At 48.1% G+C, this 69,705-nt stretch overlaps 4 protein-coding genes across 9 annotated transcripts; 2 read left to right on the top strand and 2 right to left on the bottom strand.

The window, feature by feature from the left end:
- Positions 1-19,553: 19,553 nt before the first annotated feature.
- SDR39U1 (short chain dehydrogenase/reductase family 39U member 1) lies at positions 19,554-22,856 on the top strand. 4 transcript variants are annotated; one of them, XM_058429512.1, is made up of 7 exons: positions 19,554-19,611; positions 19,897-20,003; positions 20,079-20,161; positions 20,546-20,570; positions 21,276-21,403; positions 21,486-21,631; positions 21,925-22,759. In XM_058429512.1, the coding sequence occupies exons 1-7, from the start codon at positions 19,596-19,598 to the stop codon at positions 22,332-22,334; spliced, it is 915 nt and encodes a 304-aa protein (XP_058285495.1). In that variant the 5' UTR covers positions 19,554-19,595; the 3' UTR covers positions 22,335-22,759. The 4 variants fall into 4 exon arrangements, with proteins under 4 accessions (XP_058285495.1, XP_032035199.1, XP_032035198.1 ...); XM_032179308.2 differs by lacking the exon at positions 21,276-21,403 and having other exon boundaries at positions 20,546-20,667; positions 21,488-21,631; positions 21,925-22,856; XM_032179307.2 differs by lacking the exon at positions 21,276-21,403 and having other exon boundaries at positions 19,897-20,161; positions 20,546-20,667; positions 21,488-21,631; positions 21,925-22,856.
- A 419-nt stretch (positions 22,857-23,275) lies between these two features.
- Positions 23,276-33,084, bottom strand: KHNYN (KH and NYN domain containing). The gene is given in 9 exon segments (XM_032179306.2): positions 23,276-25,368; positions 25,917-26,018; positions 26,227-26,334; positions 29,378-29,474; positions 29,558-29,688; positions 29,800-30,944; positions 31,472-31,689; positions 32,978-32,996; positions 32,998-33,084. Coding segments are annotated over 9 exon segments (2,157 nt in total). The 3' UTR covers positions 23,276-25,118.
- CBLN3 (cerebellin 3 precursor) lies at positions 32,650-39,590 on the top strand. The gene is made up of 3 exons (XM_058429514.1): positions 32,650-33,631; positions 33,970-34,089; positions 34,389-39,590. The coding sequence occupies exons 1-3, from the start codon at positions 33,200-33,202 to the stop codon at positions 34,584-34,586; spliced, it is 750 nt and encodes a 249-aa protein (XP_058285497.1). The 5' UTR covers positions 32,650-33,199; the 3' UTR covers positions 34,587-39,590.
- Positions 39,591-43,396: 3,806 nt separating this feature from the next.
- NYNRIN (NYN domain and retroviral integrase containing) lies at positions 43,397-63,745 on the bottom strand. Of its 3 annotated transcripts, none has more exons than XM_032179486.2 (9): positions 63,523-63,745; positions 63,165-63,379; positions 54,189-54,847; positions 52,508-54,064; positions 51,501-51,631; positions 51,257-51,353; positions 49,623-49,724; positions 49,303-49,404; positions 43,397-48,121 (listed from the first exon to the last, which is right to left on the bottom strand). In XM_032179486.2, the coding sequence occupies exons 2-9, from the start codon at positions 63,360-63,362 to the stop codon at positions 45,271-45,273; spliced, it is 5,697 nt and encodes a 1,898-aa protein (XP_032035377.1). In that variant the 5' UTR covers positions 63,363-63,379; positions 63,523-63,745; the 3' UTR covers positions 43,397-45,270. The 3 variants fall into 3 exon arrangements, with proteins under 3 accessions (XP_032035377.1, XP_032035380.1, XP_058285716.1); XM_032179489.2 differs by having other exon boundaries at positions 44,501-48,121; positions 54,189-54,367; XM_058429733.1 differs by lacking the exons at positions 63,165-63,379; positions 63,523-63,745 and adding an exon at positions 62,628-62,665 and having other exon boundaries at positions 44,501-48,121.
- Positions 63,746-69,705: the final 5,960 nt, after the last annotated feature.

Below are 69,705 nucleotides of genomic sequence, written 5' to 3'. Positions count from 1 at the left end.
CAACTGATTCCCCACCACCACTCCCCAGTTATGACAACAAAGTTTCTCCAATATATTCTCTAATGTCCCCTGGGGGTATGGTTACCAGATTTAGGAGGAAAAAAACAAGATGCCAAATTCAATTAGAATCTCAGATAAAAAAACAAGGAAAAAACCATATAGATAGATAGATATCTTAGATAGATTAGATAGATAGGAAGATATCATAGATAGATGACAGATACTCAGTATGTCTCAAATATTGCCTGAAAAATACTCACCTTACCATTGAGGATTATTGCCTTAAAGGAAAAACGATTTTAAAAATGAGACTACAAGAAGGACTTTTGCTCATGAAAAGACACCTTTAAGTGAGCGAAAAAGGCAAACCGTAAAACAGGAGAAGATCCTTGCATCACATATATCAACAAAGGGCTCACATGCAGAACTTACAAGTTGTGCCTATCAATCAATAAGAAAAAACATCAGACAACTCAATGAAACACAGATAAGAGACTTGAATAGAAAGTTAACAAAAGTAGGATAACCAACTGACCTATAAATATATGAAAGGTACTAACCTCATTAGTAGAAAAATAGAAATTAAAACCATGAGCAATAGCAGCATGCACTCATTAGAATAGCTAAAATTAGAAAGATTGATAATATCATATATTGACAAGGAGAGCAACTGGAACTCTCCTATACTATTAGAGGAAGTGCCAGTTAACAGCTCCATCACTTTTCACTTTCTCAGTATCAGCTGAGAAACTGAAAATGTAATACTCTATGACATCAATTCAATGCCTAAGAACACACCCAAAAGAAATCTCTGCATCCTAAAGCATGAACAAGAATGTTCATTACAGCATAATATGTGAAACAGCTCAAAATTCCTTCAACAGTAGAATGAATAAATACAATTATGGTACAGTGATACAATGGGATACTCCCCAGCAAGAGAAATTAACTGCTATTACAATGACATTGATGAATCTCACAAGCATAATGTTAAGGGGAGCAAAAGTCAAACTTAAAAGGAGACCTATTGTGTCAGCACACTTATATAAAGAACAGAAACAAACAAAACTAATCTTTGGTGTTAAAAGTCAAGATGGCAGTCACATTTGGTGAGGGTGGAGATGGTAAGAATTAGGATGAGTCACATGGTTGTCGGGGGGCCTCTGATGTGGTGATGTCCTATTTCCTGACTAGGGTGGTGGTAACAGGGATGTGTTCACTTTGCGATTGCTCACTGAGTTACATTAGCAGAGCACCATGCTGCAATTAAAAGTTTGGTTTGAGCTGGGCATGGTAGCTCATGCCTGTAGTTCCAGCAACTTGCCAGGCCAAAGAGGATAGATCGCTTGAGGCCAGGTATTTGAGACCAGCCTGAGCAACATGGCAAAACCCTATCTCTACAAAAAAAAAAAAATACAAAAATTAGCCGGCCATGCTGGCGTGCACCTGTATTCCCAGGCACTCAGAAAGCTGAGGTGGGAGGGTCGATTGAGCCCAGGAGGTCAAGGTCGCAACGAGCTGTGATCTTGTCACCGCACTCCAGCCTAGGCAACAGAGACCCTGTCTCAAAAAAAAAAAGTTTGGTATGTTGTTTTTTTTTTTTAAGTTGGTTTTCAGTCTTTGTGAGAATTTTTGGTTTCCTAATTTATAATTAACACTTTTCAGTGACCTCATTTTTTTCCTCACCTTGTTAATTTTACCATATTTTAAGAGGCATATTTTTACCCATAACAGCCTCTTTGATTATGCTATTAATCACCAAGGAAAAAATATTAAGTACATGAAAATATTGATCCAGAAATTGTTATTTCTTGAACTTCCACTGTGTCTGTAATTTACCTGGCTCTTATGGGTTATTACCTTTTCATATTCTATCTTTCAATTTTTCATTAACTAATTTGCCTATTTTATCTCAGTTATCTCCCTTCTCCCATGAGGATATTGAATTTAATTGGGCATAAACACTATTGCTAAAAGAATTATAGCTAACACCTGGCCTGGTTTATATGCCAGTCTATTTTTATATCCCCAAATCTTAAAAACATCACCTTTAATTTCCATCATAATAAGGCATTTTTCACCATTTGTTTCATCGAGTAATACTGTTTGTATTCAATTAACAGCTTCTATCATCTCATTTTTTACTCAGTCTTTTGGACAAGTCAGGTGATCTACAATAAAGAGCACCACTACTTCCTGTTCACCAAGTGTGAAAAAGAAAAAGAAAAAAAAGATACATATATATTAAGAGAAAAAAGAAAAAAAAGAGTGCCTCCACTTTTTTACACTCATGTTTCACTGTTTTATCCATTCAACCTTGAAAAATAAAAGTATACTTTACCACCTCATTCACTCACTCAGTGGTTCCCAAAAAAGCACACTAAATATGTTCTAGTAAGCCAGTAAATACATAAGTTTAATTCATCTGACAATCTGCCTTCTCAAGCAACCTCCAAGAGTATATTGCATCACAAAATCACAAATGTTTTATTATATGTGAGTGTGATTTTCAGATTCACATGAAAATGTAATTTCCTCCCATAGATATTTTATAAATTTTTGTTTTAAAATTACTTATGCCTTCCTCACATATATGACCACTTTACCCTCATCTGCTTGTTCATATATCTTTCTTTTACTCTGGAATTATGTTCCAATCATCTTCTTCCCATTGAACCCCTGCTGATCAGATATGCCATTAAGGGTTTCAAATCTCCTGTTTAGTAATCTGTGACCAAGCAATGAAATAGGACCACTTCTCACACCTGATTTTGTGTGGCTTTTCTTGCCTGTTATCTATTTGCTACACTGTTGACTGGTCTCTTGACAGTTGAACCTGAGTACCCTATTGCTGTTGCTGCACTGCAAACTGCTCCATAATTTAGTGCCATAAAACAACCATAGGATTATTCTCATGGGTTACCTGGTCCAGGAATTTCAGAGCACAGCAGAGACACCTGGTCTATGCTCCATGAAGCCTGGTGCTTCATGTGGGAATACTTGAAGGCTGGGGGTGACTCAACAGGGACTGGAGTCATCTAGAGGCATCTTCATTCACACTGGCAGTTGATGCTGGCTGTTGGCAAGGACCTCAACTGGGCTGTCGGCAGGAACACCCATATGGCCTCTCTATGTAGTCTGTCTACATGGGCTAGTTTGGACTTTCTCATAGCATGATGGGTGGTTCTAAAAGTGAATATTTCAAGAAAATAAGTTCAAAGTGTGTGGCATTTTTATAACCTAGTCTTGGAAGTTACATCACTTGAGGCAGTCATAAATGCCCATCTGGACTCAAAGGGAAAGTACATACACTCTATCTTTTGATGGGGAGTGAAAAGTTTCCAGAATAGCATGTGAAACTGAGATATTGTTGCAGCCGTCTTTGAAAAATACAATCTGCCACATAAAGCTTCCACCAATCCCATCCATATGTTCTGCATCCTCTCACTTCTCCCAGATTTCCAAAATTCTGTCTCTTCTTATATTTCTAACACCCCAGCTAATAATTTCATACGATGATGATGATGTTGATGATGATCGACATCTATCAAATCTATGTGCTGTGGACTGATCTGAGATTTAAATGTATTAACTTAGTCTTCATAGCAATTCTGTGAGGCAGGTACTTGTTATCCTCAATTACTGTAAGGAAACTAAGGTACAGAGAGTTTAAGAAACTTGCCCAAAGTCACACAGTTGTTAAAGAGAAGATCTGGAATTTGAACTCAGGGAATCTTTTTCCAGGACCTGCACTCTCAACCACCATTCTTTCATTTACTCGATAAATACTAATTGAGCATCTACAAAATGAAGGTACTTTCCAAAATTCAGGGGTGAGGAGTGAACAAAGCAGATAAAATCTCTGCTCTTGTGGATTTTGCATTCTAGTGAGAAGAGACAGGTGACAAACAAACAAGTAAATACACAATACACCAGATGATAATAAGTGGTATGAAACATAAGACAGGATGAAGGAAAAACAAAGTTCCAAAGGTGAGGAGGAAAACCAATTTTAAATATGTTGGTCAAATAATGTCTAATAAGACATTTGATTAGAGACCTGAAGGAAGTGAGGTCTGGGAGAGCCATGTGGCTATGTGGAGGCATGGCATTTCAAGCAGAGGAATAGCAAAAAGGCCCTGGGCAGAAGCAAGTTTGTCATGCTATACTGAGAAGCCAGTGTGACTTGGGCAGGACAGACAGGAGGTGAGGTCATATAGACAAGTGAGGACCAAATCACTGGGGGTCTCAAGGGTCCCCTGAGATCTTATAAGATCTTTGGCTTTTATTCTGAAATCAGAATCCATTGGAAGACTTTGAGCAGAGGAGTGGAATGATTGATTTAAGTTTTTATAGGGATCACTCTGTCTACCAAGTGAACAATAAATTGTAAGGGAACAAGAGTTAGAGCAGAAAAACCAGTAAGGAGGCCCTTATGATGATCCAGACAAAGATGCCATTAACTCGAACAAGATGGTAGCTGTGGTGGACACAGTGAGATACCTAATTATGGGTTTATTGCATGTATGGATTTCTTTAAGAGATAAATCCAACCTTTCCTGCTCATGGATCAGGGGGAGTTAATGATGACTCCAAGTTTTTTATTTTGACTTGAGCAAATGGGAAAACTGCAGTGCCATTTGCTGAGACTGGGAGAACCAGCAAAGGAACAAATTTGGGGCCATGGAAATCAAGAGAATGGTATGGGGTGTGTTAAGTTTAGATGGCTATTAGTCATCCACCTACAAACATTGAGTAGGTCGTTTGATATTTAAGCCTAGAATTCAGGAAAAATGTTCAGGCTGGAGTCAGAAACTTGGGATTCATTAGATACTATTCAAAAACCTGAGATTCATACTAAGGAGTGAGCCTACATGGAGAAGAGGCCCAAAGACAAAGATTGCAGTATGCCAATGTTTAGAGATCAGGTGACAGTCAAAGCCTGCCAAGGGGACTGAGCTGTGGCTAATGAGGTAAGAGGAGGACAAATCATGTCCTGGAAACCAGTGAAGAAAGTGTTTCCACTGAAACAAATGTCACAGAGAGGCAAAGTATGTGGTGATCTGACATCAATGAATTTAGCAACATAGAGGTCACTGACAAGAGCTGTTTCAACAGAATAGATGAGAGGCACTAAGCCATGCTACCTCTGAGATGGAACCTAGCTTCTCTTCAGAGATTTTATTTCCCCTCAAAGTTCCTCAGTCTCATAAAAGTGAAGTCCACATGCTGTGTAACAGCGTTTCATCTAAGAATCAATACTCTGGCCTTTGCCTGGATGTGGAGTCCTGTGAACAGTCCATAAAAGGTCCTGGTTGTAACCTTCTTCCCCACAATCCACACCAGGCACCCTGAACCTCTCAACTCCACCTTCAAGCCACTAGTTACATCCTCAACTTCAGTGCCCCAGGGATCCTACACAGATCTAACCTGGATACTGAGCCCAGGGCTGACTCTTAATTATTTAGAGTCTAAGCCTTGGGGACACCCTCTGAGTCCTCTCTCTTCCTCTGTTGTCATAGCCACCCCCTTATCCTCTCCTGTCATCTTTCTTTCTTCTCCATCATCTCCTTCTCTATCTAATCAAGTATTCAATGAGATACCTCAGGGACATAGTGACCTTCTCTCTAAACTCAGCAAAAATTCCATGTTGGTTGTGGTCCAGCCTCCTGTAGCTGGGTCTGGCCTATGTTGATCCATGGAGGAGAAGATGGGCTAGCCTACATCTCCCTCCCTAGGAACCCCTCAGGTTGCCAACTGCTGAATGGTATAATGAAACGTGAGCTGAGTGGGCAGAAGATAAATGAGCGCAAAGATAAAGCCAGCTCTGGTGATCACTGCCTCAACCCCCCAGGGCCACAGACAACAGACTTTATCCTGTGTCCTCATGACACACACACGCATCCACATGTGCATGTGCCTGAGGATTTCCAAGCTGCCTAATCTCCACATTTACTACCATGAGTGTCTTATTTAATAGGTCCTAGTGACAACAACTTTATTATATCAGAGTGCAGGGAGAAAATCAGGCCCAGCCCTCATGATCTCTGCTGTGCAGAGGGGTGTGAGAAGTAGCATTCTGCCAGCACAGAGCTATCCAGCACCTGCGAGGCCCTCTAATTGAGTGTCTGCCATGAGAAAGGAGCTGGAGAAAGCTGACCTTCCCTGCAAGCACCTGGTCATGTCTCCCTGGGTCCCTTCCCCAGGGCCCAGCCTCCCACTACCCCCAACTCATGTGGGGCTGAGTAGACTGTAGGGAAAGGGCCACAGCCACACTGGAGATGGGGAAATACATTCTCCATAGATTAATTTCAGAAGGGCCTGTGCTGGGGCCAGGGGAAAACAGACCCAGGAGAAGCCTCCCAATGGCCATTTTACAGCACAGAGCCAGAGTGGCAAGAGCCTGCAGCCAGTAGCCCTTCCTCTGAGTGAGTAGGAAATGGAATTTCTGGGCTGGTGAAGCCTCTGGTGGTGCAAGAAGAGTATCTATCTATCTATCTATCTATCTATCTATCTATCTATCTATCTCTCCCCAGCACTGTCAGAGTATGTAAGATGGCATTTCTCATTCACTGCCCTGGAAACTAAGAGCAGAGAGATCTCAAGGGCATTTGTTCTCCACAGCAGGTCCTGGCCAACAATGGAAGTTATGGAGCTGATGCTGGAGGCTGGCCAGGTCTCTCAGCTCCTACAAAAGGTCCCACTGGGAACAGATGTCTGGTTAGGGGTCAGATTAGGGATGAGGGCATCTAAAAGTCTTAGTGGAAGGGAAAAAGGGGAAATCAAGGTGCAGCCCCTGGAGAAGACCTGGCATCTCCACAGATGTCGAGGCTCAGGAATGCTGTTCCTATGGCCCCAGACCCTGAGGTTAGAGCAGACTATCTTATAAAAAGGAAGGGAGATTTCTAGGATCCTTTATCTAATGTGTCTCCAGAATTAGGATTTTGGTTGGGTGGTTGGTTAATTGGTTAGTTGATTGGTTCTACCATACAGTAACAGAAATATGTAAAATGGTTATGTGAATAGCATTTGGCAAGTAACATCTCAGAGCCTGAGAGAAGTCACAAAAATCTATTCAAACAAAATGAAGCAGGGAACATTCACACAGGTGGCATTGGGAAGGGGCAGAGGCACTTGTCACCAGCAAATCCCCCATCCCACTCTGCCTCGGCCCAAGCTGAGGAAGCAGCCAGGATCCCTCTCTGACTTTTTATCCTGCCCCGTAGGGCTGGCCTGATGCCCCAGAGGTTGACTGAGCTCAGCTCCTTTTGTTGTTTCAGGAAGCAGCTGTGAGGAAAACAGTCCCATTTCAAAGTCCTTGTGATTGCTGCAGACCCAGGAGGAAGCCTTTTCTTCCCAAAGGGAAAGCCAGCTGCACTTGCCCCTAAGCCCAGATGTGCAGATGAAAATTTCTCATGTCTTGTTGTCTAAGGTTTGAATGTTTTAACCTCCAAAGTGTCAGATGGACTCTGAGAGCTGCAAAAAGTTTAACTAAAATAGTTCAGTTGCTAAAGGAGAGGTTGAGGAGGATGAGAGAAGTTGACCCACCCATCCCCAGAACCCAGAAGAACAACAGCTTTAAGGAGGTTGGATGGAAAGCCAAACACACTCAGACAGAGCCTGCTCTCCATCAGCCTCCCTGGAGATGAGGGGCTGGCTGCTGCAATCGGAGCTCTGTCCCTATGTACCTCCTCTTCGCAAGGGGTGTAAAGCTCTGCAGGAAGTTTCCGTCTCAACTGCTTGAGGTTACTGATGGACATCCACCCCTTAAATCTATACTCTAAAAGGCATCTACTTTAGTGGAACCCTCCCACTCACCTCTCACCTTCTACACTGCAACCCCCAGCTCACTGGAAGGAAAGACATAGCCAGGAGAGAAAGGAAGGAATGTCAACGTTGTTGAAGAGAGGAGGAGTTCCTTAACACCTCAGGGGCTCAGCTGGGTTTCCACAGTGGAGGACAGTGAGCGGGGCTACCCCACCCCTGGTCCAGCCCTAGACACACAACTCAGGCCTGGCCAGGCAGAACACTCCATACTTGGCCACAGTAGTTTGTTCAGAGATGGCACGAGACCCATAACAGTCCAAGAAGAGTCAGTTCTGACATTCTTTATGGAATTAAGAGAAATAGTTACTCTGCTGGAAATAGAAGCCAAGAATTCATTCTCACTCTAAAGGGAGAAAATCTTCCTAAGAATGAAGTCAACCAACAAAAAATAAGAGCTGAGAATTAAAAAGATGTGGATTCTTGATGACATTATGTAAGCACCTGGATCTAGCCATGTATGAAGCCAGTTTGCTTTGCAATATTACCCAATGTATTTTCCCTCTCAGTACTTCCTTTTCTCTCTGCAGTGTAAGGGAACAAATCTGACAAGCCTTAGTTTTGACTCTCAAAAGCAAGTCGTTTTATTCCATATCTAACTAATAGCCTGGAAAGGAGGAAATTCAAGAGCAAGGGTTTTGTTGAGAGAAGACCAAGCATGGAATTTGTTCTATAAATCAGAGGGTAGGAAAGAAACTGCCTATGATATCAGAGTAGTTGCCCATTACCTAGCTTTCCCTGGGCTTAGGGAAGGAGCTAAAAGATTCAGATAGAACATAACTAGATTATAAATGCTGCCTGAACTCTCTGAGAAGGAGCCTAGCTAGGGAGGTAAGGAGAGATGCTTGAAAACCTGGAAAGGTAAAAGAGGCATCCAAAAATAACAGGGATTGTACCACAATTCCCAGGCACAACTGAGAGAGTCTACAAGCATCTCAGAGAAGCCCTAAATGCAGCACAGAGCTTGTGTTGGTTTTAAAATGTGCCAACAAATTATTTGACTCTCTTCCCTTTAAAAGTTTTAGAGCCAAATTTCTCTCCCCTTGGACTCAGTGACTCACATCTAACAAATAGATTGTGACAAAAGTAACTGTATGTTACACTGAGATTAGATTAGTCATTAAAGGTATTGAAGCTTCCTCCTCATTCTCACTCTCTTGAATCACTCACTCCAGGGAAGCCAGCTGCCATGTCATAAGGATACTCAAGCAGCCATGTGGAGAGGTCCACATGGTGAGAAACAATCAGCAAGGAATGAAGCCTCCTGCAACAGCATGTGAGCGAGTCTTCTTGAAAGAGGATCCTCCAGACCCAATCAAGTATTCAGATGATTTCAGCTCTGGCTGATATCTTGAGTATAACCTCATGAGCGACCCTGAGCCACACCCCACAACCACGGAGCTAAACTGCTGCCATGTTCCTAACCCACAAGACTGTACAAGATAATAAATACTATTGTTGTTTCAAACTACTAAGTTTTGAGTTGGAGATCAGACTGACCCCTGAGTAGCCTAACTGGGAGACATCTCCCAGTAGGGCCCTAATGACACCTCATACAGCCAGATGCCCCTCTGAGACAAAGCTTCCAGAGAAAGGATCAGGCAGCAACATTTGCCGTTCTGGAACATTTGCTGTTCTGCAGCCTCCGCTGGTGATACCCAGGCAAACAGGGTCAGGAGTGGACCTCCAGCAAACTACAACAGACCTGCAGCTGAGGGTCCTGACTGTTAGAAGGGAAACTAACAAACAGAAAGGGATAGCACCAACACCAACAAAAAGGACATCCACACAAAACCCCATCTGTAGGTCACAATCACCAAAGATCAAAGGTAGATAAAACCACAAAGATGGGGAGAAACCAGAGCAGAAAAGCTGAAAATTCTAAAAATCAGAGTGCCTCTTCTCCTCCAAAGGAATGTAGCTCCTCGCCTGCAATGGAACAAAGCTGGACGGAGAATGACTTTGACGAGTTGACAAAAGTAGGCTTCAGAAGATTGGTAATAACAAACTTCTCTGAGCTAAAGGAGGATGTTTGAACCCATCACAAAGAAGCTAAAAACCTTGAAAAAAGATTAGACAAATGGCTAACTAGAATATACAGCATAGAGAAGACCTTAAATGACCTGATGGAGCTGAAAACCATGGCATGAGAACTACATGAGGCATGCACAAGCTTCAGTATCCTATTCGGTCAGGTGGAAGAAAGGGTATCAGTGATTGAAGAGCAAATGAATGAAATGAAGCAAGAAGAGAAGTTTAGAGGAAAAACAGTAAAAAGAAATGAACAAAGCCTCCAAGAAATATGGGACTATGTGAAAAGACCAAATCTACGTCTGACTGGTGTACCTGAAAGTGACGGGGAGAATGGAACCAAGTTGGAAAGCATCTTCAGGATACTATCCAGGAGAACTTCCCCAACATAGCAAGGCAGGCCAACATTCAAATTCAGGAAATACAGAGAATGCCACAAAGATACTCCTCGAGAAGAGCAATCCCAAGACACAAAATTATCAGGTTCACCAAGGTTGAAATGAAAAAAAGAATGTTAAGGGCAGCCAGAGAGAAAGTCTGGGTTACCCACAAAGGGAAGCCTATCATACTAACAGCAGATCTCTCAGCAGAAACTCCACAAGCCAGAAGAGAGTGGGGACCAATATTCAACATTCTTAAAGAAGAGAATTTTCAACCCAGAATTTCATATCCAGCCAAACTAAGTTTCATAAGCAAAGGAGAAATAAAATCCTTTACAGACAAGCAAATGCTGAGAGATTCTGTCACCACCAGACCTGCCTTAGAAGAGCTCCTGAAGGAAGCACTAAACATGGAAAGGAACAACCAGTACCAGCCACTGCAAAAACATGCCAAATTATAAAGACCATCGAGGCTAGGAAGAAACTGCATCAACTAACGAGCAAAATGACCAGCTAAGATCATAATGACAGGATCAAATTCACACATAACAATATTAACCTTAAATGTAAATGGGCTAAATATCCCAATTAAAAGACAGAGACTGGCAAATTGGATAAAGAATCAAGACCCATCTGTGTGCTGTATTCAGGAGACCCATCTCACATGCAGAGACACATATAGGCTCAAAATAAAGGCATGGAGGAAGATCTACCAAGCAAATGGAAAACAAAAAAAGCAGGGGTTGCAATCCTACTCTCTGATAAAACAGACTTTAAACCAACAAAGATCAAAAGAGACAAAGAAGGCCATTACATAATGGTAAAAGAATCAATTCAACAAGAAGAGCTAACTATCCTAAATATATATGCACCCAATACAGGAGAACCCAGATTCATAAAGCAAGTCCTTAGAGACCTATAAAGAGACTTAGACTCCCACACAAGAATAATGGGAGACTTTAACACCCCACTGTCAACATTAGACAGATGAACAAGACAGAAAGTTAACAAGGATATCCAGGACTTGAACTCAGCTCTGCACTAGGTGGACCTAACAGACATCTACAGAACTCTTCACCCCAAATCAACTCAATATACATTCTTCTCAGCACCACATCGCACTTATTCCAAAATTGACCACACAGTTGGAAGTAAAGCACTCCTCAGCAAATGTAAAAGAACAGAAATTATAACAAACTGTCTCTTAGACCACAGTGCAATCAAACTAGAACTCAGTATTAAGAAACTCACTCAAAACCGCACAACTACATGGAAACTGAACAACCTGCTCCTGAACGACTACTGGGTAAATAACAAAATGAAGGCAGAAATAAAGATGTTCTCTGAAACCAGTGAGAACAAAGACACAACATACCAGAATATCTGGGACACATTTAAAGCAGTGTGCAGAGGGAAATTTATAGCACTAAATGCCCACAAGAGAAAGCAGGAAAGACCTAAAATCGACACCCTAACCTCAAAATTAAAAGAACTAGAGAAGCAAGAGCAAACACATTCAAAAGCTAGCAGAAGGCAAGAAATAACTAAGATCAGAGCAGAACTGAAGGAGATAGAGACACAAAAAATCCTTCAAAAAATCAGTGAATCCAGGAGCTGGTTTTTTGAAAAAGATCAACAAAATAGGCCAACCGCTAGCAAGACTAATAAAGAAGAAAAGAGAGAAGAATCAAACAGATGCAATAAAAAATGATAAAGGGGATATCACCACTGATCCCACAGAAATACAAACTACCATCAGAGAATACTATAGACACCACTATGCAAATAAACTCGAAAATCTAGGCCGGGCGCGGTGGCTCACGCCTGTAATCCCAGCACTTTGGGAGGCTGAGGTGGGTGTATCACAAGGTCAGGAGATCAAGACCATCCTGGCTAACATGGTGAAACACAGTCTCTACTAAAAATACAAAAAAATTAGCCAGGCATGGTGGCGGGCACCTGTAGTCCCAGCTAATCAGGAGGCTGAGGCAGGAGAATGGCATGAACCTGGGAGGCAGAGCTTGCAGTGAGCTGAGATAGCACCACTGCACTCTAGCACTCTAGCCTGGGTGACAGAGTGAGACTCCATCTCAAAAAAAAAAAAAAAAAAAAAAATCTAAAAGAAATGGATAAATTCCTGGACACATACACCCTCCCAAGACTAAACCAAGAAGAAGTTGAATCCCTGAATAGACCAATAACAGGCTCTGAAATTGAGGCAATAATTAATAGCCTATGATCCAAAAAAAGTCGGGGACTAGACGGATTCAAAGCCGAATTCTACCAGAGGTACAAAGAGGAGCTGGTACCATTCCTTCTGAAAATATTCCAATCAATAGAAAAAGACACAATCCTCCCTAACTCATTTTATGAGGCCAGCATCATCCTGATACCAAAGCCTGGCAGAGACACAACAAAAAAAGAGAATTTTAGACCAATAACCCCGATGAACATCAGTGCAAAAATCCTCAACAAAATACTGGCAAACCACATCAAAAAGCTTATCCACCACGATCAGGTTGGCTTCATCCCTGGGATGCGAGGCTGGTTCAACATATGCAAATCAATAAATGTAATCCAGCATATAAACAGAACCAAAGACAAAAACCACATGATTAACTCAATAGATGCAGAAAAGGCCTTAGACAAAATTCAACAGCTCTACATGCTAAAAAACTTTCAATAAACTAGGTATTGATGGGACGTATCTCAAAATAATAAGAGCTATTTATGACAAACCCACAGCCAATATCATACTGAATGGGCAAAAACTGGAAGCATTCCCCTTGAAAACTGGCACAAGACAGGGATGCCCTCTCTCACCACTCCTATTCAACATAGTGTTGGAAATTCTGGCCAGGGTAATCAGGCAGGAGAAAGAAATAAAGAGATATTCAATTAGGAAAAGAGGAAGTCAAATTGTCCCTGTTTGCAAATGACATGACTGTATATTTAGAAAACCCCATCGTCTCAGCCCAAAATCTCCTTAAGCTGATAAGCAACTTCAACAGTCTCAGGATACAAAATCAATGTGCAAAAATCACAAGCATTCCTAAACACCAATAACAGACAAACACAGAGCCAAATCATGAGTGAACTCCCATTCACAATTGCTTCAACGAGAATAAAATACCCAGGAATACAACTTACAAGGGATGTGAAGGACCTCTTCAAGGAGAACTACAAACCACTGCTCAATGAAATCAAAGAGGACACAAACAAATGGAAGAACATTCCATGCTCATGGATAGGAAGAATGAATATCGTGGAAATGGCCATACTGCCCAAGGTAATTTATAGATTTAATGCCATCCCCATGAAGCTACCAATGACTTTCTTCACAGAATTGGGAAAAAAACTACTTTAAAGCTCATATGAAACCAAAAAAGAGCCCACATTGCCAAGACAATCCTAAGCCAAAAGAACAAAGCTGGAGGCATCATGCTACCTGACTTCAAACTATACTACAAGGCTACAGTAACCAAAACAGCATGGTACTGGTACCAAAACAGAGAGATAGACCAGTGGAACAGAACAGAGCCCTCAGAAATAATACCACACATCTACACCATCTGATCTTTGACAAATCTGACAAAAACAAGAAACAGGGAAAGGATTCCCTATTTCATAAATGGTGCTGGGAAAACTGGCTAGCCATATGCAGAAAGCTGAAACTGGATCCCTTCCTTACACCTTATACAAAAATTAATTCAAGATGGATTAAAGACTTAAATGTTAGACCTAAAACCATAAAAACTCTAGAAGAAAACCTAGGCAATACCATTCAGGACATAGGCATGGGCAAGGACTTCATGACTAAAACACCAAAAGCAATGGCAACAAAAGCCAAAATAGACAAATGAAGGCCAATTAAACTAAAGAGCTTCTAAACAGCAAAAGAAACTACTATGAGAGTGAACAGGCAACCTACAGAATGGGAGAAAATTTTTGCAATCCACCCATCTGACAAAGGGCTAATATCCAGAATCTACAATGAACTCAAACAAATTTACAAGAAAAAAATCAAACAACCCCATCAAAAAGTGGGTGAAGGATATGAACAGACACTTCTCAAAAGAAGACATTTATGTAGCCAACAGACATGTGAAAAAATGCTCATCATCACTGGCCGTCAGAGAAATGCAAATCAAAACCACAATGAGATACCATCTCACACCAGTTAGAATGGCCATCATTAAAAAGTCAGGAAACAACAGGTGCTGGAGAGGATGTGGAGAAATAGGAACACTTTTACACAGTTGGTGGGAGTGGAAACTAGTTCAACCATTGTGGAAGGGAGTGTGGTGATTCCTCAAGGATCTAGAACTAGAAATACCATTTGACCTAGCCATCCCATTACTAAGTATATACCCAAAGGATTATAAATCATGCTACTATAAAGACACATGCACACGTATGTTTATTGTGGCACTATTCACAATAGCAAAGACTTGGAACCAACCCAAATGTCCATCAATGATAGACTGGATTAAGAAAATGTGGCACATATACACCATGGAATACTATGCAACCATAAAAAAGGATGAGTCCATGTCCTTTGTAGGGACATGGATGAAGCTGGAAACCATCATTCTGAGCAAACTCTCGCAAGGACAGAAAACCAAACACCATATGTTCTCACTCATAGGTGGGAATTGAACAATAAGAACGCTTGGACACAGGGTGGGGAACATCACACACCAGGGCCTGTTGTGGGGTGGGTGTAGGGGAGGGATAGCATTAGGAGGAATACCTAATGTAAATGATGAGTTAATGGATGCAGCACACCAACATGGCACATGTATACATATGTAACAAACCTGCACATTGTGCACATGTACCCTAGAACTTAAAGTACAATAAAAAAATTTTTGAATTAAAAAATTTTAATTTTTCAAAGTTCAGGTTGGTTCTTTATCAATTCTGCTGGTATTTTTTTTATAGCATCTTGTCCCTTTCTCATGTTTTTAATTTCTTCTCTTTCTTAAACATTTTAAACTTTGGTAATTTTATATTCTATATCTCTAAATTCTAACACTTTAAATCTTTGATTGTCTAATTCTGCTGTTTGTTGTTTTGTTTTGGTTTGGTTTTATTTGACACCCTCAGAGTGCTTTGTTTCCTTGTGTGTTTTGTAATTTTGTATTGTATGTTCATGTTTGGCAAGACTTTACCTATTGAAATCCTGTGAAACCAAACCGAGGGAAGATTTATGTCTTCTATCTGGAACACTTAATTTAAATTCTTGGGTTAGAGCTTTCTAGGCCAAGTAGGTAACAATTAATTCAAACCACAAATATGCAGGCGGACAGGACAATAGATACAACTGCTCAGAGAACAGTAATTTTTTTGACAATCAATCCTAGACAAGAGCAAAGCCTAGAGAAACAAGTTTCCAAGCCATGTTCTTTGATACCAGGTGGGCTTTTAAAGTTTACTTTTTATCTGAGAACACAGCCCAAGGGCTTTATGCAGGGGTCTCAGTCCCAAATTTGCTTCTATCTCAGGCATGGTCTCCTGTCACCCAAGCCTCTGGGTTACTGAAACTAAAAGCCACAAAGTAAGTACCTGTTAAAGAAAATTATTCAGTGACACTTGATAGAGTAAGATAAGGAAGACTTTCCATCACAATAGGTACAAGTACCACTACAATGTGGTCTTGCAGTGGGAGAGATTGGGCTCAAGTCTGAAACAACATGGGCAAGTGGGAATTTATAGCCAAGGAATAGGGTGGGGGTCAGTGGATGAAAAATTAGTAAGAGAAAAACACCAAGGTTAAGAGGGATTCTGGCTAACCCAAATTAACCGGATTCATGTGAAGATAGGCCAAGGTGATCAGACATCACCTAGGGGATGAAGGATGAGGGGCCTGATCAGAGATTGAGAGTGATCAGATATCAAGGGTGAGGGGGTTCTTGCTAAACTGACTTAACAAGGCTCTTTGCGAAAACTGGATTTTACAAAGAGGTGTACAAATGAGGTTTATTAGAAGGTTCAGAAGCCTGACTAAAGTTTGGCCAAGCAAATAATCCTTGTCATAACCTCAGTCCCAAGACACATTTCATTTTTTGGCTTCTGGGATTTTTTTATTTTTCTAGATAACTTGGCAATACATTTAAATGAGGGTATGTTTAATTTTATCCAGCATATCCGGGAATTTTAAACTGGGAGTTTTTTAAACTATACGTGCCACTGTAATGTTCCCCTCATATGGTTTTCAAAGATCACTCAGCTTGCAATGTGTGAAATAGTTTGGAGAGGAGAAACATGCAAAAGCAGGAAGACCTACTAGGAGACTACTGCAGATATTTACACAAGACAGAATAACTCATAAGAGGATTGTGATGGCAGAGACAGGGGGAAATATGAGGAAATTTCAAAACGTTTGTGGAAAAAATGAATTAAAAGATTAAAAAATATAAAATATAAACTTTATTTCTCAACATAAGTTCCACCAAGTTCAAGACACTTTCGTAAGAAATGACACCAGCCACTTAGTACACCCTAAAGAACTGATGGTCCTGGAGACTTAACCCCGTCAATACAATCCTTTTTACATTATTAACTGAAGAAAACTGGGTGCTCTTGACAGAATTTTTTAAGATCAAGAAACAAAAAGAAGTCAGAAAGAGCCAAATCAGGCGGATGCCTAAAGATTTCCCATTGAAACACTAACAAAATTTTTCTTGTTTGATGAGAGACATGAGCAAAAGCATTGTCACGGTGGAGAACTGTCTGGTGAAGCTTTCTCAAGTGTTTTTCTGCTAAAGCTTTGGCTGACTTTCCCAAAACACTCTCAATAGGCAAATTAATGTTATCATTCTTTGGTCCTCCACAAAGTCAACAAGGAAAATACCTTGAGTATCCTAAAAAAAACTGTTGTCACTACGTTTGCTCTTGACTGGTCTGCTTTGCTTTGAGTTCCTTCTCTTGATAGCCATTGCTTTGATTGTGCTTTTTCTTCAGGATCATACTGGTGAAGCCATGTTTCATCTCCTGTTACAATACTTTGATGAAATGCTTCAGGATTGTATTAGTCTGTGTTCACACTTCTATAAAGAACTGCTGGGGACTGGGTAATTTATAAAGAAAACAGGTTTAATTGAGTCACAATTCCGCATTTCTCAGGAGGCCTCAGGAAACTTATAATCATGGTGGAAGGCAAAGGGGAAGCAAAGACCTTCTTCACATGGTGGCAGGAAAAAGAGTGAGTGAAAACCCACAGGAAACTGCTATTTATAAAACCATCAGATCTCATGGGAACACCCTCACTATCATGAGGACAGCATGGGGGAAACTGCCCCCATGATCCAATCACCTCTCACCAGGTCTTTCCCTCAATAGCTGGGGATTACAATTCAAGATGAGATTTGGGTGAGGTCACAAAGCCATATCAAGGATCTTGACCCCACTTGTTTGAACTTTCCACTGAAAGCTCTGCTCTTACCTGTAGCAGATCTGGGTACAACAGCTTTGTTACCTATCAAGTTGAAAGTTTGCTCCACTGTAACTTTTCAGTCAGAATTGTGTAAGCTGAACCGAGATGTCTATGGTGTTGGCTATTGTTTCTGCTGTTGTCAGTTCTCTTCAACTAGGGCACAAACAAGAAGAATTTTTTTCCTCACGAAGTGATGTGGATAGTCTGCCACTATCTATATCTTCAACATCATCTCCTCCCCTTTTTGTTGAGACAGGGTCTCACTCTGTTGCCCAGGCTGCAGCACGGTGGCGCAATCATAGCTCACTGCAACCTTGAACTGCTGGGCTCAAGCAATCCTCCTGCCTCAGCCTCCCAAGATGCTGGAACTACAGGTGTGCACCACCACGCCTGGCTAACTTCTAAATTTTTAGTGAGATGAGGTCTCGCTATGTTGCCCAGGCTGGTCTCAAACTCCTGGGCATGAGAGAGCCTCGTGCATAATCCTCCCAAAGTGCTGGGATTACAGGCATGAGCCACCATGCTTGTCCGTCTCCTCATTTCTTAAAATGAGTTATGCATTTGTAGACTGCTGATTTATTTGGGGCATTGTCCTCATAAACTTTTCATAAAGCATCAATTTCATCATTCTTCACCACAAATTCCATGTTTGTTCTTGCTTCAATTTTAGCAGAATTCAGGTTGCTTTGATAGGGGCTCTTTTCAAACTGTCTTAGCCTTCTTAGTGCCTCAGATCCTGTTCAGACATGTTATATAACAAGTTAGTACAAGTTTATTTTGGTGTAAAAAAAATTTGGAAACCTATGTATTTTTTAGCATAATACACATTTTCCATGAACTTTTCAAAGACCCCTCTTAGATAAATCTGAGAGAGATTCAGTATTTAAAATCAATAGGGTTTCAGACGTCCAAGAAGAGATGTGTAGTGAAAAGTTTGTATAGGGGTTAGGAACTCAGAGTAGAGATCCGTGTTGCATAGGAGATTTGGGATGTCTTCTGTTAAAGTCTGAATTCAAGGCATAGATGCCTAGGGTAAAGTGCAGAATGGGAAGAGAAGGTTCTAGGATCCAGCTCTGAGGAATACCAATATTTTAAGAACTTAGCAGAGGTGAAGCAAGCACCAGAGACTGAAAAAAGGTAGGAGAAAGCCAAGAAGAGAATGTCTTTCACTGAAGCCAAACATTTTCAAAGGGAGAAAGGAATCAGCAGGTGCCCAATGATACTGAGAGGTCAAGAAAACTAACTGAAAACTAGGGATTAGATTTGGTGTTACATGGGAAACTTACGTTCTTGGAGAGTGAGGAAATGAATGACAAAGGCACAAACCCTATAGGAGTGAAGTAAGAAGTAGAAAATGGAAACCACACTTTTGGGAAGTTTGGCTATGAAGGCAAAAAAAAAAAAAAGAATATTAGCTGGAGGAAAAACAGGTCTGGAGAAGGCTTATTTTAGTATGAGGGGATCTTTGGAATATTTAAATGCTGATAGAAAGGAGCCAGCGGGAAGAAAGAAAAGAAAAAACTGGCCGAGTGGAAAGAAATCCAGATTACCGGTGGAAGGGTTCTCTTCCATTACTGACCCGCCTACTTAATAGACATCCAGAATTCTGAGGTTTGGGTAGCTTCGGGTTTTAGGTGAAGGGTTTTGTTGGTTTGGGTTTGGCTTGGTTGGTTTTCTACACTAAAGCCTTCCCTCCTCCGCCCTTTCCGGGTCCATCGGTCTAATCCCTCCCACCTCGCTTGCTAGAGAAACACACAGCCTATATTTACAAGTCTTTCCGGGTCGCCGAGAAGGGTCACGCACAGGATTGCGACCTCGATTGGAACGCGCTTCCCGAAAGGGGCATGCGCAGAGAGGTCGTAGTCGCGTCTGAAGTGACGTAAACTCTAAACCTTACGCAGGCGCGTTAGGTCCTAGTCGCTATGCGTGTGCTTGTGGGTGAGGGAGGGCAGAAAGGGAGAGTGCTGGGCGGGCTTAGTCGGAGATTGAGGACTGGGAATCCGCTTCCGGGAGGGCACTGTCTAGTGCACAGGCAACCTGGCCTTGGCCTCCTAGCCCGAGAATCTCCCTAATCCCTGTGACCTGTGTCACCTCTGCATCGCGAGGAGGGGGAGAAGTCTGGTGTCAGATGGGGTGGCGCCGGAAGAAGGGGCCACAGCGGGGACGGAAGGCGCCCCCACCCCGACTCCACGGGAATATAAACAATTTGTATTTTCCGATCAGGTGGCGGGACAGGCTTCATTGGGACAGCCTTAACCCAGCTGCTGAATGCCAGAGGCCACGAAGTGACGCTGGTCTCCCGACAGCCCGGGCCCGGCCGGATCACGTGGGTACGTCCATCCTCTGGAAGCGGGTGGGAGGGCGGAGTTGGGCGGGGCAGGGGCACTGTGTGCTTTCTCCGACAGGATGAGCTCGCTGCATCGGGGCTGCCCAGCTGCGATGCCGCCGTCAACCTGGCCGGAGAGAACATCCTCAACCCTCTCCGAAGGTCAGCCCGGGCCCTAAAGCTGATACCCACTAGAGAGCACAGGGAGGAGAGTGCCCCACTGATGAGAACCTGTGAGCTATGGGTAATGGAGCTCCCAGATTCCGAACTAAACCGATACCCCAGAATACTCATTCTGCTCCACTCCTCCACCCCCACCTGCTCCTCCACCGAGTCAGCCAATTGGCTTAAGTCCTCAGGTATAACTCAGGATGCCCAGGAAATGTATGCCCTTTCCCTCTACAGGAGACGTTGACTGTTTCTCTTAAGCCAAAATTCAGGGCTTTACTAGAAATGGGTATGAAATAGCTCCCAGGAAAAGACAGAGAGAGGGGTATGTGCACTTATGTATTTAGTGGCTTTTTATTTCCCATGTTTCTCCTGCAGATGGAATGAAACCTTCCAAAAAGAGGTTCTCGGCAGCCGCCTAGAGACCACTCAGTTGCTGGCTAAAGCCATCACAAAAGCCCTACAACCCCCCAAGGCCTGGGTCTTAGTCACAGGTGTAGGTATGCCCCCCAAATCACCAGCCCCTTATATTCGCCAGGGGAACGGGGTAACTCAGACCTCTGTAGCTATGCACACACCATTTTGCATAGCTGTCCACACCATTTTGCATAGCACTCATCTTTTCCAGGCAATGGAACACACCATTTTGCATAGCACTGGTCTTTTCCAGGCAAAATGACGTCCTAGGCCCTTGATCCATGCATGTTTCTCCTAACCTTTGTGTACTTTCACTAAGAAATTGAGACCATGAAAAAGAGTGGGGAGTGGCATCACTCTTAGTGCCAGGGAAAATTCCACCTATCCCAAAGTCCCTTACTTCTCACACCATAGTTCTTTAGGAACAGAGTTCCTGGTCACCTTTGGGACTAAGTAATTGCAAACAATTATACACACCAGCCACTATTTGAAGTGTTTTATGCTTATTATCATTTATTCCTTACAACAACCCTATGAGGTAGGTACTATTATTCCCATTTTAAAGATGTGAAAATTCTATACAGAGAGGTTAAGTAACTTGCATCAAGTCAGAGAGTTAATAAATGAGGGAACTGATTAAAACTCAGGCAGCCTGGTACCCAAGTTCCTGTTCTTAACCACTACACTCTAGCAGCCTCTAAGTTTAGCCCTGCAACCAGAGTTCCTCCAGGAAAGGAACGCTTCAGGTCATGGAGAAGTTCAAGGGGAAAATATCCAAATGGCTCTGTCTCCAAATGGGGAGATCCTAAGGGCCAAAGAAGCTGAGGCCAAGGGGAGCCTCCACTACAGAGAGCCAGGCAGGACCAAGGACACCCAGGGCAAATGACTGTGTTCCACCGGCAGCTTACTACCAGCCCAGTCTGACTGCAGAGTATGATGAAGACAGCCCAGGAGGGGACTTTGACTTTTTCTCCAACCTCGTAACCAAATGGGAAGCTGCAGCCAGGCTTCCTGGAGATTCTACACGCCAGGTGGTGGTGCGCTCGGGTGAGAAACAGGGGCCTGGGTATCAGACAGGGTTGGAATGTCTTCTCTGGGCTGGGGAAGTGATGGGATTAGGAGAGCTGAGATTACAATTACAGAGTGAGAGGATGACACCACTTATAGCCAACCTGCAGATGAGAAGGTGTGAAGTCTTAAAGAGAGCCATACTGCTCACTTCTGTTACAGAGCCAAGTCAGCATGGGGAGAGTGAGGACGGGGAAACAGAAACCAGGAGGAGCAGTGGGGCTCCTTCAAGGCTGAGAGAACCCTTGTACCTTCCCTCTTGCCTGCTCTAGGGGTTGTGCTGGGCCGTGGGGGTGGTGCCATCGGCCACATGCTGCTGCCCTTTCGCCTGGGCCTGGGGGGCCCCATCGGCTCAGGCTACCAATTCTTCCCCTGGATACACATCGGGGACCTGGCAGGAATCCTGACCCATGCCCTTGAAGCAAACCACGTGCACGGGGTCCTGAATGGAGTGGCTCCATCCTCCGCCACTAATGCTGAGTTTGCCCAGACTTTGGGTGCTGCCCTGGGCCGCCGAGCCTTCATCCCTCTCCCCAGCACTGTGGTGCAAGCTGTCTTTGGGCGAGAGCGTGCCATCATGCTGCTGGAGGGCCAGAAGGTGATCCCACGGCGAACACTGGCCACTGGTTACCAGTATTCCTTCCCAGAGCTAGGGGCTGCCTTAAAGGAAATTGTAGCCTAAGTAGGTCATGGCAAGGGCCTGAGGCCTGTCCCTCACAGGCTTCCAGGTTAGGCACTGTGAATAGGCCCAGCTCCTCTAGAGAGCTGAAGCCATCTGGTTCTTAGATTCCTCCCCCAGTCCTCTTTCCCATTGTTCTGCTGCTCCACCTTATTGTCTCAAGGCCGTAATCTCATCAGATTGGGACATTAATCTTTTCAACTCCTTGTAAGATTTCTCAGTTTGGTTTCTCTACATGTCCTGCAGCTGCCCCACTTCTACGCTGTGTAGAGAATGCTCTGCAGTTTAGGCAATAAAAATAAATTGTCTCACTAACCTTGGCTCATCTCTTTGGCCTAGGTTCTCCTGGGATTTACTTCAAGGAATGTCACCCTAGATGATTCTTCCCCAAAGATGGGGTTTTGAAAGTTATAATGGGCAGTCTCTCTCATCACCCTCTCCCTTCTTGGTCCTTCAGTTGCCAAAAGAACTTGTCACAAGTTTGGGACATCAGGTTATGATGAAGGTAGACACTAAAAGAGAGAATGATGATCCATTTCCAGTGGGCCCTGTAGTCACCCTGGATGCTGTCAGAGTGCCATTAGGATGCCAGTAGAGGAAGAGGTAAGGCCCCGGTGTAGGATAGCCTTCAGTCTGTGTCACTAAATGGCAAGTGCATTACTAACCACACAGTGGTCCCAGTTTATCAGGCTGCAGCAGAACAAAGTCAACATCCCTGTCTATAAGAAGCTTAGGACTTGCCTCTCATCTGACTGGGGCCACTCAGTCAACCAGGGCCCTTAGAATAAAAGGGCAGAAGACACTTTTGGTCTACTGCACACCCACCATCACTGAAAGTGAAAAGGGCAAGAAACCAATCAAGAGCTATAAACAACCCTATCAGGAAAAAAAAAAACTCCCAGGTTTTCATCTAGGACCCTTTTTACCTACCTAAAGCTGTGACATCTGCCATAACTTGACCAGACACAGTTCCCCCAGCCACCAGTTCAGGCCATATTAACCAATCTCTTCTCAGGGACCTCTGGGTTTTCTCTTAATCGTTGTCACCTCTTTGACCAGCCTGTCTCCAACACACCTGCCCCCAGCCCGGGTCAGTATAGTACAGTGGTGTAAATCACCAAAAAGGAAGGAGTGAGGACACAAGGACCCTCCCCATCATCATTACACTCTCCATGCAGTATTCAACTCCCTGTGCCACTCAGAGGCTCTGAGGCAGAAGTCAGGGCCTGGAAAACATCTTGTCCAGATACTCGCCGCAGGCCCACACAGAACAGAACCCAGGGGCACCTGTCCTACTTCTTTATCTGGTCTTGGATTCCAGGAAGTTGACTGGCTCTGTATTGTTCCTGGGGGTATGACCAGCCTCAAAGGTAGATGTAACAGAAAAGCATACTTTAGGCTGCACTAAAGCGAGGAGTACTGATTAATACCATCTACACAGGTAATGTGCTACTCTGGAGATAGTAAATTCCCCGGCACAGGAGGACTTCAAGCAGATCCAGGGCAATGACCTCTAGGAATCAGGGTGGAGAGAGCATGTCAGTAACAGCAGAGTTGGTCTGGTGGCCAGTCAAGTGCCTTCCAACTCTGGTTCTTTCATTTTCCAGATAATTGGTTCATCTAGAACCAACTGGTTCAACTTCCGTTAAGTCCTCCCATCCCTACACACACATAAAGCAGAAGTGTGCCTTGCTTTATGCCACATATGTCTTCCATAGAGAAAATGTTAGGGTCGGATCACATTAATATTGTCATTGCAGAGCATGGCTTCATCGATTTGGTGAAAAATCGACGTGTTCATCTCAACACCAGCAAGTGCATCTAACCAGGGATTTGCCAACACATTTGTTAGTCTGTAAACACTTGAATACAACAGGAGAGCTGCCATTTATAGGAACCCTGAGAGTATTTTGATAATGCAGTCATCCCTAATTTACCTATTGTGTAAATGTGGATTTTGGAGGTTGCTCAAAAGGGATGCAGCCATTATAGGGCATGTTATAGTGAGAATGCAGTGTTAAAATCTAGGGTGTGGACCCTGGAGACAAAGGACCCACATCTCTCTGAAAGTGAGGTTTCGGTTAAAGAGCCTGTGCAGCCACAGGCAGACACACCTGAGACTTGGTCCAAGCACCTTTCCTCCAAGAAGCTTTCCTCTTATGTTCTCATTTCTCCTCCCAACAGGTATTTTTACCCCTGATTTGTAGGCGGAAGTAAAGCCCAAGCAACTCAATCGAGGCCACAAACAGGCATAGCTGAGACCAGAAGCCAAGTCTCCTGCCTTCTTCACTAGCTCATTCCACCCTATCGTGGCCCAGTCCACATAACGCTGTGCCAGGGCCTATCATCTCCTTCCATGCTCCCAGGAGCTCAGCAAGGGAGCATCTTGTTCTCTGGCCATCCAGAGCAGCAGCCAGGGAGAGGAACAGCTTAACTTCCTGTCACTTCCTGCCCACCCTGCCCTCCACCCTAGCTCAGCTTGGAGGTGGAGCCAACAGTCTCAGTCTCCAGAACTAATCCTCTCTAGCAGCCCCCACTCCCTACAGAAACCCTGTGCTAAGGCAAAGTTGAGAAGGCTGAGCAGAACCTCTTGAGAGCTGGCTGAGGTCCTGACTCGGTAAGATCAGGTCACTTTATGGACCTGTCCCAAAGTGGCTTCCCTGATCCAAAGCACCAGCTCAGGGTGCCTCTGGATCAGAGTGTGAGCAGCAGAGGGACTCTCACAGAAAGGGCTGAGCTGGAGGCAGCTGGAGCTGACAGGGCGGCAGCCACTCAGGCAGGTGAGGCTCAAAAGTTAAGACTGAGAAGGGCCTCAGACAGTTGGTTAATGTCCCGGCAGTATGGCTCCCGCTGCAGGATGAAGTCCACCTTGTGATCCTGACCCCAAAACACCTCCAGCAGCTGCCGCCGGAGCCGCTCTGTTTCCCGGGTCTTCCGAATGCCACCACTACCTTTTTCCTCTTCTCTCCCCTGCTGCTGTTTACCATGTTCTGCAAAGCCCCTGGAAGGATGCTGAGCCTTAGAAGACCCCTGTGTCCTGGGAAGAAACAGACCAAAAAGAGCTGATGAGCATCCTGGGGGGGAAATTAGATCTTAGTGGGCTACCCCTCTCTTAATTGTCCTGCCTATTTCCTGGCTTTGGGGGAGAAATCCTGAAGTTCCTGAAGCTGACCACTGAGTGGCAGTATCAACCCACTTCTGAAGGGAAGCTGGGCCGTTCTTTCAGAAACAGGGTGAACTCTGCCACTATTATGATCTAGTTCTAGTCCTAAATGAATCACTTATGTAATGGTCAGCAGAAGGCATGCTGAATACAACTAGCTCTCAGTATAAGCAACCATTTTCCAAATAACTCCATCAAACATGCTGATTAAGAGAAACAGGAAGCAGGTGTTTCCCTCCCAGCAAGGAGGTTCTATGTCAGGATCCCCTGGGAAGCTTATAAAGTCCAAGGCCAATGCAACTCAAACCACTGCAAAACTAAGCTAGCCCAAACTGAGGTCACACTTCCACCCAAGTCTCTGGGCCTGCTGAGAGAGGGCCAGAGGTGGGGGCTGCCTGCAAGGAGTCTAGGGGATTGATTACCTGGCTGGCTTCTTCAGAAATTCATCCAGGGTGGGGCCGTTTCGCCCCAGTGGGTCATCAGGTACCATGAAGAGGTTTCCCACAAAGGTAAAGGGCAGCAGGCTGGATGGCGAAAGATAATGTGTGGTCACAGAGGGGGCCCTTGCCCACCTCCCAGACAACTGAGACCAGTATCACCAGAAGCTGCTGGCTCCATCCTTCAAGAAAACTTCACCTCCTTCCCAGAGTTTTCACCCCATGGCCAGAGCAGAGCTGGCTTTAGAAAAACATCTGCATCTGTGCCCAATTCTCAGCGGGAGGGCTCCCTCACCGTTCTCTGATGATTGCCATCCACTTCTCAGACTCCTCCGCCAGGTCCCGGAACTGGTCATTGGAGACAATTATCCCATCTGTCTCTTCAGCCAGCTTCACCATAAACCTGTCTCCAAAACCACAGCAATCGAGAGAGGGTTGAAAAATTACCTACTGTGTACAATGTTCACTGTTTGGATCATGGTTACATTAAAAGCCTAGACTTCACCACTATGCAATATATCCATGTAGCAAAACTGTACTGGTATCCCCCAAATCTATAAAAATAAAAGTAAAAACCACAGCAACCATTTGGGACTCTCCAAGGCCCCAACCCCAGAAGTTTTACTGTCTCCCATGAGCCACTTCTGGTGATGGAGATGTGGCCCCCTACCTCACCTTGACCCAGCTGTAGGCAACTGACTAGATACAAGTGGCATGGGCTAGAGAGGAAACAAAGATGAATCAAGGTGGTCTCCCAGTAGCATCCTATCTGCCCACCATAGTCCTTCACCCAACACTTTGTGCCTCGTTAGTAAACAGTAAGATCTAGCTCTGTCTTCCACCCTGCCCAACCAATCCCTCGCAAATCCAACATGCCCTTCCCTTGAAAAGCCTTGCGCTCTGCTCCCTTCCTTCCCAGGCCCACCATTACCACCCCAGTAATTCAGATATTGCAACTGAGACCATGCATAACCTCCTAACAAGGGGGTCCCTGCCTCTGACCACTCACCCACCCTCCAGTCTCCCCTGCCCTGCCCCAAGAAAGCATACTTATCACCTACACAAAACTCTTCCACACTTGCCCTTTATTTACCAAATAAAGTCTACACACCCAGGCCTGGCAGCTAAGGCCTTCTACAGGCCAGCTCAAATCACTCTTAAAACCTTATCTCTCCCAGTATTCCCTAACCCACCCTCAACTCTAGCTAAAATCAATAATCAGATTACACTCTGCTCTCCACATATGTCTTATGCTGACTTCCATATTTCTCCAACTATTTCCTCTATCTGGAAGGCACTTCCCAAGACTTGCTGAGGAACAGAATCATCAAGGGAACTCTTTAAAAAAATGCCGGGGCTCCACTTCAGTAATTCTGATACCACAAGACAGGGTAGGACTCATGAGGTGATGGGTGGTGGTCTTTTTAACAGATTTAGAAATGAAGAGATCCAACCCATCCCAGTCTTCTCAACACAAAAACTCACAAATCTCTCCTTTCCCACAAAACCCCAGCCAGAAGGGGGCTCCCTTCCCTCTGAGTTCCTGTAGTGTTTGATTTATGGTTTCTTTCAGCTCTCTAGTCAAGAATCAGATCTTGTTCCCAGTGTTCCCACCTCCTCCTGCAAGCCATGCACCTAGTACTAAGTGAGCAGTCAGTATTTGAAAGATAGTGTGGTATAGGGGGAACTGGGAGTCAGGATTAGGTGTGACAGATATCCGGCTCTGAGCTTCTGTCTAGGAAACAAATTAAGGGAATGACATACAAATGTCTGTGGTACACTTGGCCGGGCTTGGTGGCTCACGCCTGTAATCCCAGCACTTTGGGAGGCCAAGGTGGGCGGATCATGAGGTCAGGAAATCAAGACCACCCTGGCCAACATGGTGAAACCCCATCTCTACTAAAATGCAAAAAATTAGCTGGGCGTGGTGGCATGCACCTGAAGTCCCAGCTACTCGGGAGGCTGAGGTAGGGGAATCTCTTGAACCTGGGAGGTGGAGGTTGCAGTGAGCTGAGATCGTGCCACTGCACTCCAGCGTGGCAACAGAGCAAGGCTCCATCTCAAAAACAAACAAACAAAAAAAGTATATGGTACACTTATGGTATGTAAATGGTATTTTCCAGTTAAGCATATTTTACTATGATCGCATTACACAGTATGTTGTTCAGCAACATTCATTCCGTATGCCTACGCTGTGCACCACTGTGCTTATTCACTGTTACTGGGCAAATTCCCAATTTATATTATGTTATCTGCCAACCAGGTCCCACACAACTGGGCAGACACATGCCTTTAACATTCATTAAAATGAACTCAATCTTCAGTTTCAATTCTGTTTCAATGCAGGTGTGGAAAGAAGGTTTTCCATATCTTGGGTAATCTGTGAAATCTAGATATAAATAGAATAACATTGGGAGAACGTAAACTGCTTTTTTTGTAGAATACCATTTACTTGTTAAGGAATAGAAGGTATTTGAAAGACAAAGTATATAATCACTATGGTTTGGAAACTAATTTTTAAAAACTGTATAATGTCCTAGAGAATAAAGAACTTATAAATTTTTTAACTTGGCTTTCTAAAATCTGCTCATTTCTCACACCACCTATGCAGACTATGGTAGAAGTGTGCCTTGTATTTTCATTCAAACCATCTAGCAGCTTTGAGGCCTAATTTCCCTTTGCTAAGACAGGTAACCACTCTGACCCTCTGTCTCCACGACTGTAGATTGGAGATATACCCACTGCCACACTTGAGTAGATCTGTGCAAAGTTAGGAGGGAACGTCACTGTACTCTTGCCTAGCACCTTGAGCAAGGCAAGCACATACCTTATCTTTTTCGTATATTCACCAGGAGGATAAATGAATGGAGGAGGACCCTGAGACAAAGAGGTTAATTCACTACGAAAAGTTCCACAGTCAAAGTCAATGAGTAGTGCTACTTGAGGCTCAAATTCAGATCTTCCAATTCTAAATCCAGTGATCTTTCTATTATACCATGTTTTGTACAGTCCTATTATTCGTGGGTTGTGTTTCTTCATTTTACTTGTTATTTTGACCTTTACTCTGGCTTTTCCAGAATGTTAGGGAAATTTCTCTGCATGTTTGGAAATTCAGGTTATAAGAAGACATCTGTCAGCTATTTATGTAACCAGATTTCCCACCTTTCCACTAAACCAGTATTTTCTAGACAGTAAGGCACTATATAAATACAAGGTATCATTTTGTTTGATGAATTATGAATAGGCAAACATGGTTGTCTACAGGTCGTCTCATCACAACTGCAGGGCAGGTTTACCTACCCAATCATAAGGCACCCAGAGGAATAACTGGCCCCTTACCCACCACCAAGGCTTGGAAACAGTGTAAACCACCAGGAGCTTTTCTCTCTCCCTCAATCTTCCACAGGGCTTGAATATCAAGCCTGGGCCAGGAGAGGAGCAAGTACCTGTCATCATAGGAGGAGATCCTCTTGCCATCCATGACTCGTGAGGGTGTGAGGGAGAGCAGGCTGAGGGAATACAGCTTTTGCAGGAAGTGACTCTCTATTAAAAAAGAACATAATAGGGTTCTCCTCAAGGTGGAAACACAGCCTATCCTGGGACACTGAAGACCAGGCCCAACTCACCTCTGACTTTGGCATCCTTACTGAAGCGCCACTGAGGCACAAAGACAGTTATGTCACGGTGGCCACGGTCCCAGAAGTACTGCACAGCAATGGCAATGCCCCGGCTGGAGAAGTAGTGCTGGAGGCCATGCCTGTAGTGGGAGGGGGTCGGCCAGAGGAGGGGCTTGGCACCCTGGCTACAATGCCAGCCCCTCAGGACATATCCTCCCTCTTCTAGGCCCTTAGCCCCACCAGGTACTCACACCATGGCCACGTTGCTGCCGTCAATGACAATATGGCGGAGGTCTGGCTGGCCAGGCACATTGGCAAGGCACAGGGTGAAAGGATCCTGCAGGGCCTCCTTGAAACGCTGTGTGCCAGTCACCAAGTTGCCCCCTCGGGCGCCTCGTTTCCATTGAGGCCCCCGACCCCGTGCCATGCCCTGCTGCTTGTCTCCCCTGTCCCCATCTCCCCGGTCTCCGCAGTCACCCCGGTCTCCACAGTGCCATGGGGGTTCCGGTGCAGGCGGAGGGCTGGGCACCCTCGGAGGAGAGGCATTCCCATTGTGGAGCCGCTGGAGGAGGGAGGCTCCTCGGGACTGAGCTGCCCTGTGACAGGAGCCATGGGCACCGGCAGGCTCACGGTGGACACAGAACCCTCCTCCTCCCTGAGCTATCTCCTCCTTCCCCACGGCCTTCCCTTTCAGGGGTGCTGACTCCCTTGCCCCTCCACCCACTGACTGTGGCCTGAGGGCCACTTCTCTCTCCCAGGCCTCTTCCCCAGGCAACTCCTTCCACCCCAAATCCATCTCCCTGGGACCACCCTGTTTCCCTCCCTCCTTCACCACAGCGTAACTGTCTCCCCTTGCTCCCCTGGAATCTCCGGGTCCCATAGATCCAGTGTCCAGGGACTCCCTGCCGTCACTAGGGGGAGCTCTCACTCCTTGGCACTGAGGACCCAGCAAGCCTGAGCTCCGCCTCTCCCAAGAAGCCAGTGCTCCTGGCCCCTGCCCACTGGACGCCTCCTGCACCAGACTCAGCAGCTCCTCCTGGACAGCCAGGGGCAACTGCAGCAGAGCCTCTCTATGGGCATCCGCCGGGGACTGCAGCAGGGCAGAGAAGTCTCTCAGCACTCCAGTACACTGAGAGGCTCCGGAAGATGGTCCTGGCGTGAAGTCCCAGCTCAGCCGCTCTGCCAGCTCTTCTACCCGGCTCTGAGCCATGACAAAGGCCTCAGTCAGGCCACTGATCATCAGTGAGCCGGGCGCCCTGGGCACCAGATGGGCTGACGTGCTCCAGGCCAGGCAGTCAAGGAAGAAGCCCTGGGCTCCCAGAAAGATGCAGTGCAGTTTGGGCGGGTAGTGGATTTCATCCTGCAGTTCTGGGCTGCAGAGGCCCTTCAGGTACTCCTGGTTGGGAGGAAGGGAAGGTCAGGAAAAGTAAACTGCTGGAATCCTAACTGGCCCAGGTCACCTCTCCTGGCTCCTTGCTCGCTCCTGAGCTCCAGGATGTCTGGAGTATCCACATGATGTTATTCCCATTTTAGAGATAAGGAAACTGAGACTCCCATCACAAAGCTGGTACATGATTGAGCCATCCTGGAACCCCAGCCTAATCCCAAAGGAAGCAATGTGGTCCAGCCTCCCACCCCACAGTGCATTCCTTGGTGGGGCCAACTTGTTCAGCCAGATATCTCTATTCTCCCAAAGAGCACAGAATGATTTTTGCGAGCCTGGGCCATCACAGAAGAAATTAAGCTGAAACTGAAAACAAATATAGAGTTGGAAAGTCCCTCAAAACTCAGGGGCACTGAGGTTGCCAGTGAGACAACCAAGAAGTCGAGATCCTCCCCAGGCCCCTCCTCTTCCCTGCTCTCCTCCGCCCTGGGGGAAAGTGTCCTTGGTGCCTGGAGGGATGGGGGAGAGAAGAAGTTCACCTTGGCTCTGCTGGCGTTTTCCTTGGGGCCCTCCAGCTGCAGCCAGATGTGGGGGTTGTCCGGACAGTCCTTCGGAAGGACGCTCACCCCCACGCTGAAGATGCGCGCCACATGGGGCTGCTGTTCCCGAACCTTGTTCTCAGCCTCCGCAGACACCGCAAAGCGGTCTGGGGACGCAGGGCGGGCCCCCCAGGTAGGCATGGCTGCTGCCCCCAGCCCTGGAAGGGGAGAAGGCAGCTCAGAGCCTCATTGTACCCTCCATCCAAATCCTGGTTCCTGGGACTACACCAGCTATCAACAGGTCGAACCTAGTTAAGGCTCTGGTAAACAGCACCAGGAGGTGACAAACATCTAAGTCCACTGGAGGTAGGAAGGGAGTATGTCACGCGGGCCTCTCCGGAGAGGAAGTCCCGGTAAACAAGGCTATCGAGGGTGGGCGTCTGGGCTTTGGAAAAGGATGACCACAGTCCGAAGCAAGAAGGGTGGGGGGGCTCCAGCTCGGCCTGCAGGCCAGAAAGAGTCTCCTGGGGGACTCTGCAGCTTCTTAAAGACGAATCCTCAGCAGGGGATTGAACTAGGCTGTCCTCTAGGGGCCCTGGTCTGCCATTTCCAAGGTTCAAGCCACTCCCACCCCTCCCCCAGCCGTCCGCTGCCCCTCTCCGTCAGGCCACGAGCGCCGCCCAGGGCCCAGGGGCCGGGCCGGGCCGGGCCCGCCCACCGCTGACTGGGGCAGCCACCCCGGGCCGGGCCTACTCCTCACCGCGGCCCCCGCTGCCCGCTCCCGGGCGCGGGGGAGGGGCGCGCCTACCGCCTCCGCCGCCCGCGCCGGCTTCGGGTCCTCTCAGCGCCCGCCGGCCCCCCGCTTTGCCCGCGCCCCCAGCCCGGGGGACGAGGGCAGGGGGCCCGAATCTGGGCGGGCCTTCCCGGGTTCCTCACCCAACGGGGACCTCTCTTGTCCACATCGCTCGCAAACTGTTTCTTGAGTCACTTCCTGGCCTGGGGCGGAGTCAGCCCAGCCCCTCCCGGCTGCGCGCCCTCCTCCCAACCCCGCCGCCGCGCCCAGAGGCCCCGACGGTCCCGCTCGGCCTAGTCCCCTCGGCGGCTCCAGGGCTCGCTCCTCGCGCTTCTCACCAGCCCTCCCGTCTGTCTCCCGGCCCTCAGGGTCCTCGCGCATTCTGCGCAGTTATTTCTCGAAAAGGGGAACCATGCGTTGAAAGTTGTTTCCCGCGAATAAAGATGTGGCCGACCAAAGAGGCAGCGTGACTGGCCCACTGGTGCTCTAGGCCCAAGCACTTTCCACTAAAGCAATCGTGGCGGAGGCGGGGGGCGGGGGGTACCCCTGGTGGAGTACCCCTTTCCTCCAACAAATGGAAAGATGCCACGAAGAAGGGCTGTTGATTTGTGAGGGATTCTGAAGAGAGGAGGAATAGGAGGAAGGGGTTGAGGGCCTGCCTCTGGCATATGCACACACACACACATTCTCTCACACCCCTCACACACACATACCATGTTCTCCATCCCCCTCAGGTCCAGCCTTCAGTGCTGTGCCGTCCAGCAGGGCTGCCCTGAAGCTCTGGCTGCAGCCCTCCCGTCCAGCGGGCAGGCGGCTTCATCCCTCCTCTCTCTCCCAAAGCCCAACTGCTGTCACTGCATGCTCTGCCAAGGAGGAGGGAACTGCAGTGACAGCAGGAGTAAGAGTGGGAGGCAGGACAGAGCTGGGACACAGGTATGGAGAGGGGGTTCGGCGAGCCTAGAGAGGGCAGACGATCAGGGTGCCTGCGGAGAGAGTCCAGGGAGAGGAGCGGAAACAGAAGAGGGGCAGAAGACCGGGGCACTTGTGGGTTGCAGAGCCCCTCAGCCATGTTGGGAGCCAAGCCACACTGGCTACCAGGTCCCCTACACAGTCCCGGGCTGCCCTTGGCTCTGGTGCTTCTGGCCCTGGGGGCCGGGTGGGCCCAGGAGGGGTCAGAGCCCGTCCTGCTGGAGGGGGAGTGCCTGGTGGTCTGTGAGCCTGGCCGAGCTGCTGCAGGGGGGCCCGGGGGAGCAGCCCTGGGAGAGGCGCCCCCTGGGCGAGTGGCATTTGCTGCGGTCCGAAGCCACCACCATGAGCCAGCAGGGGAAACCGGCAATGGCACCAGTGGGGCCATCTACTTCGACCAGGTAATCCCCCTACCCCTGTCCAGGGGACCTGCAAGGACCTGCAAGCAACTGTCCAAGCCCACTTTGCTGTCTCTGAGGCTTTAAGAAAACAGCTTCCTACATCTTTCCCTAATCTGACCTGTTGCCCCACCACCCCACCGATGGTTTCCCCTCCCTCCACCCATACGCAGCCCCCTCCTTGCCCCTTCTCACCATTTCTTTTGAATCTGTTCACTCCTATTCACTCCTGCTTGCCACTCCTTCTATTCATTACTCACTGCCCCTGCCCCTAGTCTCCATGGTACCCCTGAGCCATGGGCATTTCCTGAGCCCCACTCAGCAGGCTCTGCTTCCCCCAGGTCCTGGTGAACGAGGGCGGTGGCTTTGACCGGGCCTCTGGCTCCTTCGTAGCCCCTGTCCGGGGTGTCTACAGCTTCCGGTTCCATGTGGTGAAGGTGTACAACCGCCAAACTGTCCAGGTGACCTCAGCACTGGCCCCCATCCCCGGCTCAGGAGGGTAGGGAGGGGGAAGAAGTGGAGCCCAGCTGACCTCCGGGTGGACTCTCCATTGACCTGTGTCCTGGAGGCCAGGACCAGGGGAGGAATGGGCCTGCCTTGCATTGAGTGTGGAGGATGTGCAGAGTCCAATGCTGGCTGCCCCTCAGCCCTCCCGGGAGAGCCCATTAAAACCCAGCTTCCCAAGAGGAAGCCCCTGGGAAAGTGGGGGGTCATGAGCTAAGGGCTGGGGAATGGGGGCTAACTGGGCTCCCCTCCCCAGGTGAGCCTGATGCTGAACACGTGGCCTGTCATCTCAGCCTTTGCCAATGACCCTGATGTGACCCGGGAGGCAGCCACCAGCTCTGTGCTACTGCCCTTGGACCCCGGGGACCGAGTGTCTCTGCGCCTGCGTCGGGGGAATCTACTGGGTGGCTGGAAATACTCAAGTTTTTCTGGCTTCCTCATCTTCCCTCTCTGAGGACCCAAGCCTTTCAAGCACAAGAATCCAGCCCCTGACAACTTTCTTCTGCCTTCTCTTGCCCCAGAAACAGCAGAGGCAGGAGAGAGACTCCCTCTGGCTGCCCATCCCACCTCTTTGCATGGGACCCTGTGCCAAACACCCAAGTTTAAGAGAAGAGTAGAGCTGTGGCATCTCCAGACCAGGCCTTTCCACCACCCACCCCCAGTTACCCTCCCAGCCACCTGCTGCATCTGTTCCTGCCTGCAGCCCTAGGATCAGGGCAAGGTTTGGCGAGAAGGAAGATCTGCACTACTTTGCGGCCTCTGCTCCTCCTGTTCCCCCACCCCAGCTTCCTGCTCAATGCTGTTCAGGGACAGGTGGCACAGGTGAGCCTGACAGGCCCCCACAGGAGCCCAGATGGACAAGCCTCAGCGTACCCTGCAGGCTTCTTCCTGTGAGGAATGCCAGCATCACGGTTCTCAGCCAGCACCGTCAGAAGCTGAACCAGCACCGTATGGGCTAGGGTGGGAGGCTCAGCCACAGGCAGAAGTGTGGGAAGGGCCTGGAGTCTGTGGCTGGTGAGGAAGGAAGGAGGGTGTATTGTCTAGACTGAACATGGTACACATTCTGCATGTATAGCAGAGCAGCCAGCAGGCAGCAATCCTAGCTGTCCTTCTATGCCAGATCCCAGATAGACTCTGGCCCTTACCTCCCAATCTGAGACTAGGGTGAGTGTGTTTGCTCTGGCTGAGAGCAGAGCTGAGAGCAGGTATACAGAGCTGGAAGTGGACCATGGAAAACAACGATAACCATGCATCCTCTTGCTTGGCCACCTCCTGAAACCGCTCCACCTTTGAAGTTTGAATTTTAGTCCCTCCACACTCTGACTGCTGCCTCCTTCCTCCCAGCTCTCTCACTGAGTTATCTTCACTGTACCTGTTCCAGCCTATCCCCACCATCTCTCTTTCTCCTGACTGTGCTGTCTTATTCTCCTCCTTAGGCTTCCTATTACCTGGGATTCCATGATTCATTCCTTCAGACCCTCTCCTGCCAGTATGCTAAACTCTCCCTCTCTCTTTCTTATCCCGCTGTCCCATTGGCCCAGCCTGGATGAATCTATCAATAAAACAACTAGAGAATGGTGGTCAGTGAGACACTATAGGATTACTAAAGAGAAGATGCCTCTGGAGTTTGGATCGGGAGTTACAGGTACAAGTAGGTATGTTGCAGAGGAAAATAAATATTAAACTGTATACTAAAATTACATTTTAAAAGTTGAATAATGTTTGAGTTAAATAGGAAATACCAAGGTGAATTTGTGGTTTTGAAAAGAAATAACTTTTTGAACTGTCACTAATCCTAAAAACAACATCAGGAACAATCTGATATCCATTCTTAGAAACTGGATCTTTGCTTCAAATATTAGTCACCATTAAAAAAAAAAAAATACCAAAAACCCTCAGGTTCCTTGGAGAATAGCGGCACACCTTAAGTAACTCCAGGCCCAGAACATGTTGTTGATGACAGAAAGCAAAGATACTTTTTAAATGTATAAAGTAAAGCTGAAAAGGCAAGGGAATCAATTTAAAGAAGCTCCCACTGGACATGCTTTGACAATTTGCTTATCAAAAGGAAAATAATATAGTTAATTGGAACAAGATGAATTTTTTAAATCCATGTACCTGCAATGATATTCAAAAAGGAAGAAGTCACTATAAAGTGTGCCAAAAGGTAGTTAATATACTGAGTGAAGAAGAGTGAATATAACAGGCTATTTTTAGTAAGTCGTGACAAGTACAAGAACATAACTATAGTAGGCATTTTGTCTATTTGCAAGGTACATTTGCTTTTCTTTATCTATGTAAGTAGGGAGGGGTGAGTACAGAGAACTGTGAGTAATTCCAAGAAGATCTGGCACTGTGCCAAGAATGAAAGATACTGATGGAACTATTTGGGTATATTTTGCAACTAAGAAGAAAAACAGTCCAATGGTGTGCTATAAGACAATGGATTAGTCAAATGTCCAAAAGACAACTGTTCACTGCTCAGGCTTGATCGTTCATCTCCTGGAAAATGGATCCTCTGTATTACCCCACTAATTATAATGAGATATTAATTAGGCAAAATGATTAAGAGTAGGTTTGGCTGTAACGGTAAAACCCAAAATAAGAATAGCTTAAACAAAATAGGAAATCATTTCTGTCTCACATAGAAAAATCTGTAAATAAGAGTCCAGGGATGGATGGCAGCCTTATGATCACTTGAAAGCCCAGTCTTCTGTCTTGCTGTTCTACCGTCCTTAGCTTGCCACCTCATGACCCAAGACGGCTCCCTGAGCTCCAGCCATTACATCAGCCTAACAGGAAGGAGGAAGGAAAAAACAGCACATCTCTTTCCTTGAAAGCAGCTTTCTGAAAGATGCACCAATATTTCTGATTGTGTCTCAGTAGAATTTAGTTACCTGGGCTCACCAAGCCAGGGAGTGAGGCTAGGAGCTATAGTTTTTATTCCAGGCAGCCATGTCCAACCAGAAGTTGGGAGTTTTATAATAAGGAAGAAGGGGAGATTAGCTATTGGGGAAGACAACTAGAAGTTGTTTTTTATTGTTTTTTGAGGCAGAGTCATGCTCTGTCGACCAGGCCGGAGTGCAGTGGTGCAATTTCGGCTCACTGCAACCTCCACCTCCTGGGTTCAAGCAATTCTCATGCCTCAGCCTCCCGAGTAGCTGGGATTACAGGTGCCTGACACCACACCCAGCTAATTTTTTGTATTTTTAGTAAAGATGTGGTTTTGCCATGTTGTCCAGGCTGGTCTCAAACTCCTGGCCTCATGTGATCTGATTACAGGTGTGAGCTACCACATCTGGCCACAAAGTACTACAAATTTGGTGGCTTAAAACAACTATTTATTACTCACAGTTTCTGTGGGTCAGAAGTCCAACAAAACGTGACTGGCTTCTCTGCTCAGGGTTTCACAAGATCAAAAGCAAAGTATAAACAGGGCAGCCTTCCTTACTGGAGGGGAACAATTCACTTCTAAACTCATTTAAAGTTCAGTTCCTTAAGGTTGTAGGACTTAGATCCTAGCCCCCTCCATTCTCAAGCCAACAACTGCAAGCCAAGTGCTTCTTACACTTTGAATCTCTCAGGCCTACCTTTCTACCACATCTCTCTGACTTCAGTGTAGAAAGTTCTCTGAGTTTAGGGACTTGTGTGATTAGGCCCACCCAGATAAGCCAAGATAATCTCCCTATTTTAAGGTCCACAACCTGAATTGCATATTTGAAGTTGGTTTTGCCATGTAACATAACATATTCACAGGTTCCAGGGATTAAGGCATGGACATCTTCAGGACATCTGCATATCAGAGTCACTAAACTTAAAGATGGCATCGTGTAGAGAAAAGGCATCCAGCTCCAATACCACTGCATGGAAAACGTATGGGCTTGAAAATTTCCCATGATATATACAAGATAAATACCAGCTCAGATTTTAATCATTTTAGAAGGTGAACGAATTCCCAGGTCCCAACCAAAAATTCATTGATTAATAATCCAAAACTTGATCTACATTGAGATATATTTTTATTTTAGATATCTAAATTCAAAAATTGGCCTGAGCGGAGATAATGTCTTTCAGGTCTACCACCCATTTTTATAGTGGATTTAAGCATAGGTGTTATAAACTTTATAATCCTTATAATGGTATGTGTCCCTTATCAAAATGAAGCTTTTAGAGAAACTGACATATTAGTGATTCAATTGAAATATTTAGGAGGATTCGATTGTTTTCAATCAATGTTTAAATAATTTGACTTGTTAAATGTATAGATTTTGATTTGCTGGTTATAGAAATCGTGTTCAAACATTTAGACAATTTTTCCTTCAGTACGTTTGTGAATAGATTAAACAATAAATAAAGCACAGGTGATGGTGTGTGGTCCTCTCCAGGTACCAAAAGCTCCTCAGACTTTAAGGATCCTAACAACAGACTCCAACTATTCACCTTCCCTATGCCCATGCCCTGGCAGCTGATTCCTACAGAGAAGTCCCACTGATGAAGGATTCAATGTGGACCTAAATCCACGGCCTCCAGCCACATCTGGTCCTCAATCCTGTAATCCTCAATCCTCTAACTCTTTACTGGTTTCCTTTGCCAGCTGCCCCTCATCTTCCCCAGAATCCACTGCCGGCTTCTGTTCACTCCTTAAGCCTTTTGCCCCACTGGTTCTGCTCCCATGGCCCATGGTCAGCGGCAGACAGCCTCACCTTCCACCTCACTGAGAACACAGAAACTCCAAGCAGGACCCTGCCCACCACCACACTTACAAACTCACCTTCCTCCCCATCTCTGCTTCCTCCTGCCTGTCTCGATGGGAGACGAGTTCCTCCTCCTGTCAAGGCTGCTATCCTCATCCACCAGTCTTGGATCCAGTTTCCTCCAGACATCCTGTCATCTGTCACTCTCCTTTCTACTCACTCCTTCCCTTCAGCAACTCTTAAAGTTTAAGAGCTCAAGTCTCTTAAATCTAAGAGAAGATAGGCGTGGAAGTAGTTGTAGATATAGGTATAGTTATCCTCAGCTCTATCTATTCCTGCAGGTAGTTAGCATCAGCTCATCTCCTCCTTAAAGCAAAATATTGTAGTATACAAATGTCTACACTCTCGAGTTGCACACCTCGTAATCACCGGTGAACTATGGCCTCCACTGCTCCACCTGAACTGCCCTCAGCCATGGCTCATAACTTCCGTGTTACTGAAGCTGGTGAACACTTCCTAGTCCTCCTGTCACTCAGTCTCTAACATTTGACCCTGCTGACTATGCCCTCCTTCTAGAAGCACTCTGCCCCAACTTCCCTGACTGTGCGCCTCCTGGTTTTCCTCCACCTTTCTGCCTGTGCCCTGCGTCTCTTAAGTGCTGATTTTCATCAAGGTTCTGCCCTAGCATTCTTTGGTCCTAAGACACTCTCAAAGGCACAAATGACCGTCCATATGCTGACAACGTTATCTCTATCCAGGATCGCCCTTTCTGAAACTCAGACTCATACACTGAATATTCCACTTTCTTTCTTTTTTTTTTTTTTTTTGAGAAGGAGTCTTGCTCTCTTGCCCAGGCCGGAGTGCAGTGGCGCTATATCGGCTCACTGCAAGCTCTGCCTCCCGGGTTCACGCCATTCTCCTGCCTCAGCTTCCTGAGCAGCTGCTATTACAGGCGCCCGCCACCGCGCCTGGCTAATTTTTTTTTTTTTTTTTTTTTTTGTATTTTTAGTAGAGACGGAGTCTCACCGTGTTAGCCAAGATGGTCTCGATCTCCTGACCTCGTGATCTACCCGCCTCGGCCTCCCAAAGTACTGGGATTACAGGCATGAGCCACCGCGCCCGGCCTTGAATATTCCACTTTCAAGTCTACATGCTAAAACCTGAAATTATAGTCTTTCCTCCCTAAATCTGTTCTCTCGCCCTTGTTCTCTATATCTGTAAATGGAACTTCCCTGTTGCCCAAACCAAAAATGGCCATTATCCTTAATTCTTCCCTCTCCCATTACCCTCATATCTAGTCATTCACATCCATCAGTTCCATTCATTTCTTTCCGTCTGCCCTGGCTCAAACTAACAATCTTTTAGCTAGATTTCTATGAAAGCCTCCTAACTGGTCCTGTAGTCTCCTAACTGGTCCTGTGGTTTCCCTTCAATTCTCCAGACTGCAGTTGCCTTAGTGATCTGTGTAAATAAACTTCACTGCCTAAGGCCCTTTGGGGGCTCCAGGTGGGCCTCAGAATGAAATCCATATTTCTTAACATGGTTTTCGAGATCCCTCACAAATCAGCTCCCAGAATTTCTACTACTTCATTTTTCACCATCTACAAGAAGGTACAGACCTAAGAAATAGCGCCACTTATTAGCTGAGGGGAAATGGCACTCTGGAAAAAGAGAGTACAGCATTTCAGTCAAAACTTATCAGGACCAAGAGAATAGTTCTTGGACCCAACAGAGGTAAATTCATTTTAGTCTGTGAATCATCTTACTGAGGACCAAACTTTAATGGAGACATCTTAGCGGACTCTATGTAGTGCATTAATAACAGATGGAGAGACTATAGATTAAGCAAGGGGAGACTAATTCTAACAACAAAATGAATGTACTTGTGTCAAAGGCAGTAGTATAGTGGTTAAGATGGTGAGCACAGAGGCTGAGCATGGTGGCTCATGCCTGTAATCCCAGCACTTTGGGAGACCGAGGCCGGTGGATCACCTGAGGTCAGGAGTTCGAGACCAGCCTGGCCAACGTGGCGAAACCCTGTCTCTACTAAAAGTACAAAAATTAGCCAGGCATGGTGGCAGGCGCCTGTAATCCCAGCTACTCAGGAGGCTGAGGCATGAGAATCACTTGAACCTGGGAGGCGGAAGTTGCAGTGAGCCGAGATCGTGCCACTGCACTCCAGCCTGGGCAACAAGAGCAAAACTCTGTTGCAAAAAAAAAAAAAAAAAAAAAAGACAAGACAAGACAAGAAAAAAGAAAAGAAAAGAAAAGGTGAGCACAGGAGTCAGTGCTCAAATCCAGGCTCTCAGTGGCTGTATATGACTTTCGGTGAGTTACTTCACCTCTCTGTGCCTCATTTTCTTCCATCTATAAAATGGAGATACTAATTGTATGCACCCCACAGGGTTGGAAAGCACTTAGAACAGTACCCAACACAGAGCAAGTACTCAGTATATGTAAGTTACTGTTACCAGATGACTTAGTAAACAAGTTAAAAATTGGACCTGTCCCAGGAATTCTTGGGCAGTCTTTTAAAAGCAGGTAGGATTTTTTATTTATTGTAGCCATTTACCTGCTACAAAGCTTTTGTCTTCCAGGTATGTTCACTTTCATTCATGAACACATGGACTTAGTAAATACTTGCTAGGAAAGCATGGTATAGCAAGGCTTAGGTGGTCCCAACCTCACCAGACAGTTTATGTAAGTTTTAACAGGGGCACGGGATAGGAATATTCTTTTTTTTATTGTTCGCTTATGTCATGGGATTGTCTGGATACTGGCAACTTTGTAATTTCTCTGTTAGAGACTTGGGGAAGCCCTCCTGCCAGGGCCCAAATAAGAAGGAATAATTGTGATGGTGTAAACCAGAGAAGCAGTGACTGGTTGCCTAGAGTGTCCATGGTGCTTTACCACGGACAAAACTCTTTAATTCACCCCTCCAAAAATAGGAGGAATCTCAAACTTCTGTTCAGACCTGGTAGATTGTTGAACAGCAAAGAAGAAAAACCTCACTGTCAGAGGACTTAGAAGCCAGCCTGAGTAAAATCTGATTCTTGCTTAAAGTTATCTAGAGTAAAAAATAATAACCAAAATTAATAAATTGTTTGTAGTACAGGTCAGCAATGGAAAGGGTCAGCACTCTAAAGTGGAAGGCTGACTGGAAAGGTGGCTTGGCAAAATCCTATTACTTTTGGTGAAGGGGCTCAGGCAAGGCCTCTCTGACTGTCGTGTGGGCTGAGACCCCAGGCCCCTGCACCATGGGCTCCTAATCCACATTGTTTCCCTCACCACCCTGAACTGTATTTGTTTGTTGGATTGTCTGTCTCCCTCACGTGACTGCGGGCTGCAAAGAGGCAGAGACCTTGTCACTCCTGTTACCTGTTAGCCATCCCACACCTAGGCAGAGCCTGGCACATAGCAGGTGTCCTATAAATACTGAATGAACAATGGTATGCACATGAGCTGGGGAGTTCTCAGGAAGGATAGTTCCCACCCCGACCCGTACGCCAGCCAGTGCTGAGCAGAACCCCGGGCAGGTGAGAAAGGCAGCAAAAAGCAAAGGCGTAAAGTCACGAAGCTTGGCCTGGGTTAAGAAGGTCTCTGACCCTGAGGGGACAGAACAGCAAGAGTTCCCAGGGCAGGAAGAAGAGTAATGCTTGCTACGTGTGATGAATGCTATTCCATCTCAAGCCATACTAGCCTCTTCAAACAGATAATTTCATGTAATCCTTGAACCATCTCATAAATTAGGAATTGTTACCCTGCGTTTTACAGATGGGGAAACTGACGCCTCAGGAAACAGCCTGCTTAGGTAGCAAATATAGATGCAAACCTAGGTCTATAATTTTTCCAGTAAAATGAAGCTGGTTCAGCACTAACACCATTCTCTCATCATTCTTTTATTTTCTTTCTTTCTTTCCTTCCTCCCTTCCTTCCTTCTTTCCTTCTTTCCTTCCTTCTTTCTTTCTTTCCTTCTTTCCTTCTTTCTCTTTTCTTTTTGAGATGGAGTCTTGCTCTGTCACCCAGGCTGGAGTGCAGTGATGTGATCTCGGCTCACTGCAACCTCCGTCTCCCGGGTTCAAGCAATTCTCCTGCCTCAGCCTCCTGAGTAGCTGGGATTACAGATGCCTGACACCACACCCAGCTGATTTTTGTATTTTTAATAGAGACGGGGTTTCACCATGTTGGCCAGGCTGGTCTCGAACTCCTGGCCTCAAGCAATCCACCCACCTCGGCCTCCCAAAGTGCTGGGATAACAGGCATGAGCCACTGTGCCCTGCCTCATCACTCGTTTTTATTCCCACCCTGCCCACTTCCAAGACATTAACTGCCAAGGGTACCAGCTTGGGAACCCAGAGGTGGGAGTCTCCTTCCAGCCCGCCATGAAGCAGCTATGGAGCCTTAAGCATATCGCCCTCTGGGCCCTGCTCTCCTCATCTGTACAGTAAGAGCTTGGGGCAGATGATCTGGAAAAGGTACTTTTCTTCAAATCTGCAAGTCTATCTGGGAAACATATAGCAGCCATACCCCATGACTGCCCCACACTTCTCATTCCCACAATTGAGACTGAAGCTAAACAAAGAACTGGACATCAGCTCCAGTTTGATTCGTTTATTGACAAATCAAATGAAAAAAAATTCACTTAAAAGAAGGGTATGTGATCATAAATGTAGCTAACAGGGGGAACGCATACAGCACCAGGGAGGGAGAGTGAGGCTGGACATACCATTACAGAGAGGAGGAAGAGAAAGAATGGCGTGGGGGGCGGAGGAAAGAGAGCACCTGCCAAAAATCCCACACTTTCCACTTCTCAGCTATCACTCAATCATTTTTCTGGACAGGGTTAACAGCTAGAAATGGTTTAAGGGCAACATCCAGGTAGTTTGTCTGGAGGATTAGGGAGATGAAGAGTTGGAGAGAATGTGGGTGTAGGATTTTGAAGGATTCTCCAGCTTGAACCTGTTGCCAGAACCCTTTTCATGGTGAACTGGGAGTCAGGAAGCTTAATCCTGGTCTCAGCTCAGCCATGAACTCACTGTGTGACTTTGGGTGAATCACTTTCCCTCTGTGATCCTCTTTCCTCTGCTGTATAACAATCAAGTTGGCAAGTTCTCCACTGGCTCTAGCACTCTGCAATGCCAAGCGTTCTGGCAACCTGTGCTAGACCAGGAGACTGGCTCAGCTTCTGGAGAAATGAAACTACTCAGAAGGCCAGCCAGAGTGACGTGGCACTGGCCTTCACCTGGAGCCCACTTCCTTGGCAGCGGCAGCAATTCAGAGGGTGAGTGTACACGCACACACCTGCAAGGAACTCACGCTCACTGCAAGGGTGCTCTCTGCAAAGAATGGCTGTGAGGGAGCCTGGGTTTTGCTCTACACAGAAGGCAGGTCCACAGGACTCGGGGGGAGGGGGGTGATACAGATGAAGCAATCACACAATCTGTAGGGTCTGGGATGCAGGGTACAGTGGAGGTAGAAGGAGCAGAGGGCTGTAGACTTTGGGATGGGGTTGGGAGGGGTTGGGAGGTAGAGCCATGCCAGCACTTCGCCGTGTGCCACTCTTGTTGCAGATGCCCTCCCCCCTTAAAACAGAGGCCGGGGCCCCTGGGTCTAACAGAAGCAGCTCTTCAGGTAGAGATGCCACACTTGGCATCAAGATCCTTGATTCCTGTGGAGTCAACACCATCAAAGCAGGGGTCAGGAATTGTCTCCATTTGCTGGAGTCAAATGAGGTAGGCGAACCCATTTCCCCCTTGCCCTTCCCGTGCTGACAAGCCAGTGGCTTGTGGCTGGCCATCCTCCCACTCCAAGACACTGCCCTGGAGGCCTGGGAGGATGGCCAGCCCTGCCCTGACAGCTGTGCAGGCCACACCTGGCTTAAGAAAGCTGACTGTGAGGCTAGGAGGCAGCGGCCTCCCCACAGCCTGCCAAGGTTTGTCATCTGTGACAGCTCTAAGGGCAAAGGGTCCCCAGAAGAACAGATTGGAGGGAGAAGCCCACATTTGGGGTTTCTGTATGGGAAAGGACTGTGGTTCCAATTCCGAGGTCCGCAGCCACAGTTTCATGGCCAAGATAGTAAGATTCTGGCGTGAGTGTGTGTGTGCACACCACCACACACCTACATGTGAAGGGGAAAGAGGATACTTGGGGAAAAGACACTGAGCCTGGTATATCCTAGGGGAGCACTCTATTTCCCAGTGTAAAACTGCCAGGGACCCATATCTGACAGCCTTGGGCAAATTCTCCAAGTACCCCAGACTGGGGATGTTTCCATGGGGATGCTGGTCCCTAGTTCAAGGCAATTCAGCAAAGCTTTATGAAGCAACTTCTCTACAAAAGGCACAACTGAGGGCCCTAGTGGGCTGAGAGCACTGCTGGGACAGGGGGAGGCCTAGCAGCAGAAACCCACAGCCCTGGGGCAGGGGGCACCCCCGCTGCTCCCGCTCACTGCTCCAAGACCTTGAAGGACAGGGGGGTGCCACTCTTGGCAAAGGCCTTCATCAGACTGCTGGGATAGATGCACCCCAGCTTCTCTGGGGTTGGGAAGCCCCATATCCTATAGAGTGACAGGCTCAGCCGGTCCCCGATATAGAAGGGACCCACCCATTTGGCACTGCTGCCATTCCTGGGGAGGGACAGCAAGAGGACCTGGTCACCCACATTCCACTCCTTCTCCTGGCTCTCCCGCTTGAAACGCCTGTTCTCGGCCTTTTCACTCGCCTTGTCAGCCACCCTCCAGTGGAGCTCCAGCAGCTCCCCCACCAGCTGTAGCAGGAAGACGTCCATCTTGAGCCCTTCAATGTTTGCGCTGCTCATCTCCCACCACAGGGGCTCCGTGAGCCTTGACTCACCCCCGGTCAGGACCTTGAACGGTGTGGCATCAGTGGAGGAAGCCCTGAAGGCCAGGTGCAGCAAGGGCAGGGAGGCCGCCCACTTCTTCCCATGCAGGAAGATGAACTCCTTGAGGGCCCTCTTGAATTCCCAGTAGGCCCCTGAGCTCGTTAGGCAGGGGAACTGGAGGTCCCTACTCAGGGAGGCCACCTGGGCTCCCAGGGCCAGCCCACAGCTTACAAGGACGTGCCGGGCAAACTGGGGCCCCTGGGCTGCCTCCAGCCTCACAGGAACACCCCACCTTGCAAACACATGCTGAAGCAGCACCTGGGCCACAGCCGTGTGTGTGTAGGGCTTCAGGGGGAATGCCTCCACCCACCTGGTGTTCGGGTCAGCCACAATAAGCACATGCTTATGGCCCTCCTCACTTATGGTGACCGGGCCCACCACCTCGATCTGCAGGTTCGACCAGGGGGCGGTCGACCTGAGGGGCCATGGGGACTCAATAACCTTCAACTCGCTGCCTATGAGATTTCGGGGGATGCAGAACAAGCAGCTCCTGCAATAATCTTTCACATGCTCCTGCATCCCGGGCCACCACCCCAGCAAACGCAACTTCTTGTAGGTCTCTTCGGGCCTCTGGTGGGCCCCCAAGGGAATGTCATGCACAGAGAAAATCAGATCCCTCCGGAGTTGCGTTGGGACTACCCAGACCCTGGGCTTCTTATCTCCCTTGAACATAAGCAGGCCACTCTCCTTGTCAAGGCTGAGTGAGTTAAAGGCAGAACTAAACGGCGAGGAGCCGGACAGTTTCTGCCCAGCCTGCAGCCTGGCAATGATATCGGCCAGGGTGCTGTCACTCAGCTGTAATGCCAGCAAATTGGGCCTCTTGCCCATGGCATGGGGACTCACTGTAGGGGCTGGCACATCCTTTGGCAAACTCCACCACTGCCCACCCCCCTGGGCACCCTGCTTGGCCAGGGTGTCCACTGTCACAGCAAACAGAGAGCCCCGGTAGGAGGTTCGGTAGATAAACGGAAGGGATGAGAGGCCAGAGGTGAGGGATATGATGTAGGAGAGCAGGCTTGGGTGAGGGAGTGGAGCTCCATCAGAGGAGAGGAAGCCCCGAGCCCTCCAGAGGGGCAGGAGCTCCCACAGGAGGCTGAAGATCCAGTTGCAGTGAGTGAGGAAAACCACTGGGAGTGGGGACTGGCCAAAGCGCTCCAGGCCGCAGGCCACGGCTGCCAGGTGGGCATAGGTTGGCGTGTAAGGGGAGCAGGAGAAGGAAAGGGAGACAGGGGGACTGGTGGGCGATAGAACATAGAGACCAAAGCCAGCACACCACTCATCCTCACGGTAGAAGCAGTAGCCCGACATGTGGATGCAGACGAACGTGGACAGGTCAGAGAAAGGCGGCAGAACCTGGAAGAAGCGAGGCATGGAGGCCGCGGGGGTCAGCAGGCGGTTCTCCCCCAGCAGGCCCTGGAGGAGGGCCAATTCCAGGGCCCTCTTGCCTTTGTCCTGAACCAAGAGGGACCATCGGATCAACCAAGCTTTGGAAACCCTGCGGCCCTCCCGCACCTCAGGGTCTGCAGTGGTCCGGGAGGCATAGGAAAGGTCCAGGACCACCGGGGTGTCTCCAATGCAGCGGGAAAAATGCTTGAGGGCCCAGGCCACGGCATAGGGGCTGTCTCCCCCTGACTGGGGGCCCTGGCTCTCCTCGTCAGGGAGGAGGGGTTTTGAGGTATAGGCTATGGGGTGCTTCCTCCCTGAGTGCTCCTGATGGAGGATGGCTGTCAGGGCCACGTGGCTCACAGTCACCTCGAGGCGGAAGGGCAGCTGGGAGTTGGGGGCCATCAGGCAGAGGGCAGACACCAGGGCTCGCTTCAGGGCCAGGAAGGCCTCCTCGTGCTCCTGGTCCCATTGCCAGTCAGGCTTCTGCTTGAGGAGGCTGTGCAGGGGGCCCACAAGGGCTTCATAGTCAGGGATGGCATCCCTGTGGGAGTCCATGAAGCCCACGAAGAAGGAGAGCGCGGTGAAGTTGCTGGGGATGGTGAGCTGGGCCAGGTGGGCAAGAACCTGCTGGCAGGGAGCCTTTCCATCCCAGGGGATGCCCAGGTAGGGAGAAGCTGCCCCCGGCAGGAGGTCGATGTCCAGGGCCCCATCGGGGGGATCATGGAGGCTGAGGCACCGCAGGATCTCCTCCGAAAGGGACGGGCACTCCACCCTGAACACTGACGCCAGCGAAGAGTCAAGGTCGTCCTCCTCAGCCGCCTTCTGTGTGCCCTGCCCCTGTCTCTGCTCCTCATCCTGCCTCTCCTCCTTCTCTTCGCTGACTTCTTCCATATTCGGCAGACTCTCCAGGGACCCAGAGTCAGCGTCATCACTCAACTCAGTGATACTGGCTGAGCTGGGAGGAAGGGTCTTCCACACCTTCAGGAAGTTGCCAATGTCAGTGTCCAACCTACACCAAAACAGATGGAAGAGGGAAAGGCAGCCCCATCCTGAGCATTCCTCCAAAGGGAAAGCGCCTCTGTGGAAACCCCATTCCAAAGTGTCCTGAGGCTGGGCCAAGTGCCAACAACTTGCATGGCAGAGGCACAATTGGGCCCCTGCCTATAAATACTTCCTCTACCTCATGCATGGGCCAGACCTCCAGTATTAGAGGTTCATTTGTGTCTTGAAGGCTCATCCAATCAAAACTTCACTGACCAACTAACATTTAAACTAGCTGTAAGCCAACGGTTTGATAAGAGATGACTGGCGGCTTCCAGCCTAACCCAGGATGAGCAATCCTGGAAAAAGGGGGCAGTGTCACCAAAGCGAAGGAGAGCCTGACAAGGAACTTGTGAGGACACAGCAGACAAACCTCATCCACATCACTTTTTTCCAAACTGGCAAGGTGAGACTGGGGGATCTGGCCCCAGGAAGCAGTGCTCTGCCCAGAAGATCCTGACCAAGGTCCTCTGCTGGGCCTAGGGAACTGGCAGGTGGGCAGCAGAGGATCCAAGTTACTGCAAACCAATTTTGCTGGCACCAGCAATGTGACCTTGGAAAAGTCACTTGAGTCACAGATTCCTCATCTATAAAATGAGGACAGTGGTCATTTATGTATAACTCAAGTTGTGAGGATCGAATGAGACAATGAACATAGAAGAAAATCCTACTTGGTGAATATTCTAGACACAGCTTCCCTTGGATACAAAGAATAAGAGCAAGGCTGTTCACTGCAGCCTTGGACCCAACAGCATATAATGGAAGTGGTCAAATGGCCCTCAACAAGAAAACAGAAAAATCTATTGGGTACTCATGTAATGGAATACTATATGACCATTAAACAGAGCTACATGAATTAGCATAGGATACATCTGAAAAAACTAATAAATCATTGAGCACAAATGCCAGTTTGGAAGGATGCATATAGAATGTTAAAACTACACTCTACATATGTGCTTTCATGTATGTATTAAAACCTACTGTAAGTGGTTTATGAACACATAAACATGTGGCACAAGTATAAAGACATGAAAAAGTCAGATCACTCACTCTGATCATAATTACGCACTAGATGTTGGCCAACACTAAGGGGAAGTTTCTGATCAGCCCCAGGAGGGCCTGGGAGGCTGTGGAGGCCTGACCTATTACCTGTTTGGCTTCTTCAGAAACTCATCCAAGGTGGGGCCATCACGGCCCAGGGGGTCATCAGGCACCATGAAGAGATTCCCCGCAAAGGTGAAAGGCAGCAAGCTGGGCCCAGGGGAAGAAGAGGCACAGTCACTGTGAGCCCTTGACCCACCCACACCCTGTTGTCGCCTGGCTTCTCCATGGGGCTGAGACCCACATCCTGGCAGGTGCTGGTGGGCACTACTCCAAGGCCTCTCTTCCAGCCCTAATCTCTCCCATGCCAGGGGCTGCCTGACATCCAAGGGGAAGGAATGGCTCAAGCCTCTGGGGAGCCATCTTACCGATCTTTGACCATCAGTTTCTTGGAATTATTCATCAGGATGTGAATCTGCTCATTGGTGACAATGATGCCATCTGTCTCCTCTGCCAGCTTTACCATGAACCTGCAGGGAGAGGGGAAGTCACTAATGACCCAGTAAGTAGCCCCCTCACTTCCTGGGTCATCTGGGAAAATGAACTTGCAGCTTCACATTGAGGTGTGTCAGACAAAGACACTGCCCTTCCTACTCAGAAATCCAGGACCCCCGAGCCCATCCCCTCCTCTATGCAGCCATGTGAGATCACTGATAGGGATCAGGGTCATCCAAGGGTGACCTTGGATGCACGCACTCCCAGCTGTATATACAAACACACACCCCTGTTATACACATAGGCACATACGTACACATGCACAGACACGGAAACTCACATTCGTCCACATTCACACAGGTGTATTTACTGCTTCCATTTTTTGCATCTGTAAAACAGAGATAAAATACCTACCCCATGTTGCTGTGAGGATTAAACTGAATGAGATAATGCTTTTAAGTGTCTAGGTAAGTGCCGGCCACACAGCACACACACAAATATTCCATTATAATGCTTCACCAATGCATAATATTCGTATACATGCCAAGACATACAGACATATATACGCTAACACATATAAGCACACATACCTGAATAAACAAATCCACTTTTCCAAGGATCACCTCTCCTCTAAAGAGGGCTGTGACCAGGAAAGAAAGCAAAGGCTACCTACTTCTCAGTAGTCCCTGAAACTTTCCATTCGGGCTCCCCAAAGCATGCTATTCTTCAAGGGCCCAGCAGAGGGACGGTCTGCAGAAAAGCAGGCGTCAAACCCACGCCTGAACTCAGAGGCACTTAAAGACTCGATGGAGGGGACTAGCTCTACAAGGAGGGATGCATGAGGTTCTCCGCCCAGCCCTTCCCAGGCCTGGTTGGGTGCCAGGTCTTGGGAGAAACAGAACTTCTCCCTGCCTGGCATGAGAGTTGCCTATGTGAAACCAGGATCTCTGTCTGCCCAGCCTCAACTCCAATCCAGGACCAGTGACTATGCCAGGGCCTTCCCTGCCCTAAGAGAGGCAGAGTCACAGGCTTCCCCTGAGCACAGAGGTCCTGCAGCCATGCTGAGGAGTGGGCGCTTAGGATTGACAAGCAGGCAAGCATTCGGGGTTTAGGCATTCAGGGCTCTCCTTTTCCAGAGCCCTGCCCAGGGCTCCGTCCACATCAGCCATGCACAGACCTCCACCAGTGCCTGGGCTCCGAGGGAGGAAAAGACTAAAGCAGTCTGGAGACATGAGCCTCAACCAAAACGGCCACCCAAAACCCTGGGGAACCTCTCTGATGTTCACAGTTCATGGGGGAAGAATGCCTGTTAGCTAAGGCAGACGGACTCCAGAGTCCCAAAGTCAGGAACAACTCCGGGCTTGGGGAGAGCCAGCCTCGAGCCCTTTCCTCAATGTGCCCATCCCTCTGCCGACAGAGGCTCATGCTCCACCCCACCCTCTGCACAACCCGCACCCCCAACATGTTTGCCTCCATTTCCCCAGAGAAGACAGGCCGGACTCCACCTGTCACACCAGCCGGGCCCAACTCCCTGAGCCCAGGAGGGCAGGCCTGGGGACTGGCACACCTATAATCGTAGGTGGTGATCTTCTTGCCATTCTCAAGCTGGGAGGGCGTGATTGAAAGCATCTTGAGCGAGTGTAGCTTCGTCAGAAAGTGGCTCTCTGGGGGCGAAAGGCAGAAGACAGAAATGGTCAAGGGAGGGCTAAGTGGAAATGGGCACTCTGGGGTGGCAGAGGGTGGGGGCAGCAAGGCAGAGAGAAGAAAGCCTGGTGACACTGCGGAGGCTGGGCAGGCAGGGGACACCTCACCTCTCACCCTCCGGTTCTTCTTCAGCTGCCAGGTGGGTACAAACACAGTGACCTCTCGGTGTCCCCGGTTCCAGAAAAACTGCACTGCCATGGCAATTCCTCGGCAGGAGAAGAAGTGCTGGAGGCCGTGCCTGTGGGGTCGTGGGACGAGGAAAGACCCTGCCTCACCACTCCTCCCTCAGAGCCAGCCCTGGGGCAGCAAGCAAGCAATGCCGGCACCAAGGACACCAATGATGCCCTCTCCCCTTCCCTCCATACTCAGACATTCTGTGAGCACCTACTGGGTGCGGGGCACTGCCAGAAACTCTGTGTGTGTGTGCACGCATGTGTGTGTGTGCATGTACCTGTGTGTACATATGTGTGTAGGGACACTGAGGGCAAGAGGAAGAAGGCAGCCCCTCCACTCAGAGAGCTCAGTTGAGGGCTTAAAGCAAACAAAAATTCCCTGGCCACCGACAGTGTGCTGGGAGTGTGCTCTGCACAGGTGAAACTACTCTATCATGTGGCAGATTATGTGGCATGCACATGTTTATGCTAACACCTCTACAGCAGTAAGTACTGTGCAGGAAGGGCAATCGCTAAGGGCCAGCAGGGTCAGGAAAATCTTCACACTAGAAATCTGTGCTGGGCCTTGAAGTTTGGGCTAAAAGTTGAAAAGCTGGCCTGGGAAGGGCATGGACCTTGGCAGTGGACACATCTGAGCCAAAAGGCCAGCTGAACCCCTTGCTGGCTCAGGGATCTTGGGCAAGATTTCCCACCTCTGAGCCTGCTTCAGCATCTATCAGAGAGGGACACCAGAAACCTGCCCTTGAGGGCTGCTGTGAGGATTCCATGCACACTGCCTGGCATGCAGGAGCCATTCAACATGGATGGACCACTTCCTTCCCCTCTCTTCCCCATGTCGCCCATAGGAAGGTTGGGAAGGGATGCCCACATTCTGTCCGCCAGGGATGCCCTGCCCCAGCTCCACAGCATCCCCAGCCCACCCCACGTCCATGACTACTCACACCATGGCCACACTGCTGCCATCGATGACCACTCGCCGCAACCCCTGGTTTCCAGGTTCCCCTGACAGGTTCAGCTCGAAGGGTGTATTCAGGGCCTCGTGGTACCTCTGGAAGCTGGTCACTGTGCTGTTCGCTTGCAGGTGGCGAGGTGGCTGCCTTGGGGCCCCCTCCCAAGCCCCCAGGAGCCCCTCCATCTGAAACTGGTGCTTACTGCTGAGGGCCAAGGTGCCACTGGGCTGGGGACCCTGCCTTCCAGCCTGCCCCTGGCCCTTCGGTAAGGAGACACTAGCTCTTGATGTAGGCTGGACCTCACTCAGAAGTTTGGCTACATCCAAGGTTTGCCCTGCATCCGTGGACACCTTCTGAGCTGCAGGTGTTTTGGGAGCTCTGGAGACTTTGGGGGTCACAGGTACTTTGGGAGCTGCAGGTGCTTTGGAAGCTGCAGGTGCTTTGGAAACTGTAGCTGCAGGCCCGGCTTGAGCTTTGGGTGTTTTGGGACCTGCAGGTGATGTTTTTGCTACAGGCGTCTTCTGAGCCTGGGGAGTTTTTGGAGTTGTGGGTTCCACTTGAGCTGCCAACACCGGTTGATTCACAACTGTTTTTTGAGCTGTGGCCATCAATTGAGCTGTTGGCTTTGTTGGAGTCAAAGGCACTTCGGGAGCTTCAGGCTCTGTGTGCACTGCCAGCATCATTCGGGATGTAGGCACTTTGGGAGCTGCAGGTGGCACTTGAGTTCTGGGGGGATTTTCAGCTTTGGGCACTGCTGCAGCCATGGGCACTTTGAGAGTTTCAGGCACTGTTTGAGCTCCAGGTACTGACTGATCTGTCAGCCCCCCTTGAGCCACGGGCTTCCCTTGCCCTGTTGGCAGCACTGGAGGGGGTCCCTCTTCCAGTCCCTTACAATCCAACTGCATACTCCCTTGATCCCCCGGCTCACCTCCAGCCTGTATTTGCGGTGTAGCGGTCAAGCGTGGCCCTATCTGTGGGAGATCCGAGCTAACTTTGTCTTTTACATCTGAGCTCCCGGGGACCACCAATAAACTCGTAACTTTTGGGGGAATCTCTGGCCTTGGGCAATTCTGCAGGGCTGCTTCTCCTCCCAGCCCCCCATCTGGTCTACCAGCTGGGCTTTCTGAACTGGGCAGAGGAGCCAGCTCCTTCTGCTTCCACTCCAGATTTAAGGGCAAAGGATTCTGCCCTGGCAGCTTCAACTGAATGGGGCCCAGAGGCCTCTGCCAGAAGGGGAAATTGAAGCACGCCTGGGAAAGGAGCCAGGCCAGATGTAGAGAATGCAGCTCATTGATCCTCCAGAAGGTTGCAGCAATAGCCCCCGGCCACAATGACCCAAAGGCTGGCCCTGGGGTCCAGGCCTTCCAGGGTGGGCACACGCCCAGGGCTGATACTGGAGGTTGGAAGAGAAGTTTATCTTCTATCCTCTGGACCTGCCTTTGCTTCAACAAGGCTTGTGTGTGGTTCGTGGAGTCCTGGCTGCTGGTGGCTTGCACTGGCCCTTCCTCTTGAGCACTGTCCATACCATCTTGGTTGTTGGAACCGACCCTGGAGGAAGCCCAAGTTCATTGAAAAGGTGGAAGGCCAGTTTGGTCCCAAACTACTACTATTTCCTTAGGGTGGGGGAGCAGGGGTAGGATCAGAGAAGCCAGGTTCATTCTCCAGAACTTACCGTACCAGCTGGTTTGCTGCCTCCTGCAGTGTGCTCTGGGCTGGGATCAGGGACCCAGTGGCTCCCAGGCTAGACAATCTCTTTGAATTTTCTGGGCCCCTGTTCTGGAAGGTCCCCATGTCCACAAAGGGTCCAGGACTCTCTCCCACGGACACCATGGCTGGGGCTTCCTTCTGCTGCTGGGGAGGGCAGATTAGAACCTCCGGATCAGAGTGGGAGTCAGAGATGCCGAAGCGGCTGAGCCACTCGATGATGTCTTCCTTGCCTGCAGCATCCCGCACCAGGCTCAGCAGCAGCTCCTGGACCGCTGGGGGCAGCTGCAGTAGGTCCCCTGCATGCTGGTCACCACGGATCCAGACCAGGGCCCCAAAGGCCCGGGTCACCTCAGCCTCCCAGATCCCCCGGGGGGTCAGCAGAGGGGCAGGACCCCAGCGCAGTCGCCCCACCAGCTCCTCCAGCCAGTTCTGTGTCATGATGAAAGACTCAGTCAGCCCGCCCACCATCAGGGAGCCAGGGGGGCCAGGCACCAGGTAGGCCAGGGTGCTCCAGCAAAGGCAGTCCAGGAAGAGGCCTTGGGCCCCAAGGAAGGCACAGTGCAAGATGGGCGGGTAGCGAACCTCTTTCCACAGCTCTGGGCTGCACAGGCCCTTCAGGTATTCCTGGGCACAGTGGGGAGAACACAATGAAATCAGTCCATTAGGGGCCTGCCCTGGATCTGCCCTCGCCACCCAAAAGGCCAGCCCCTCACTAACCATGTGGCCCCACCACTACCACCCCCCATCCACCATGAACCAAATGACTCCCCCATGGCCAGCCACTCTCTCCCTGGTCCTGCACCCTCACACACCCATTTCTTTCCAGGGAACACCAACAGAACAGGGAAGCCTGGGAGAGAGGAGGGAAAGAACCCAGGTTGCAGCTCCAACTCGACCTCAACTGATTAGGTTAATTGTGGGGCATCTATCACCTTCTCAGCACCTAAGTCTCTTCACCGAGAAAAAGGAAGGTTAAACTGGATGCTCCTGAGGTCTAGTCCCAGTCTGGCATTCCTGAATTGTGTGACAGCTGGGGGGAAGGTGGCTGCACTCTACTGAGCACCCTCCATAAGCCAGGAACTATGCAACCTGCGGCAAGTTATTCCTCACACAGCATGCCTGCCCCCCATGCCTGCAGTTCCTCATCTGTAAAATGAGAACAGTAATAGTTCCTGCCTCATTGGGCCACTCTGAAGCTTCAGTGAATTAATACGCAGAAAGTACTGAGGATGACACCTGGCACAGCCTGTTCCCATTGTGCAGGCTGAGAAGAGCTATGCAGCTTGCCCAAGGGCACACGGCTAGAGGCTCTGATACCAGAATTTTTTCCACCTCCTCTGGCAGACCACAGTGACTACAGGGTAATCATGTGAGACTCGAGCTTCATCCCCCTCCAGAATACCTCTAGCACAACGTGTACCCCTAATCATAGTAACTCAGTTGCCCAGAGGCGACAAAGGAGGAGATAAGCCACTGGGCCAGTGTCCAGGGGAACCCCTGCACCAGCATATACATGCAATAGCTAAACAGAAGGAAGACCTCTGGCTTTCTGGGCAGACCAAGTCCTAGAGTTCACAGAGCTCACAGTGCACACACTCGCCATCTTTAGCAGTAGCTGGGGTGGGCGAGGTTGGGGTTCCTCTGCTCTGGCTGAGTTCCATCAGTGTGGTCCCATGAGCTCTTGCTCCAATCAGCCACCCCATGTGGACTTCATATGCCCCCATGCCCTTCCACATCCCCTTTCTTTGACAGTCATCCTTCTCATCCCTCTTCCTGCTTTCCCCTGGCAGTCCCATACTCCATTTTGGATCTCCAACAGCGATCCTGAAGACCACCCTGGTGCCTCTGCTCAGTCCCCGGGTCATCCTTCCCTGCTCAGGCCTACGTGTCCCTCTTCCACCTGGAGGAGGCCACAGACCTGCAACTTCTTCTCAGAGCCTGAAATACATGTCTAACCCCTTTTCAATCAGTTCAAAACCTGCTCAAAACCCGATGGACATCCCAAGCCAATCCCTCCTACCCCAACCTCATCTGGTCCCACTGCCTAGCAAGGTTAAATCTGAGCAGGTGTGGGCTGTCTCAGACCTTAACAAATATTCCCCACCCCATGCACCCCCATTTCGATGACCTGAAAACAACATGAAAAATGGAGAGATGTGCTGGGGAAGAAGATTATGGGTGGCTTCTTTCTCTTTCTGCAGAGATCTTAGAATATTTATGGTTCCATCAACTGTTCAATATTTTATTTTATTTTATTTTATTTTATTTTTTGAGACAAAGTCTCACTCTGTCACCCAGGCTGGAGTACAGTGACACAGCTAGAGGCTCTGATACCAGAATTTTTCCACTGCAGTGATCTCGGCTCACTGCAGCCTCCGCCTCCTAGGTTCAAGCAATTCTCCTGCCTTAGCCTCCCGAGTAGCTGGGATTACAGATGTGCACCACCATGCCCGGCTAATTTTTGTATTTTTAGTAGAGATGGGGTTTTGCCGTGTTGGTCAGGCTGGTCTTGAACTCCTGGCCTCATGCGATCCACCCGCCTCAGCCTCCTAAAGTTCTGGGATTACAGGTGTGAGCCACCGTGCCTGGCCTGATATTTTAAAATTAAGAAATATATAGGAACTGTGATAATTTTTAAAATAATAAATCTGAACTAATATTTAGTGAGAACTTATTATGTGTCAGGCACTTTGCACACATTATCTTATTTATTCCTTTCTCTGCCCTTTAAGAAAACACTATTATCCCCATTTTAGATGAGCAAGGAAGGCCATATGTCCAAGATCACACAGTTAGTAGGCTGGGATACCCAGGCACTCTAGCTTCCCAGTCGGGGGTCTTCACCGTGATGCCGTCTATACTGCAGAAGGAGAGAAGATAAGGGAATAACAGGCATTTACAGCCTGAAAATACCTGAACAGCTTTCCTGCCTAAAGCCAACCCAGACCTTCTTCCTCCAAGAGGAGAAAAAGTAGAGAAGAAGAGGCAGGAACAACTAACAACTAGGTAGAAAGATGATACGAAAGAATAGAAAAGGGCACAGAAAAAGAGCACTGTATTTGTAAGAATATATTGTCCAATACCCACAGGTCATTAGTCAACTTGTAAGTTAAATAAAAGCATTTATATGACATATTTTAATACTGTTCTGTACTTGTCAAGGTGCTTTATTACTTAACACCTAACTTAGAGTTCTCCTTTCTCATAAGTCAGTTATCATTTATTGTCTACTTTCCAGAACCACCCCAATTTACACTGCAGGATACTCTAAAGGCTCAGAAAACAACAACAAGAAACTCTGGAATTGGAAGTGAAGGGGAATATGAAAAACCAGGTTCTTTGAGGAGCAGTTAGATCTGGGAGCCCAACGACTCCCAACACACACACACACACACACACACACACAGGCTTGGCAAGGACCTTCCTGCTCACTGGAGGGCTGTTCTCCAGGGAGTACAAAACAAGGTCTTAGGAGTCAAGGTTGATCAGCATAATCAAAGGTGTGAGCACCACACAAAAAACATGGAGGGAGCAAGGAGGGCCAAAGAATGATGTATACGGTGCAAGCTAAACGCAGAGAAACTCGTTCTTCCCACTCAGAGATTTGCTTGGCAGCCAGACCCTGACCCTCCAGGCCACAGAAGAGAGGCATACATTCTGGAAAACCTGGCCAGCCCAAGAGCAAAGACTTAAAGATCACAAAACGGGATCCCTAACCGACAGCACCTGCAAATCTCTGTACAATCAAGCTCAAAATCAACAAGTCCTGCCCACAGCCTCCACTCCCAATCAGCTTTTTGTCCTTCACTCTTTATCATGCAAGGATTATCAGGCTTATGAGGAAAACTTCTAATGTGAAACACAGAGAACAAACCACACAGGAAAAAAAAAAAGCAACCTGAAAGAAGAGAAACTAGTGGGGAGAAGAAAACTTCAAAAAGCTTACTATCATTTCTCTCCTCAGAGAGGTAACAAAGAATATGGTACGCACTAAACAAGAATAGAATACATGCGTTTCAAATTTTATTTAAAAAGCGTAGGATACTATTTTTTAACAGAGAGAATACAAGTCACTTCTAGACATTAAAATTTGATGGCAGAAATGAAAGACCCAAGAAAAGGCTTCAAAGATAAAATTAAGGAAATCTTCAGAAAGCAGAACAAAAAGTTAAAGTTGAAAAAGAGGAGAAAACATAAGAAAATAGAGGACTTCCAGAAAGAGAGGACAGAGATAGCACAGGGGAGGAAATCATCTACTAAATATTTCCCCACATTTCCCGGATCTGAGGAACATGAGTGTCCAGATAGAAGGCCCCCTAAGTACAACAAAAGTGCCTGACAATGGAGGAAAACAGACCCACACAAAGGGGCCTCACTGGGAGACTGCAGAACACTGGGGAAAACTGACAACTTCCAGAGAAAAAAACATCTCACACAAATGACCAGGGACCAGAATAGCTTCAGGCTCCTCCAAATGGAGCACAACCCTCACATTTCTGAAGGAAAATAATTTTCCTTTTATAATTTGATATCAGCCAAGCTATCAATCAAGTATCCTTTGGCTATGCAACGTGGACATGCAACCTCAGCATTTTTCCTCCTGTAAAACCTTTCCCGGGAAGCCACTGGAGAGCAGTTTTCCAGCAAACCAAATAGGAAAGAAGCAAAGACCATCTCCAGGATGACGGTGAAGAGAAATATCAGAATTTATTCATCCATTCGACAAATCATTCTTGACTACATGCCAGGCACTGTTTTAGGGTGACAATGGTCATTACACGGGACAACTAGTTCAGATTGGAGGGTATGACTCAAGAGACAGGCATGTGAAAAGCAGGCATCTGCATACACTTTGCTGCTGCACCATCTTTTTAACTTGAGGCTACAGATGGATGTGTTCCATCAACCCAAGAAAGAAAAAGTTTCAAGGTCCGGGACATAAGTATTTAGCAAAGAAAAAAGGCAAAGGATGCCAAGAACGACAGCTGTGTCAGCCTGGAAAGCAACAGACCAGACAGGAGAGATGGCGCCAAGAAAAAATTTAGAACCGAAAGAACACCTTGAACTGATAGACTGACCTTGTAGAAAACTGTACTGAGAGGCTACTGGAAGTGATAAGAATTAACAATAGGTACAAAGAAAGGCAAATTGAAAAACAAGGAGTGCTTAACCTCAATGACCTCAGTGAAACCAAAAAGTAAGAAAGAAAACAAAATCATAGTACACTTCAGTGCTTCGATGTGAACGCTATGTGCACAGGCATAATGAGGCAATGCTAAATGTAGATTTAGCAGATAATTGAAACAGAACTATCTTGAGAAGAGGGGCTGGCCGTGAAAGGGAGCCAAATCCTCACATACGACAATGGGACCAAAAAAAGATAACACCAAACGTTGATTAATTAAAAGACAACAGTGTCTACATATTCTTTTAGAAATGTGGAGATGCGTAAATGCCAGAGCAAATACTGTCAGTGGGGACGGTTACTGAAGGAGGAATTGGGAAGGCCAGGGCAGGGAAACACTGTGTGCTCTTCTAAGCCTTTTGGTAATAATTGGACTTTTCAAATGTGTATTACTTTGATAAAAGAAAATTTAAGTTTAAAGAAAAAGAAGTATTCAGTGCCCACAACACAAGTAGGTGTCCTGGTAAATGTTTAACAATCAGCTGGGGGTGGGGGGTAAACTTGATTTGTCGCATTTGCCAATTTCTGTGGCATAAATACTCCCACCATGGCTGTAAATACTCTTCCACTCGCTTGCACAATTCCTGAAATTTTAACAGTGGGTCCATAGGAGCCAACTCCAGGCACTGACCACAACCAACTCTCAGGGTACTGCTCACAGTTAGTGTGCGCAAAGATAGTTCAACTTCCATCTGACAGCCAAGCCAGATGTCAGCAGGCCACACCCTGTCCCAGAGCTCCAGAACCCAGTCTCCAAAAGGTACTCTTGCCCACTACCACTGCCTTTAGGCTCCCCATCACCCCCCGCAGTGGTCACCTCTCTTCTCTGCCGCCCACCCCATCCTCGCCTCATTGCCAAAGGGGAGAAGGGCGGAGCAGGGCTTGTCCCAGGCCTCTTCTGATCATTACTAAAACCCGCCTCTCCACTCACTGATTTCACCTCAGAGAGGCCTCCCCAGTGTTTGTTTTGCTGCCTGGGAATGTGTTTCACAGTAATGTCTTCAATGTTTTTTAATCCCACCACAACAAAACAATTTTAAAGCACTCAAGTTTCACAGAGATTTTCCTGAGAAACCAACCACATAGAAACACACTCAGGCCCTTCTCTGATGAGCCTGTATCCTTCTCGACCCCTCCTCCCCTCAGACGCCAACAAGCCACCCACTCCATCAGCCCTCCCCCAGTCCTGCAACCTGTGGTCTCCCAGAGTCCTCTCTGCCTGTTGGCCTATGTTCAGTAGGCAATTAACAAAGTGCGTGATTCTGTGTCCCTACAGCTGAGATTGGGGCCAGCCACGCTACCTCCCTATGAGAACCACAAGACATCCTTACACTTGGGAAATGTTCATGTGTCAGATCGCTGGACCTTAGACAGCATTTAATCCAAGACTTCCACTTTACAAACAGGGAGATCGAGACTCAGAGAGGGAAAAGGACTTGCTCAAAGTTATGCAGCTAGTTGAAAACAATAGTAGCTAACATCTATACTCTATAGCTCTCCACATTTTATAAAAGTATTGTAACATGCATGATTTCAGCAGACTGTCACAAACTCTTCATGAACCAGGTATTATTATAGTCTGCTCCATAGATGAGGAAAATGGCTCAAGAGAGGATAAATTATTTGATCTGGTCACCCAGTTAACAGGTAGCAAACCCCAGTCTCAAACTCTCCTCACCACACCCTTCCTATCTTGGTTGTAACTTGGTGGCAGCATATCAAACCCAGATCCCCTAACCCCTGAGACAAAACTTTAACCACCCCCCACCTTCCCTGTCCTCCTTCTCCAAATTGCCAAGAAAGTCTCCTTTATGCTCATTGTGTACAATAAGGCAAGGAGCTACCCAGAATCCCCTCACACTGGGTTCCCACTTTTCAACAATGCCTTTCCCAAAGGGAAGACAAAGGGGGAGTGGAGGAACAGGGCTAGGAATCAAGGGAGCCACTGATTCCTTTAGCAGGGCCTACAGTGGGAGCCTGAAGTGTGAGATCTGTGGCCTGAAGAACCCTGAAGCAGCAGAGGGAGACGGAGCAGATAGGCCTGGAGAAGCCAATCCAGGATTTGAGCAAGGAGGGGGTGGGGGGGGGTACCTCCGAAAGTGTGAGTCCTGGCCCGGCACAGTGGTTCATGCCTGTAATCCCAGCACTTTGGGAGGCTGAGGCGGGTGGATCACCTGAGGCCGGGAGTTCAAGACCAACCTGGCCAACATGGTGAAACCTCATCTCTACTAAAATACAAAAATTAGCTGGGCATGGTGGCACATGCCTGTAATCCCAGCCACTCAGGAGGCTGAGGCAGGAGAATCACTTGAACACAGGAGGCAGAGGTGGAGGTTGCAGTGAGCCAAGACTGTGCCACTGCACTCCAGCCTGGGCAACAGAGTGAAACTCCATCTCAAAAAAAAAAAATGAAAGAAAGAAAAAGAAAGTGCGAGTCCCCTAAGAGGGTGAGCTGCTGTCTTTCAAAGTAACAAAAAGATTAAGAACCCAAAGAACCCAAAACACTCCTCTTGTTAGCCTACCCTACCCCGGCTTCTGAAACGTCTTCCTCTCAAGGCCTCCAGCACATCTGTTCTCTGGGAAGACACCCCTTCCCTCTCCTAGCATCTCTGTCAAAATTGGAAAAACTGCTGACCCAGCAGCTCCACAGAGGGGTTGAGGGAGGAACTTCCCAGCCTGCCTGCCTACCAGGCTGGCTGGCGGAGTTCTGGGCCTCCCCACCCATGGCCTTGACCAATGAAGATATAGGTATAGACCCAGCTGCAGTAGGTGTGTGTTAAAGGGGAAGGTGGTCTGGGGCAGAGGGAGGCTGTGGCATTCCTACAAAGAAGAAGTAAAATAAAGGAATCTAAGGGAAGAGGTAAACCTTGGGGGACAGGGGAATCTGACAGGCCCAAGGGGAGGAAAAGCTTGTGAGAGAAGCCAGGGAGATTGCAAGAGAGGCGCGCTGTGATCTGGCCTGTCCAAGGTCCAGCCCCACATAGCAAGCCCTTTCATCTGAAAGCCCATAGCCCTCCTCCCAGACTCCCACCCATCTCCAAGGGGTGGGAGTCTGGGAAGAGGGCTGCACCCCACTCTGAACTCCTGCAAGAAGCTGAGTGGCATCAAGAGCGTGGGGCAGGGAGCCCAGAGCCCTGAGTTCTGGTCCAACCCCCACCACCTCACCTACCTGACTCTGAGCACTCAGCCAGGCCCCTTACCCTCTCTGGCCACCAGTACCTCATCAGTAAAATGCCAGTGTCACTCTAGAAGCATCTCTAAAGCCTCCAGTCCTAGTACTCACAGGCTCCAAGAGGCAGCCCAGGATTTAAGGAGACTTAAAAGGAGACAGAAGGACCTGGGTCTTTCAGTCTCGGTGGAGAACAAAGAGGTGTGTTGCAGAGGTCACAGAAATACAGCGCCTTGAGTTTCTCCTCAGATGGAAAAGTGGGGCTGCGGATGCTGGGGCCCTGGCCAGGGAAGTCTCATGGGGGGACACACACCGAGGAGGTGCTCTCAGTGCACTTGAGGGACAGAGGTGACACGTAGGGAAGGGGAGGGGCAGGAAAGGAAGGAACCAGAGGGAAGAAGCGGGCATGGAAGGAGCGCAGGCTGATCTGGGGAAGCAGGAGGATGGCCCAGTACCTGCCTGCCACACTGCCAAATCCAAGCAGGGGCAGGGTGGGTGGTGCCTCTGCGGACCACCATCTCCCCAGGGGAAGGGGAGAGAGTGATCTGGCTGGAAGAGATGGGTGGGGGTGGGGAGAAGCTGTTTACCTTGGCTTTGCCCATGTTCTCTCGGGGCCCCTCGAGCTGTAGCCAGAAGTAGGGGTTGTCCGGGCGGCTCTGGAAGGCGTTCAGCTTGACCCTAAAGATGCGCTGCACTTGCAGCCGCTGCCGCTGCACCCGAGGCTTCGATTTTGTCTGCACCATGAACCATTCCTGCGCGGGAGGATCGCCCCCAGACAGGAGCATGGCTGCCCCGCCCGCTCCTGGAACGAAGGAGACGATAGTGTCACCCGGGTCTCGGCGCGGCAGGCGCCCCAGCCCCCAGCCCCAGGCGCCTAAGCCACGCCCCCTCCTCCCCGCGGCGCGCCCCCAGCAAGGCCTCCTTCCTCCAGGCGGCGGGACCCACCCGGCACGGCTCGCGCGCCCGCCCTCTGGAGCTTGGTCCCCTTCGACCGCTGCTACCGCGACGAGCTCTTCCTGCCCGGGGTTGTAGCTAGGGGTGGGACCGGTCGGGCTCCTGCCGCCCTTCCCTCCGCCCTCAGCCTTCCCCCTCCAGCACTCCGCCAGCCCCTCCTGGATCAACTGTGTCTGCGTCTGCTGGATAGCTTAAAGGGGCGCGGAGAAGAGGGAGGGGGAGCCGGGGCGGGGAGGAGGGGGCGGGGAGGGTCCCGGAGGCCTCTGCCTTCCACCCAAGTTTTGGGCCCAGAGCCAGAATCCAGGGGTCAAAGTTAGTTTCCTTCCACGTTCCCCTCTTGCTAATGGAAAGACGAGGAAGAGGAAGGAGGGGAGGATTGCTTTCCGGCACCCTTTTTTGAGATTTGGAACAGGGATCTCTCCCCTTTACTCCCACCTCCCCCCCACCCCTAACCGCCTCTCTCGGGCGTCCCAAGAGAACGGGTACCTCGGCCACTCCTTCCCTGGGAGGAAAGGGTTAAGGTAGAGTAGGGTGGGGAGCCCAGGGAGGCCAGGGCCTAAGGAAACTCTGGGCTGGAGACCAAGCAGGAAGGAAAGGGTAACAGCACTGACTCCCCACCCCCCGCTGAAGTCTAGGGACAGCCTGGAGCTGGCGGGCAGCCCAGACCCTCCTGAAGCCCCCCAGGGCTGGAGGGGCGGGAGTGCTGCCAGAGTTTTCAGACTTGAGTTGTTTATGAAAGCCCTTTTTAGCACGTTTGAGTTATGCTGTGAGGGGAAGGAGATAGAGGGTCCCGGCAGTAATGTAACCTCCGAGGTCTCCTGCAACCCCTGACCAGTCAGCCAATTGGCATCAGTGGTCTGGGACTAACCCTGGGCTAGCGGACCACCTTCAACATCCAGGCTCTGCTCATATCCCCAGCACAAAGAACACCTTATACAGCCTTGGGCCTGAACAGAACCTGGCCCTGTGGAGGGCAGGGCCTATGTCTCGGCCTCAGTGATCTTATTTTCCAGACTAAAACGAAGAGCCACAGTCTGATAGACACAAGTATACCTATGGGGTCAAAAGGCATCAGACTTTAAATTAGGCCTGCCCTGGAACATCTGGTCTCCAGGGTCATCACGTGTTTGTGTGCAGGAAAGGGACCAGGAGCACCCCACTGCAAGGAAGAGGCCCAACTGGGGGCAAGGAGGGGCTCACGCTAATCCTGGTCCGGACTGGACTCAGCCCACCACACCCTACTTCATCCCACACACCTGATTCTTCCCGCTAGATTGGAATCCAGAAAAGGAAAAAGTGATCTGTGTTACTTCTGGCTCCAAAGCCTTCTGCTCCACCCTGCCTGGTCCTCCTGTCCTGCCCCTCTATAGTACCTTGAAGCAGAAGGCCTTTGGGGGTCAATCTCCATCTCTGGCCCTCTTTCCACCTCTGACTGCTTTCCTTTTATCAAAAGAGCCTCCTGCCTTATTGCGCTTCAGTTTATCTTACAAAACAAGGTGAGAGCCACATAACCCTGCTCCCCACTCCTTCCCTGAATGAATGCTTAACTCTTGTTGCCCTCCTCTACCTGACCATGAACCCAAGCATGGTGGCCATCCTCATGGAGAAATCCTGGGTTTAATTCTATGTTCAAAGAGACCATGTTGAGGGTCAGAAGAGGTCAAGTTTAGGAATCAAGTTATGTATAAATGGATAAAAGCAGACAATTTATTTAAACTCTTGTGTCCCTATTTCTTTAGCTCATGAAAATTGGGATGATAATACATACAGCGGAGGGTAGAAATCAGACCACACGTAAAGCGCCAGGTACAGTGCTTAGCACAGAGTAGATACCCAATATATGTTAGTTCCCCCCTTCAAGAGCTTGTCTCTTCTCCCCCACCTCAGTTCTGGCCAATGTGTTACCACACCTTCCTAGAAATCCTCTCCTCACCCTTCCTGCTAACCCATCCCCCACCCCCTGCCTCTCCTGGAGGTAGAGATTTGGTTAGGTAGCCTGATTTTAATCCCAGCTATGCTCAGTTCTGGATGAGTTACATGAGTTAATGTGGACTCAGGCAGGTCACTAAGTCCCTTGAACTCTATGGGCTTCCTCATCTAAATTTATTCATAGGACCAAATTCATTCGCTCATTCAACAAATTTAACACGTATTCACTGAGTGTCTACTATGAGCCATGCCCTAAGAGTATGGCATGGAGTAAGATGGAGATCTCCCTGCCCCCATGGAATACGGGAGGAAGAAGAAAGAAAGAGTGTGATTTCAGAGAAGGAGAGCTACTCTCCTGGGAATAAGACAATATACTGTGATGGAGAATGACTCCATGGGGCCTCTCTGCTGACGGGGATATTTCAACTAGAGGGAGAGCAAGAATATGGGCACTGAGATGGCAACCAAGCTAAGCTCTTAGCAGTTCTTGATCCAAGGCTCTCCCTATCTCAGATACATTCAGTGATTCCTTGCCTACAATATTAGTTTAAAACTGGTTTGATGTGTTGGAGGCCTTCTGCAACTTGGCCCTCATTTACTTTCCTAACCTTGTGTAAAAGGATCCCAGCTCAAGTGTGAGTAGAATTCGATATGTCTAGGCATGTCTGGCAACAGGGGAGCACACCCTGTCACGAGTCTGTTTGCATGAGGAATGAGAAACCTCCAAGAAGAAAGCTCATCTTGATTAAAGGAAGGGCCTGCCCTGTGAGCTTGACGGAGTAATAGATCCTTATTCCTCCAAGGCTCCAGAGAGGGAGGCAGTTCTGTCACTCAAGTACCTGGCCCAGATCCACACCTATCCAAGTTCCGGAGATGGGGCAGGGAGCCCTGGAAGCCAGGCAGCCCTGCTTGGGATCTTTGTGTAGGAGTAACCCAGAGAGGAGACAGGCTTCTCTCCGACTTTGCCATAGTCCCTGAGCAACTTGCATTCCTTCAGAGCCACAAAGCAGAAGTGCCCTCCCAGAGGCATTTGGAATGGTCGGGACTTAAGGTGGCTCCAAATGAGCACTGAGGGCTAGAGTCAAGGAAACCAGAGTTACTCTCTCTGTGTCACAAAACATGGTCCCCAGAGTGGTCAGGATCTCAGTAGGAAACACGGTACTCGCAAAAGTGATGACTGAAGGAAATTTAAAGGATGGCCCTTCTATGGGGATTTGAGTGGGGTTATGGAAAACCGGTAAGAGACTGGTGCAGTTCTTGAGGGCTAGGTATCAGCAGAAAGCTGTTACCACCAGTAGGCCTGAAAGGGGAAAGGCAGAAGTGGTTACTGCCACCAACCACTGGGCAAGAACTGGAGCCATAGGCCACAAGACAGAAGCTATGGGCCTGGGTAAAGGTCACAGCCACCAGCAGGCTGCCACCCAGCATGGAGGGATCCACCTTCCTGTGGCTTGCAAATGCCCAGCACTGGACAAACCTAACTAGAAGCCAAATGGCAAGGCCGTGGAAGGCTAAGCCGTCCCTTGAGGTCAACCTCCTGAACACAGGGCAGGATGGAGAAGAGTGAAGAGTACACAGAGAATATTCAGCACACTCTATCTCTTAACACCTACAGGCCGGGGAGGCTTAAGGAAACTAAGTTATACTAATTTTCTCCTACTCTTCCCCTCATAAACACTTTCTCTTAGGAACAGAAATGAATAATCTTGTGCTCCCATTCAGAACACAGGACTCAGAGTCAAAGACTTGGGTTCAAATCCCAGCTCTGTCACTGTACCAGTTTCCTAGGCTGCTGTCATAAATTACCACAAACTGAGTGGCTTAAAATAAGAGAAATTTATTCTCGCCCAGTTCTAGAGGCTAGAGGCCCCAAAATCAAAACATATGTTAAAGGTAGTGTGAACAACTGTTGTATAAATAAACTGTTCTATGGAACAGACTAAAAATCTAGAAAATAAGACCAACTATATACTGAAATTTAGTATATGGCCAAGATCATTTTTGTTTTGTTTTTTGCCAGGAGGTATTCTCCTCTAATCTAATCAAGATAGTTTTTTAATCAGTGGAGATAAGATGTATTTTTCAATAAATGATCTTGGGACAATAGGGTAGCCTTCTGAGATAAAATAAAATATTCATACCTAACACCACACAGAAAAACAAATTTCTGAAAGATCGAACACTTAAATACTAAAAATGAAATCATAAAAGTACTACAGCAAACCACGGAAGAATTTTTATATTATTACATTTGGGAGAGGCAGGCCTTTCTAAGAATGATACCCATATCAGAAGTCATTTTAAAACTGTTTAATACTTTTAGTTACATAAATATAGAATTATTTCCCATGGAGACATAAACACCATAAACAGAGTCAACAGACACATGAAAAGCTAGGAGAATATATTTGCCAATTATGCCATAGATCAAGGGCTAATTTCTGAAGTATTTAAGCAATTCTTACAAATAAAGAAGAAAAAGATTAACACATAGAAAAATGGACAAAGTATAAAAACAGTCCACAAAAAGGGACCTGTATATGGTTCTTAAAATCTAAAAGCATGTGCCACTTCACTTTTAATAAGAGGAATGCAGATTAAAACTACAGCAAAGTACTATTTTTTTAACCTACAGAGGTAAAAAAAAAAAAAAAATGCTGCAAGAATCAGCAACATTTGCTAACACACAGTCTTGCCCACTCTCACACCCTGCTAGCATGTTCTCACAACCTCCAAGGACAGCAACTGACAATATCTATCAAAATTTTAACTAAACATACTCTGTGACCCAGCAGTCACACTTCTGAGAATGTGTTTTACAGATATATTCTCACAAATGCTAAATATCCATATCCCTTTGAGCAAGGATATTCTTTGCAGCATTATTCACTATGGCAGGTTGGAAATGATCTAAATGTGGATGTTCATACAATAGAATACTATCATTCAAAAGAATTGAGGGGGCGTAGAATTAGGCACCTCTATTTGTCCTAATATGGGACTATCTCCAAGACATGTAAAGGTAAACTTGAAGCCAAGTGCAAGGAAGGGCTGCTGGAGGGAACTCTCTGCTGCTGGCTGCCCCCGTTCACGCCGCAGCACCCACACCCCCAGGCACAGTGTCTGCTAAGGAAGCTAAAGCTTCAGGTCACTTGCAGAGGCCCTTGCCAAGGCCCTGGGAGGGGACCCAGCTGTGTGTTCACATGGTCCTGTGTTTTTGTACAATTTGCAAAAGATATTTTAATCACAGTTGTTCAAGATGACAGTGTCTTTCTCTTCCAACTTCCGCTCTGTTACATATCACCTTGTGTCAAGTGACACTGGAGCAGCCACAGGCTTTTCTGGGACCTAGCTGGGGGGAAGGTAGGTTAGAGACACATTCACTGTGGGTTCAGTGGGATGTGTTCACGTAGTTTGCAGTAACTTCCACGCATACTTATTGTTTGCCGTCCTGTGCTGAAAAGCCTCTCAGATATATTCCTATTGTCCACTGTACCACCTCACCTGGGATGGCCACACAAAGGTAGAGGTCACGAAAACTGCATGTCGGGCAGTTTGTTAATTTTTTTAAAATACCATGTTATTTTTCTAGAATTGAGCGTCTCTGCCCGGCCGCCCCGTCTGGGAAGTGGGGAGCGCCTCTGCCCGGCCGCGCCGTCTGGGAGGTCTACCACAGAGGCCAGACTCAATGTGGGGGCTGGACGTGGTGGCTCACGCCTGTAGTCCCAGTACTCTGGGAGGCTGAGGTGGGTTGATCACTTGAGGCTAGGAGTTCAAGACCAGCCTGCCCAACATGGCGAAACATGAAAAATACAACAGACAAACCAACCAACCAACCCAGCGACAACAAAACAGCTCTACCCTGGAGTCATACTCTAATTTTTTCTATTTTCCTCCCTTTCTGATCCTTTATCCCACTTTCTTTTTCTTCCTCTTCCTTCTCCTTCTTCTTTGTCAAATAGAGGATTGAGTTATTATCATTGATCCATACAAAGTCTCTCTCTCATTTATTTTCTTTAATTCCCACCCCCCATTTCTATTCCCTGTCTTCCCGTGTGCAACCTTCCTAATATGTTTGACATGCATCTTTTTGTTTGTATGTATTTTTAGAAAATGTTTATTGTTTTGTGTGCAAAAAAAATTAATAAAAAAAGAAATATATAAAAAAAATTTTTAAATACCATGTTATTTTTCTAGAATTGAGGGTATTTTTGGTGCTTGTCATTTTTTTTTAAATGTGTAACT

The sequence above is a fragment of the Hylobates moloch genome, unplaced genomic scaffold (genome assembly GCF_009828535.3).
Source record: "Hylobates moloch isolate HMO894 unplaced genomic scaffold, HMol_V3 SCAFFOLD_16, whole genome shotgun sequence".
Taxonomy (NCBI): Eukaryota; Metazoa; Chordata; class Mammalia; order Primates; family Hylobatidae; genus Hylobates; species Hylobates moloch.
Note: the sequence above shows the minus strand (reverse complement) of the source record. Positions and strands in the feature narration are given on the sequence as shown.

What these genes read in the sequence shown, in the direction of transcription:
- SDR39U1 (XM_032179307.2), top strand. An exon ending in ATCCTCAACCCTCTCCGAAG is followed by an intron (nt 20,162 to 20,545) that starts GTCAGCCCGGGC and finishes TTTCTCCTGCAG; the next exon opens with ATGGAATGAAACCTTCCAAA. An exon ending in CCAGGTGGTGGTGCGCTCGG is followed by an intron (nt 21,632 to 21,924) that starts GTGAGAAACAGG and finishes TGCCTGCTCTAG; the next exon opens with GGGTTGTGCTGGGCCGTGGG.
- CBLN3 (XM_058429514.1), top strand. Translation starts at nt 33,200, where the DNA reads ATGGAGAGGGGGTTCGGCGAGCCTAGAGAGGGCAGACGATCAGGGTGC. An exon ending in GGGCCATCTACTTCGACCAG is followed by an intron (nt 33,632 to 33,969) that starts GTAATCCCCCTA and finishes TGCTTCCCCCAG; the next exon opens with GTCCTGGTGAACGAGGGCGG. An exon ending in ACAACCGCCAAACTGTCCAG is followed by an intron (nt 34,090 to 34,388) that starts GTGACCTCAGCA and finishes TCCCCTCCCCAG; the next exon opens with GTGAGCCTGATGCTGAACAC.
- NYNRIN (XM_032179486.2), bottom strand. Translation starts at nt 63,362, where the DNA reads ATGCTCCTGTCTGGGGGCGATCCTCCCGCGCAGGAATGGTTCATGGTG. An exon ending in AGAACATGGGCAAAGCCAAG is followed by an intron (nt 54,848 to 63,164) that starts GTAAACAGCTTC and finishes CACTGTGCCCAG; the next exon opens with GAATACCTGAAGGGCCTGTG. An exon ending in AAACTGATGGTCAAAGATCG is followed by an intron (nt 49,405 to 49,622) that starts GTAAGATGGCTC and finishes CCCTGGGCCCAG; the next exon opens with CTTGCTGCCTTTCACCTTTG.